Here is a 60,948-nt window from a genome sequence, read left to right as displayed (position 1 = left end):
GGGTAGGGGGGTGGGGGGGTAGGGGGTAGGGGGGTGGGGGGGGAGGGTGGGGGTAGGGGGGTGGGGGGGAGGGGGGTAGGGGGTAGGGGGGTGGGGGGAGGGGGGTGGGGGGATGGGGGGAGGGGGGTAGGGGGTGGGGGGTAGGGGGGTAGGGGGGTGGGGGGTGGGGGGTAGGGGGGTAGGGGGTGGGGGGGTAGGGGGGTGGGGGGAGGGGGGGGGGAGGGGGGTAAGGGGTAAGGGGAGGGGGGTAAGGGGTAAGGGGGGAGGAGGGAGGGTGGTTGGGGGGTGTTTCAACACTGACTTCGGGACAATTGCTGTGACTCCAGACATCGTGAGCCGCAATCCCGGGACAGTCCTGCTCTCTTCCCTCTCTCTCAGCCCCACCATCCGTACACGGGCCCCGGGGAGCTTCCGGCTGATGAGGGAATGGGAACCGATGGATCTCTCAGACAGAGCTGAGCTCCAGCTGTCTAAATGCAAGGATCGGGAACTCGGAGAAAGGGAACAAAATCTTTTACATCAGCTGTTGAGAAAATCACCTTTGTTCTGCCTCCAGTCACAAACAAGAGAAAATCTGCAGAGAGGGCACAGTTTTAAGGTGCTTGGAAATAGGTACGAGGGAGATATCAGGGGTGTTGTGTTCTTTATACTTACGGTGGGTTACTAATAACAAACCATATTCTGGCAGACTTGAACTTTAATTTAACAGCAACAAAACCACGGTTTACACTGCCACGCTTCTCGATCATTCTTCATTTCTGCGCATGCTGGGAACTCTGTCCAGTCACGTCCTGACACGTGATATCACCTCAAGGGGTGAGTTTTTTTTTACACAGAGTGGTGAGTGCGTGGAATGGGCTGCCGGCGACTGTGATGAAGCCGGATACAATAGGGTCTTTTAAGAGGCTCCTGGATAGGTACATGGCGCGTAGAAAAATAGAGGGCTATGGGGAACTCCAGATAATTTCTAAAGTAAGTGATGTTCGGCACAGCATTGTGGGCCGAAGGGCCTGTATTGTGCTGTATTGTATTGTGTTGTATAAATGGGGAAGTCACTTACCCATGACCTCTGGTTGTCATCCCACCCAACATCAGTGGAAAAAGCTGCTTGCATTTACCCCATCTATACCCTCATAATTTTGAATACTTCCAACAAATCCTCAAAGCAATGTATAATTTCCTTGTTTATGCTTAGAGCCTTTTTTAGATGGATAAGATGATGAGGGGCATTGATCGTGTGGATAGCCAGAAGTTGTTCCCAGGGCTGAAATGGCTAACACGAGGGGCATAGTTTTAAAGTGCGTGGAAGTAGGTACCGAGGGGATGTCAGGGGTAAGTCTTTTTACACAGAGAGTGGTGGGTGTGTGGAATGCACTACCAGCAGCGGTGGTCGAGGCAGATACAATCGGGTCTTTTAACAGCCTCCTAGACAGGTACATGGAGCTCAGTAAAATAGAGGGCTATGTGCTAGGGAAATTCCAGGCAGTTTCTAGAGTAAATTTCATGGTTGGCACAACATTGTGGGCTGAATGGCCTGGAATATGCTGTAGATTTCTATGTTCGATGCTGAACAGTGAAATAACTTTGGCTATCCTACAATCCTCTGATTACTCTCCTGTCACTGAGGATGATTTAATTATCTCTGCTAGGCCCCTGACAATTTCTGCACTTGCCTACCGTAGGGTCTGAGGGAGCACCCTGTCATGCCCTGGAGATTTATCCAGCCTAATCTGCCTCAGGATAACAAACATCTCCTCTTCTTTAATCTGTACAGGGTCCATGATTTTAATGCTGCTTTTCCACACTCCCATACACTCTTTGTCCATTTCCTGAGTAGAAACCACAGAAAAACTACAGCACAGAAACAGGCCTTTTGGCCCTGCTTGGCTGTGCCAAACCATTTTCTGCCTAGTCCCACTGACCTGCACACGGACCATATCCCTCCATACATCTCCGATCCATGTATCTGTCCAATTTATTCTTAAATGTTAAAATAGAACCTGCATTTACCACCTCGTTTGGCAGCTCATTCCATACTCCCACCACTCTTTGTGTGAAGAAGCCCACCCCAAATGTTCTCTTTAAACTTTGCCCCCCTCACCCTTAACCCATGTCCTCTGGTTTTTTTCTCCCCTTGCCTCAGTGGAAAAAGCCAGCTTGCATTCACTCTATCTATACCCATTACAATTTTATATACCTCTATCAAATCTTCCCTCATTTTTCTACGCTCCAGGAAATAAAGTCCTAACCTATTCAACCTCACTCTGTAACTGAGTTTCTCAAGTCCCGGCAACATCCTTGTAAACCTTCTCTGCACTCTTTCAACCTTATTAATATCCTTCCTGTAATTAGGTGACCAAAACTGAACACAATACTCCAGATTCAGCCTCACCAATGCCTTATACAACCTCATCATAACATTCCAGCTCTTATACTCAATACTTTGATTAATAAAGGCCAATGTACTAAAAGCTCTCTTTACGACACTATCTACCTGTGATGCCACTTTTAGGGAATTTATATCTGTATTCCCAGATCCCTCTGTTCTACTGCACTCCTCAGTGCCTTACCATTTACCCTGTATGTTCTACCTTGGTTTGTCCTTCCAAAGTGCAATACCTCACACTTGTCTGTATTAAACTCCTTCTGCCATTTTTCAGCCCATTTTTCCAGCTGGTCCAAGTCCCTCTGCAGGTGCTGAAAACCTTTCTCTCTGTCTACTACAACTCCAATCTTTGTATCATCAACAAATTTGCTGATCCAATTTACCACATTATCATCCAGATCAGTGATATAGATGACAAATAACAATGGACCCAGCACTGATCCCTGTGGCACACCACTAGTCACAGGCCTTCACTCTGAGAAGCAATTCTCTACTACCACTCTTTGGCTTCTTCCATTGAGCCAATGTCTAATCCAATTTACCACCTGTCCACGTATACCTAGCGACTGAATTTTCCTAACTAACCTCCCATGCGGGACCTTGTCAAAGGCCTTACTGAAGTCCATGTAGACAACATCCACTGCCTTCCCTTCATCCACTTTCCTGGTAACCTCCTCGAAAAACTCCAATAGATAGGTCAAACATGACCTACCACGCACAAAGCCATGTTGACTGTCCCTAATAAGTCCCTGTCTATCCAAATGCTTATAGATTCTGTCTCTTAGTACTCCCTCCAATAACTTACCCACTAACAACATCAAACTTACCGGCCTATAATTTCCTGGATTACTTTTCGATCCTTTTTTAAACAACAGAACACCATGAGCCACTCTCCAATCCTCCGGCACCTCACCCGTAGACACCAACATTTTAAATATTTCTGCCAGGGCCCCCGCACTTTCAACACTAGTCTCCTTCAAGGTCCGAGGGAACACCCTGTCAGGTCCTGGGGATTTATCCACTTTAATTTTCCTCAAGGTAGCAAGCACCTCCTCCTTTTCAATCTGTACAGTTTCCATGATCTCACTACTTGTTTCCCTTAATTCCATGGACTTCATGCCAGTTTCCTTAGTAAATACAGATGCAGTAAACAGAGTTGAATAAGTATTTAAGATCTCCCCCATCTGCTTTGCTTCCACATGTGGTTTGCCATTCTGGTCCTCCAGAGGACCGAATTTGTCACTTGCAATCCTTTTGCTCGTAACCTATCTCTAGAATCCCTGAGAATTATCCTTCAGCTTTTCTGCGAGAGCAATCTCATGCCTTCTTTTAGCCATCCTGATTTATTTCTTATGTATTCTCTTGCATTTCTTATACTCCATAACAACCTGCCTGCTTATACCCGTTATCCAACTCCATTTTGTGCTTCACCAGGGTCTCGATATCTCTTGAAATCCAAGGTTCCCTACAGTTTCTGTCTTTACCTTTTATTCTGACAAACACACACCCGCTTTGTACTATCAAAATTTTGCTTTGAAGGCCTCCCATTTACCAAGCACACCTTTGCCAGAAAGCAGCCTGTCCCAGTCCCCAGTGGCCAGATCCTAGTGTCATAATTCCAGGTGTTGATCCATGCCCTGAACACATCCGCCTTTCCTACGCTGCTCCCTGTATTGAAATATACAGGGCTCAGCATATTCACTGCACCATGCTCAACCTTTTCATTCCTGTGTTTGTCTGAGGTCTGAACAACAAATGTCTCCACAACCTCTCCACTCTCTGTTCTGTTATTCAGGCTCCTATTCCCCCTGCAACTTTATTTTAACCCTCCCCCACCCCCACCTCCCACGATGCAGATCCATCACCCCTTTGGCTTTCATCACCCAGATCAATAAAAAGGAGGCGCATGCCTGGTACAGGTGGATTGGAACAAATGGGGTACTGTTGAGTTACATGAAATTCAAGTGAACACTTATGAAAGAAATAAAAGAGGTGAAGAGGTTGCCCCAGCAGACTAAAGTGAAGGAGAATGCTCATGGATTCTGCAGGTATGTTAAGTGCGAAAAGATTGCAAGGGAAAAATTAATCCCCTGCAAGATCAGAATGGTGATCCATATGAGGAGACAAAATAGATGTGGGAGATATTTTTGCATCCATATTTACTCAAGAGATGGACACAGAATCTATAGAAGTGAGGCAAAGCAGCATCAACTTCCTGGACCCTGTACAGATTACAGAGGTGGAGGTGTTTGCTGTCTTCAGGCAAGTTAGCGTGGATCAATCCCCAGGGCCTGACAAGTTGTTCCCTGGGACTCTGCAGCAGACAAGTGCAGAAATTGTCGGGGCACAAGCACAGATATTTAAATCATCCTTAGTGACAGGTGAGGTACTGGCAGATTGGAAGACAGCTAATGTTGTTGTTCTGCTGTTCAAGAAAGGCTCTAAAAATAAACTAAGAAATTGTACATTGGTGAGCCTGACATCAGTAGTGGGAAAGTTACTGGAATGTGTGTGCAGGAGCCAGATATATACTGTAAGAACTTGGATAGATGTAGATTGTTTAAGGATAGACAGCATGGCTTTGTGCACGGTAGGTCATATCTAACCAATCTTATAGAGTCTCTCGAAGAAGTTATCAGGAAAGTGGATGAAGGCAAGGCAGTGGATGTTGTCTACATGGACTTTAGCAAGGCACTTGACAAAGTCTCATATGGGAGGTTGGTCAAGAAGGTTCAGTCACTCAGCATTCAAGAGGAGATAGTAAATTGGATGAGACACTGTCTTTGGGAGAAGCCAGTGTGTGGTAGCAGATGGTTGCCTCTCTGACTGGAGGCCTGTGACTAGTGGTGTGCCACGGGTATCGGTGCTGGATCTGTTGTTGTTTGTCATCTAGATCAGTAATCTGGATGATAGTGTGGTTAACTGGATCAGCAAATTTCTATATGACACCAAGGTTGGTGGTGTAGTGGTCAGTGAGGAAGAATATCATGACGTGCAGTGTGATCTGGACCAGCTGGGAAAATGGTTTGAGAAATGGAAAATGGAATTTAATGCAGACAAGTGTGAGGTGTTGCACTTTGGTAGGACCTATCAAGGTAGGTCTTTCACAGTGACTGGTTGGGCACTGAGGAGTTTTGCAGAAGAAAGGGATCTGGGAATACAAGTCCTTAATTCACTGATATTAGGGGAGTCCAGAACCAGAGGCCACAATTTGAGAATAAAGGGTAGGCCACTTAAAACGGAGTTGAGGAAAAACTTTTTCACCCAGAGGGTTGTGGATCTGTGAAATGCTCTGCCTCGAGGCCAATTCTCTGGATGCTTTCAAGAAAGAGTTAGATAGAGCTCTTAATGATAGCGGAGTCAAGGGATATGGGGAGAAGGCAGGAACGGGGTACTGATTGTGGATGATCAGCCATGATCACAGTGAATGGCGGTACCGGCTCGAAGAGCCGAATGGCCTACTCCTGCACCTATTGTCTATTGAAAATGGTGTCATAGATGGGATCGAAAGAAAGATTTTGGCCCATTGGCCTTCATGAACCAAAGTACTGACAACAATAGATGGACGTTATGTTGACTTGTAGAAGACATTTGTGAGGCCTACTTTGGAGTATTGTGTACAGTTTTGGTCACCTACCTACAAGAAAGTTGTAAAAGAGGTTGAAAGAGTTCAGAGAAAATTCACAAGGATGTCGCCAGGTCTGGAGGACTTGGGTTATCAGTAAAGATTGAACAGGTCAGGAATTTATTCCTTGGAATGTAGAAGACTGAGGGGCGATTTGTTTGTGATAGAGGGGCATAGATAGGGTAAAAGCAAGCTGACTTACTCCACTGGGATCGGGTGGGACTACAACCAGAGGCCATGGATTAAGGGTAAAAAGGTGAAACGTTAAGGGGAACATGAGGGGAAACTTCTTCACACAGACGGTCATCCGGGTGTGGAATGAGCAGCCAGCACAAGTGCTGAATGTGAGCTCAATTTCAACATTTAAGAGGTCTGTGTAGGTGCCTGGATGGTAGGGGTATGGGAGTGGGCAGTTTAGATAGTTCAGCACAAACAAAAGGGCCTGTTTCTGTGTTGTCCTTTTCTGTGACTGTGACAAGAACCTGAAATAATACAAAAATTCACTCTAAGTCCTTTTCACAGCTGTGTGGACCAACCATTCATCTCAGAAGGAATTTTTTATATGGCATTAAAACTTAAAACTGTAGCACTTTAAGTTAATAATACATAAAAGAAAATCCTCGCTGCACGTCAAGAAAGACTATTTGTGTGAGAGTGTTTCAGATATGATGGGGCCAGGCACCCATGCTGCTCAGCAGGAACAGGGAATAATACCAATGGAGAGAGTCAAACTGAGCCATGTCACAAATTGGAGATGGCAGAAAGGCCCCATTCTTATATAGACAGGAAGAGCATCAGGGAATTGATGGTCATTCCAGATACCAGCTCTGTGCCCAGTTAGAAGATGATTTATCTCTCCAGCTTGGGTTGAACCTCACTGTAACAGTGTGATACCAGATCAAACCTTGGCAACTCAAGTAATCTCATCTGAAATGTTGTCCTACACCCATTGATGGATTTTGTAAATCTTTTTACAGGTTAAAAATAAGAAGGAATTTGTCTCCAGGAATCTCAACCACGACACGCCAGTTTTGCTGTCTCTGTCCAGATGTTTGAGAAGTGGAGCAAGGGATTCAATTGACCATCCTTCCTGCTCAGACTGTGGGGAGGGATTCACTTGGTCATCTGACCGACTGGCATTCCCGTCATTCACCTATTCAGTGTGTGAGAAAGGATTCTGTCGATCTTCCCACCTGTGGACACACCTGTCAGTTCACACTGGGTACAGGCTGGTCATCTGCTGAATTTGTGGGGAAGGAGTTACTCGGTCATCTGAACAAATGGCACACCAGCAAGTTCACACCAGGGAGCGGCCGTTCACCTGTTCAGTCTGTGGGAAAGGATTCACTTTGTCATCTCACCTACTGACACACCAGCGAGTTCACACTGGGAAGAAGCCATTCACCTGCTCAGAATGTGAGAAGAGATTCACTCGGTCATCCGACCTACAGAGACACCATCGAGTTCACACTGGGGAGAAGCCGTTCGCTTGCTCAGTCTGTGGGAAGAGATTCACTGAGTCATCCAACCTACTGGTACATCAGCGAGTTCACACTGGGGAGAAGCCATTCACCTGCTCAGTCTGTGGGAAGGGATTCACTCAGTCATCCAACCTACAGAGTCATCAACGAGTTCACACTGGGGAGAAGCCGTTCACCTGCTCAGTCTGTGGGAAGGGATTCACACTGTCATCCACCCTGCAGAGTCATCAGCGAGTTCACACTGGGGAGAAGCTGTACACCTGCTCAGACTGTGGGAAGGGATTCACTCGGTCATCCCACCTACAGAGTCATCAGCAACTTCACACTGGGGAGAAGCAGTTCACCTGCTCAGATTGTGGGAAAGGATTCACTCAGTCATCCCAACTACTGGAACACCAGTCAGTTCACACTGGGGAGTGGCCATTCACCTGCTCAGTCTGTGAGAAGAGATTCACTCACTCTTCCACCCTACAGAGACACCAGCGAGTTCACACTGGGGAGAAGCCATTCACCTGCTCGGAATGTGGGAAGAGATTCACTGAGTCATCTCACCTACAGAGTCATCAGCGAGTTCACACTGGGGAGAAGCCATTCACCTGCTCAGTCTGTGAGAAGAGATTCACTTGGTCATCCGACCTACAGATTCATCAGCGAGTTCACACTGGGGAGAAGCCATTCACCTGCTCAGAATGTGGGAACAGATTCGCTCGATCATCCACCCTACAGAGACACCAGCGAGTTCACACTGGGGAGAAGCCATTCACCTGCTCAGTCTGTGGGAAAGGATTCACTCAGGCATCCAACCTACAGAGTCATCAGCGAGTTCACACTGGGGAGAAGCCATTCACCTGCTCAGAATGTGGAAAGGGATTCACTCAGTCATCCAAACTACTGGCACACCAGTCAGTTCACAATGGGGAGTGGCCATTGTTATGAATCCCTAGGTTTCGTTTGCTGTGGACTGTCATTTTGAGAGAGAGAGAGATTAAGAAGGCGAATCAGTCTGACTTGCAGCTTGTTTACATCGCTCACAGCTTGTTTAGTTTTAACCAAGGACACAGATACTCAGTCAGACAGAGATGAAGGAGGAAAACTGGAAGGTTTGAAACAAGGGAACGACTGGCCAAGGGTCACTGTTTCGAACTTTCCTCTGCCCACAAGGGTGGGTTAATTATCGATTCAGTGAACATCGAATGTGTGGTTGTCATCTCGTTTGTTCCATAGGAGTGGATCTGATTTGGGGTATCCTGTGAAGACCACTTATGTGTTAACCCTTGCCTGGGTGTGGTGTGGAAATTCACTTGAAGACAATACCCCTTGTGAAAAGTCACTTTCGGTGATAATTTGTATGTGGATTTGGAACGACGACAGATAAAATCTACAGCGACTGTTCTCTCGTTTTACCACCATGGATGCTGTGGAAGTCAACGTTATTGGCTTCTCTCGACATTTACCCTGGATTACAAATATCTCTCTCTCCTCAACTATTCTGTGGTTGAACTGAACTTTCATAGTTTACCATCTCAAGACTCCAAGCCTTGTTTCCCCTGAGCTCAATAGTTTGGGAGTTATATTTACCCACATATATACACATAACACTGTTAACTTTTGTTTAGGACTCATTTCTAAAGCGTACAGGGACAAAATTGGGGCCTGCATCCTATATAAGAAAAGATTTGGAGGCGTATTGATTAATTATTGATTTCATTGGAGAAATCCCTTTTGATTTATTTGTGTGTGGAAAATCAGCAGCAATGGATGTTGATAGATTTCTGGAAGCACCAACCTCTGAGGCATTAAAGGACACCAGAAGGATTGAGTTGTTGAGTATTGCTAAAAGGTTAAAACTTGCTAAGGTGAAATCGACAATGAGGAGGTCACAGATGCAGAGGATAATAGCTGAACGTTATGTATCTGAGGGTGTGTTTAAAGTGGAGGAGTTGGAGGTGTTTCCTGAAGGTAAACCTAGTGAGCTTGGGCTCCCGTACAAGTTAGCAAAATTAAAGATGGAGGCTGTGAAAAGGCAGAGGCAGATTGAGGCTGGACAGGCAGGAAAACAGAGAGGAGAGGCAGAAAAACAGGGAGGAAGCAGAAAGACAGTGGCTGTTCGAGCTGGAAAAGATAGACAGATTGCAGCAAAGGGGTCTAGCGTTAGACTCTGGTGATAAGTTTGAGGCCTGTCGGGAAGTTAAATTGGTACCTCCATTTGACGAGGCAGAGGTTGATAAATACTTTCAGCATTTTGAGAAGGTTGCTCAGGGTTTGAAACGGCCAAAAGAGGGTTGACCTATTCTCTTACAAAGTGTAATTAAGGGGAAGGCTCAGCAAGCCTATTTTGCTTTGACAGTTGATGAAGCAGCTGATTATGACATAGTGAAACAGGCTGTGCTCAAGGCTTACGAGTTGGTCCCAGAAGCATACAGGCAAAAGTTTAGAAATTCGAGGAAACCTGTGAACCAGACTTATATGGAATTTGCTTATGAGAAGTTTGTGTGTTTTGACCACTGGTGCACATATAAAAATGTAAATGATGATTTTAACAGCTTGAAAGAGTTGGTTTTAATTGAAGAATTCAAAAGGTGCGTCCCTGGTGACATAAAGATGTATTTAGATGAAAAGGATGCTGCCGCTTTGCAGGAGTCTGCTGGATTAGCAGATGAGTTTGCTTTAACCCACAAGGTTACGTTTACCCCGATTAAGAGTTTCCAAAAGAGTAGCAGGGATAACCTGAGTAAACCAGAAATTAAAGCTGGGACTAGTGACAAGGGTAAGGATGAAGGGAAGCAGTTGAAGGAGAAATATTCTGGTCTCTCTTGTTATTATTGTAAGAAAGCTGGTCATATGATGGCAAATTGTTCTGTCCTGAAGAAGAAAAAGGAAAAGGAGGCAGTCCCAAATACCTCTGATCAGTATGTTGAAGCACCTATAAACCCACATGGTTCTGAACATTCTGTTGCGGCTCAGTTAAGGACTGAGAGGTCTGACTGAGTTGAGAAGGGATTCGATCACTTTATGTCAGATGGGTTTGTATTAGTAATGGAAGGGTCAACCCTGGTACCAGTGAAAATTCTTCGAGATACTGGGGCTTCTCAGTCACTTATATTAGACAGCATTCTAAAGTTTGGTGATGAGACTGAGATAGGTGAGGTAAATCTTATTAGAGGCATTGGGGGCAGCATTGTTTCTGTTCCATTGCACAAGGTAACTTTACAGTCAGGGTTGGTTTCGGGACCTGTTAAGATTGGATTATGCTCCAGTTTACAGGTGGAAGATGTTACTTTGCTGTTAGGGAATGACCTGGCAGATGGTAAAGTTGTTCCTGCAGTGCAGTTGACAACTAAGCCAACCACTGACGACCCACAGATGGATTTTAACATTTATCGCAATAACTCGAAGTATGGCTAAAAAGTCTGCCAATGCAGACAGTTCTGTGCAGCATGATTCTGATACCCAAGATAGCCAAAATCGGGATTCAGGTTATGATGACTTGTCAGGGACTTTTCTGCCTTCATTGTTTCAACAGGATTCAGGTAGTAAGTCTGATGAGAAAGATTTATCCCTGTCTAGGAAGGAGTTTATAGCAGAACAGAACCGAGACCTTGAGATTGAAGCTTTGTAAGAAACATCTTTCTCAGATGATGAGATTAAGAAAATGACAGGAGGGTAATATCTCAAGGATGGAGTGTTTATGAGGAAGTGGAGGCCACCTGCTATACCTGCGAGTGAGGAATGGGCAATTGTTCCTAAAGTTTATGGGACTGAAATTTTAACTTTGGCCCACAGTATGCCCGTAGGTGGCCATTTTGGCATGAATAAAACTGTAAACAGGATTATGAAAGAATTTTACTGGCCGAATTTGAGGAAAGGTATTGTGACCTTTTGCAGAACCTGTCACACTAGTCAAGTTGTGGGTAAACCTAATCAGGTCACCCTAGTGGCCCCACTCCGGCCTATACCTGCATTCGGTGAACCTTTTTCCAAATTTTATTAAAGCTAAAACTGTGGTGAAGGCTCCAAACAAGTTTTCTTTACTTTATTTGGTTTGCCTAAAGAAATCCAGTCTGACCAAGGAAGTAATTTTACATCTGGATTATTCCAGCAGGTAGTTTACGAACTGGGAGCTAAACAAATTACATCGTCTGCGTACCATCCGGAATCACAAGAGCTTTAGAAAGATTTCATTCTACCCTCAAAACAATGATTAGGACGTACTGTGTTGAAAATGGACAAGAGTGGGATGAAGGAATACATTTGCTTTTGTTCACCGTAAAGGCTGATTTATACTTGTGCGTTTGGGATACGCCGTATCCTACACCGTAGGCCTGATTTAATTTTTGCATAGCCCTATGCCGTAGCGAGCATGCATAGTTGTGTCTGCATCACTCTGCACTTCACCACCAAAATGCAAGTTGGCAGTGGGGTTTCTCTGACACTGTTGAACTTCTTCGTGAGAGACATGGATGAGGAAATGCATCTCAAATATTTTCCCATGTCGGCAGGTAGATTTGACGATTTGGTTCATTGTCTCCAAGCATTTATTTCGCATCAGTGTACAGACATGGCAGAGAAAAGCAACCAGAAATGTGTAGGAGGAAATGCGATGCTACCAAGCGGACCAATCACAGTGGTTGCGGTCTGCGTCACCGCAATGCGTGAGTTACTTTTTTGAGGAGGTGCCTGTCCCTCTACGGCGTAGGGTACAGCGAGGGTACGGCGTACACTTGATGCATAAGTATAAATCAGGCTTAAAAGAGTCGGTACAGGAGTCACTGGGCTTTAGTCCATTTGAACTTGTATTTGGTCATAGAGTGAGGGGACCTTTGACCTTGTTAAAAGAACAGTGGGATGATGTTCAAAAATAAACTACACCAAGCCTGTAGTCTAGCCAGACAAATCTCAAAGATTTCTCAAAACAAAATGAAGTGTTGGTATGATAAGCGGACCAAAACAAAAGAAAATACTAGGTGGGGGATAATGTGCTTGCCTTATCTCCAATGTTGATGGATCCACTTCAAGCGAAATTCAATGGACCGTATGAAATAGTCTCTCAAATTAATGATGTGAATTATGGTATTAAAACACATGACTGATGTAAACTAACACGGGTGGTACACATCAATATGATAAAGTCTTATTCTGACAAGCAGGCACCATCGGTGAGTGTTGTCACACATAACAATCTGGCAACCCTGAGAATGAAACAATTGACTTGTCTGAAACTTTTCACAAACCAAACATGGTCCCAGTTAGGCTAATGAACTCGGTTGTTCTCGAAAACATTCAAAACAAGTTGGCTCATCTGCAGCCAAAGCAAGAAGAACAGCTGAAGGAATTAATTCTAAAGTTTAAAGATTTATTTCCCAATGTTCCGAAGCAAACCACGGTCACAGTACATGACGTAGATATTGGTCAAGCCAAACTGATTAAACAAACCCATATCGCTGAATGTAGAGAAGTGTAAATTGGCTGAGCAAGAAATTGAATACATGCTGGAAAATAGTATTATTAGGCCTTCAACATCAGATTGGAGCTCACCCTGTGTTATTGTGCTCAAACCTGATGATAGTGTTAGATTTTGCACTGATTATAGGAAGGTAAATGCAGTAACAAAAACAGATGCCTATCCTATTCCTAGGGTGGATGATTGCATCGATAAGGTTGGAAAAGGTAATTTCTTACAAAGATTGATCTGTGAAAGGGTAGCTGCACACATAAAAGTTGCTGGTGAACGCAGCAGACCAGGCAGCATCTCTAGGAAGAGGTGCAGTCGACGTTTCAGGCCGAGACCTGACGGAGGGTCTCGGCCTGAAACGTCGACTGCACCTCTTCTGAGAGATGCTGCCTGGTCTGCTGCGTTCACCAGCAACTTTTATGTGTGTTGCTTGAATTTCCAGCATCTGCAGAATTCCTGTTGTTTTCTGTGAAAGGGTATTGGTGTGTTCCATTGACGGACTGAGGTAGAGAAATTTCTGCATTTGTGACACCTTCTGGGTTGTATGAATACAATGTTTCGCCATTTGGAATGAAATATGCTCCAGGAACATTCCAGAGAATGATTGATTCTGTAATTCAAGGGTTAGGACACACAGATGCCTATATTGATGACTTAGTCACAGGGAGTGACACTTGGGAAGAGCATATTTCTTTAGTAGAAAAGCTGTTTGACAGGCTCTCCAGGGCCAACCTTACAGTTGACTTAGCTAAGAGTGAATTTGGCCATGCCACTGTGATCTATCTTGGCTGTGTTGTAGGTCAAGGCAAGTTGGCTCCTGTGCAGGCAAAATCCAGGCAATTTCTGAAGTTCCTATTCCGACTGTGTGACGAAGGCCCGTCACTGAGTACAGACGTCTCATGGCACACTCAGTAAAACACTCAAAGGGTCATCCACACACATTATTCCCTCTGTTATTGTGGTGAGTGAACGCATCTCAATAAATCAACAGTCACAATTTTACACTCAACCCCAGCAATAATAGGTATGAAAAAAAGAAAAACACTGTCACAGTTTTATTATCTCAGGTCAATTTATTCATATTCATCTTTCCAAAAAGTGTTTTGCCGAAGTGTCATGATAATCTGACGTCTCTCTCCTCCACAGTCACTGGGTCTGAAACAGAGCTGCTGCATAGAGCTGTCTTATATAGAGGCAGCAGCAACCTGCACAGGTGTGCCGATGGTGGAGGATACCATCTTTACCTGGGACAAGGGTTATGTTACCTATTTACTCACCTTGTGGTAAAGTTTTGGGGTTTATACAAGTTATTTAACCGGGAAATGGTGAATCCTATGATGAAGTATATGTGTTCATTGTGAGAACTGGCGGTAGAGTTTCAGATTGTGTGAAATGGAAGATAATTGAGTTAATTAGCTTTTGGTTAGTCTAGGGGGATTGGCTTAGCAGTTATAAACCTCGGGTTACCAAGGCTTTGGGTTGTTTTTTTGTTTAGTCTGAGGGTGGCTGTTAACCAGACAGGTGACAATTGCAAGCTGTATATATATATATAAAAAATCTTCTTGTTTTGATGTGGACCTCCAAGTTTTTGATTTTTCACTATTTTTGTAAATAAAAGCACCTCAATCTATTTTTGCCACTCAAGCCATCTTGTTATTTTTCTTAGACAGACGACCCACAGTTTTTGTGTCAGACTGGTAAGAAGGCTCTTGGAAGGTTTCTGGGAATGGTTGGATATTATCGTAAGTTCTGTAAGAACTTTGCTGATATCGCTCTTCCTGTGACTAATCTCCTGAAGAAGGGTGAAAAGTTTGTTTGGACCAAGCCTTGTCAGGAAGCATTTGATCAATTGAAAGTTATTATTTGGGATTAGGCCAATCAATTAGTGTCATCAGCAAATTTAATTAATAGATTGGAGCTGTGGGTGGCGACACAGTCATGGGTGCACAGAGAGTAAAGGAGAGGGCCAAGGAGACAACCCTGTAGGGTGTGTGTGCTGAGGGTCAGAGAGAGAGAGGTGAGGGAGCCCACTCTTACCACCTGCCAGCCATCTGACAGGAAGTCCGGGATCCAGCTGCACAAGGCAGGGTGAAGGCCGAGGTCTCTGAGCTTCTTGTCGATACTTCACGCCTTCGTATGGCTAAAGCTCTGCCATGACTGCAAGGAACTGCAGAGAACTTTGGTCTCATCTGGAAACATCATAGAAACAAGCCTCCCCACTATGGACTCTTCCTACACTTCCCCTGCCTCGGGAAAGCAGGTCGTGCACACAAAGATGCCCACAACTTTGGACATTATTGCTGCAAACCCAATCCCCCATCGGGGAAGGGATACAAAACCCTTAAAGAGCGTACCACCAGGCTCATGGACAGCTTCCTGTCTGCGGTTGTAAGCCAAATTAATGGTCTCCGGTCCAATAAAATGGACTCGACCTCACAATGTAACTCGACGTGACCCTGCCCCATATGTCTATCTGCACTGCACTTTCTCTGCAGCCATAATGCTTTGTTACAGTTATTGTTTTGTCATATATCAGCTCAATGTACTGTTGTAATGTATCGATCTGTGTGGATGGTAGGTCGGGCAAGATTTTCACTGTAGCTCAGTACGTGATAAGGATAAACAAATTCCCCATTTTAATTGTGTGGAGATATTAGACAGACTGAGCTTCTGCTTTGGAACCACAGAAGGAAACTTAACTGTTGTCATTTCTGAGGAACACAAATAAATAGAAAAGGCTTCAGTCTCGCATTACGATCTGCGGTAACTGGGATCAGGTGACCGGTGGTGGGTCTCCCAGACCAATTATCAGAATCAGGTTCAATAGCACCGGCAGATGTCATGTAATTCATTGTCTCTGCGGCAGCAATAGAACCTAATTCATAGCAATAGATTTTAACCATTGTGATTTAAAATAAGAATATACATATTAAATAGTTAAATTATATAAGTAGTACAAAATTAATAAACGTAATAAACTATTTTAAATGTGTGGAACTATTTGACTGAATGGGTTGTTGCTTTTGAAATTCTGGAGTGAAGCTTAACTAAACGGTACTAAAGTATAACTAAACTTATGAGAAGCTCAGAAAATATAAAAGGCTAAATTCTCACATAAATGGGTCAGACACCCAAAAACATTGGCTGCACTTCAGCAGGTACAAACAGTGGAATGAGACCTAGTCTTGGGCCTCAGCCCAGTGGTTATGATCTGAGGCCTGGGACGAGGTGAGGGTAAGCATTCGGCACGGACTAGAAGGGCCGAGATGGCCTGTTTCCGTGCTGTAATTGTTATGTGGTTATATAGAAACATGCTGAAAATATTGCAGAAAAAATCATTGTCCACCCACAACGAGAGGACGTGACAGATCCGGATCTCACTGCCTTGTCTGAATGGGTGAAAGATGAAGCTACACGGACACGTAGAGCAGTGACCGGCAGATGCTGCAGATCTGTGGAAAAACGTGAACAGGAAACAGGATCACCTGACGGGTGGAGGGTCTCCCATCTGATCCGCTGACTCTGCTCCTCGCCCCTCACACGCTGCCCGACCCATCTGCTGCATTTCCCACATTATTCCATATTTACACAAGATACATTTTTACTTTTTCTTCCAGATCGTCCCTGTCCCTTTCCCTCCACCCCCAGGTCAGAGAGTCACAGGCTCGATTCCCATCCCGGTCCAACACACAATTCAGACCCAAAACGGAAATGTGCTGGTTTCATTTAAATCAGTCTATGTTTATAAACACTAATTTCTATTCACATTCCTCCGGCCTCACTGAACAGGAACACTGAAACATCAAGTGAGAAACAGCAAGAGGTGGCCATTCAGCCCCTCTAACCATCAACAAGATGACGGCTGCTCTCCCATCTCAGCCACATGATTCTGCCCGATTCTCATTTACTCGATCCCTCCGGTCTCCACACATCTGCCGACCTCTGTTTTATGTGAGGACAATCACTGAGTCTTCACCGCCCTCTGTGGTGGGGATTTACAGACATTCACCACCCTCGGAGTGGAGATATTTCCCCTCATCTCAGTCCCGGACAGTCCACCCCTTTTTTCAGAGACTGGGATCCCTGGTTCAACCGGTAATGATGTTGTGTATTTCAATGTGTTCACCTCTCAGTCCTCAATTCTCTAAATAAAGGGTTATCACATTTGATCTTTCTTCATATGATGACCCCACCACTCCAGGGATCAGTCTGGTGAATCTTCATTGCACTCTCTATAACAAATACTCTGTAGCCTCTTTGTTAATCCTCTATGGAATTAATTTCCATCTTCTGCAGCCCCGTGTTGCCCCAACCACTCAGCTCCCACCCCGTCACTATTTCGACCCTCCCACCTCCCCCTCACCTGGATCCACCTCTCACTCCCCAGCTCTTGCCCCATCCCCACCCCTCACCTCTTTTCTCTGACTATTTCCCGTCCACTCTCAGTCCAGAGGGAGGGTCTCGGCCCGAAATGTTGACGGTCCATTTCCCTCCACAGATGCTGCCCGACCCACTGAGTTCCTCCGGCAGTTTGTTCTTTGGTCTGTATAACCCGTGTTAGTGTGGGGAGCGGGATTTTACACCATATTCCAGGTACAGTCTCAACAAAACACAAATAATTGTCACTTTGCCCGGACCATTGGCCCCGCTTGCAGGGCAACAGTCTGCCGGTGTTTGCCCCCCAATGTGGTGAATCCCTCTGCTCGCCACCACCGTGGGCTCAGACATTTCCACAGATGAGCCCCTCCTGTCCCCACCGGGACAAACATCCTGTCCGCCCCCTCTCTCACCGTCTTCATCCTTTCAATAAAATCCCCCTCTCCCTCCCCGGGGAACCGGCATCAAACCGACGGGCCGAGCGGTCTCCTCCTACCTCTCAGCGACACATCAGACTCCGGCCGCAGGAGACGCTTCACAAACGCCCCAACTTCCCTCGGAGGGAAATGGAAATAAATCAGAAAGCGGACATTTACTTTGACGGTTGTCCCGCCGTGACGGAAAGTTTGGGAGACCGTGTCAGCGGGGGTAACGCCCTCTCGGCTGGTCCGCCTCGGGTATTGGTTGGAAGCAGTAATTGACATCGCTTCGCACCAATGGGAATAGCGCTGCGCGTGAATCCTCTGTTGACGGCGGTGGGGGAGGGGCTGGTCACGTGATTAGTAGCCCAGCCGTTAAACCGACCAAGCTCGAGCTCACCAGCGCGCGGTGCACAAAAGGCCCCGGATGATCGGTTGAGGTAAGAAGGGATCTCCGGGTTGGGGGTCTCACCGGGCGGGCGTTTTCAACACCGACTTCGGGTAGTTGCTGTGAGCTCCGGACTCCGTGACCCGCAATCCCGGGACAGTCCTGCGCTCTTCCCTCTGTCTCAGCCCCACCATCCGTACACGGGCCCCGGGGAGCTTCCGGCTGATGAGGGAATGGGAACCGATGGATCTCTCAGACAGAGCTGAGCTCCAGCTGTCTAAATGCAAGGATCGGGAACTCGGAGAAAGGGAACAAAATCTTTTACATCAGCTGTTGAGAAAATCACCTTTGTTCTGCCTCCAGTCACAAACCAGAGAAAATCTGCAGATGCTGGAAATCCAAGCAACACACACAAATTGCTGGAGGAACTCAGCATTAGTACTCTTTTCCATAGATGCTGCCTGGCCTGCTGAGTTCCTCCAGCATTTTGTGTCTGTTGCTGGTTCTACCCCCTCTTGTTCTGGACTTTTCTACCTGTGAGGACATGTTTTGTCCCACTCTCTCTGGGTACATAATGATATCAAACACCTTTGCCCTGGGCAACAAGTAGCTTTCACATCACAAATGTGCCAGACTCCAATAAGACATAATACTTCATATTCATTGGCATTGCCATCACTGAGTTCACCACCATCAGTCACCTGGGGGAGGGTTCAGGGGAAATATTTATGTACAATACAGAAACTGGTGTTACCTGTGTGTATTGTGGCGATGTAAAGGTTGCTGGAGGATTTGCAAGTGGGAAGAAGTGGAGTGATATTTGGAAATCTGACCTTTTTAAGCGTCCTTTAGCAAGCAAATCACATATGGACAGTGTGGAACAGCTGTGGAGAGGAAATCCTTCATTACCCACTACAGGCCTACTATACAGGTTGTGTGAGAGTGCAGATGAACTTGATCAAACCCAGAGGACATCAAAGTTCTTATTGACAGTGATTTGCTAGCTGTTAAAATGAATACCTCTCTACTTAAAGTATACTCTGCCCATGTTGCCACTGAGTTACAAAAATGCATAGTAAAAGCTTTATGTGCACACTGGTCATTACAAGTTAGAGGGGACATTGGTGGGAAGGTGGGGAGACCTCCAGTGTCCCTGATGCCCTCACCTACAAGATGTACATCCAGCTGCAGCTTGTAACCCTGCAATTTACAGAGTTGGAACTTGAAATGGATGAATTCCAGATCATCCAGGAGTTGGTGGTGGGGGGCGGGGGGACGCGTTGGGACAGATATGACATGAAGAGAGGTGAATTACACCCAAGGTTCAGGACACAGGAAACTGGGTGAGAGTCAGGAGGGGGAATGAGGTTAAATAGCCATCGAAGGGTACTCTTGTGGCTATCCCACACAACAACAGGTAGACCACTTTAGAAACTGTTGAGAGGTGGGGATTACCTGGCAGAGGAAAGTCAAAGGGGCGATAGGGGATTCGTTAGTTAGGGGAACAGAACAAGTGGGGACTAATATCCCAGTGGTGAGGCTTGCGCGTGCTACTGTGGGGGGAGGGTGATGTGGTTAAAATAAGTTGTAGGGGGAATGGGAGCCAGACTGACATAACAGATAGTGGAGAGGGTGAATTGAATTGAATTGACTTTATTACATACATCCTTCATATACATGAGGAGTAGAAATCTTTACATTACATCTCCGTCTGAATGTGCAATGTATAATTTATGGTCATTTATAATAAATAGTTTGTACATAGGACAGTTAATATAACATAGAAATGCAATTCTATCAGCATGAATTAATCAGTCTGATGGCCTGGTAGAAGATGATGTCCCAGAGCTTGTGGGTCCTTTTGCTGTGGTACTGTTTCCTGGATGGTAGCAGCAGGAACAGGTTGTGGTGAATTGGGTGGCCAAAATCCTTTGGGGCCTTTTTCACCCAGAGGGTTGTGGTTCTGCGGATTGCTCTGCCTCAGAAGGCAGCGGAGGGCAATTCTCTGGATTCTTTCAAAAAAGAGTTAGATAGAGCTCTTAAAGATAGCAGAGTGAAGGGATATGGGGAGAAGGCAGGAAAAGGGTACTGATTGTGGATGATCAGCCATGATCACAGTGAATGGTGGTGCTGGCTCGAAGGGCTGAATGGCCTACTCCTACAACTATTGTCTATTGTCTACACACCTATCTCTATGAATGTCCTGAGTAGTGGGAAGTTCACATCTACAGATGCGCTGGGCTGCCCGCACCACTCTCTGCAGGTTCCTGCGATTAAGGGAAGTACAGTTCCCATACCAGGCAGCGATGCAGCCAGTCAGGATGCTCTCAATTGTGTTCCTGTAGAAAGTTATTAGGATTTGGGGCCCCATCCCAAGCTTCTGGTGAAAGAGGCGCTGTTGTGCTCTTTTCACAACACAGCTGGTATGTACAGACCATGTGAGATCCTCGGCGATGTTTATGCCAAGGAACTTAAAGCTGTTCACCGTCTCAACCCCAGATCCATTGATGTCAATAGGGGTTAGCCTGTCTCCATTCCTCCTGTCGTCCACAATCAGCTCCTTTGTTTTTTTTAGATTAGATTAGATTCAACTTTATTGTCATTGTGCCAAGTACAGATACAAAGCCAATGAAATGCAGTTAGCATCTGACCAGAAATGCAAAGAATAGTGTTATTTACAAAATAACTGAGAATAAAAAGTACTACAGCACACAAATATAAAAGTACTGAGACAGTACAATACGGATGCAATACTGCTTAGCGCTGTGATGTGAGGTTCAGCAGGGTCACAGCCTCAGGGAAGAAGCTCTTTCTGTGGCTGCTGGTGTGGGAGCGGAGGCTCCTGTAGCGCCTACTAGATGGGAGGAGAGTAAAAAGTCCATGGTTAGGGTGAGATGCATCCTTGATAATGCTTTTCGCCCTGCCCAGGCTGCGTTTATGGTAGATGTTCTCAATGCTGGACAATTATACTTTTATACTTTATACTTTATTGTCGCCAAACAATTGGTACTAGAACATACAATCATCACAGCGATATTTGATTCTGCGCTTTCCCGCTCCCTGGATTACAAATATTAAATATTAAAAATAGTTAAAATTAATAAATATTAAACATTTAAATTATAAGTCATAAATAGAAAATAGAAAGATGGGAAGTAAGGTAGTGCAAAAAAACGGAGAGGCAGGTCTGGATATTTGGAGGGTACGGCCCAGATCTGGGTCAAGATTCATTCAGCAGTCTTATCACATTCGGAAAGAAGCTGTTCCCAACTCTGGCCGTACGAGTCTTCAAGCTCCTGTGCCTTCTCCCGGAGGGAAGAGGGATGAAAAGTGTGTTGGCTGGCTGGGTCGTGTCCTTGATTATCCTGGCAGCACTGCTCCGACAGAGTGCGATGTACAGTGAGTCCACAGACGGAAGATTGGTTTGTGTGATGTGTTGTGTCGTGTTCACGATCTTCTGCAGCTTCTTTCGGTCTTGGACAGGACAACTTCCATACCAGGTTGTGATGCACCCTAGAAGAATGCTTTCTACGGTGCATCTATAAAAAATAGTGAGGGTTTTAGGGGACAGGCCAAATTTCTTTAGTTTTCTCAGGAAGTAAAGGCGCTGGTGGGCCTTCTTGCCAGTGTGCTCTGCATGGTTGGACCAAGTCAGGTCATTTGTGATATTGACCCCGAGGAACTTAAAGCTATTGACCTGTTCCACTTGCGCACCACCGATGTAAATTTGGTCGTGCAGTCCACTACTCTTTACGAAGTCAACAACTAATTCCTTCGTCTTGCTGACGTTGAGGGATAGGTTATTGTCTTCGCACCATGCCACCAGGTTCTTAATTTCCTCTCTATACTCAAACTCATCATTACCCGAGATACGGCCTACAATTGTTGTGTCATCAGCAAACTTATATGTTGAGTTTGAAGGAAACTTGGCTACACAATCATGAGTGTACAGTGAGTACAGCAGGGGGCTTAGTAGTTTGTCCCCTATTTTTAGAGCCTGGGTCCTGTCTGTAAGGAAGTTGAAGATCCAGTTGCAGATCTGAGTGCTAAGGCCCAGGTTCTGGAGCTTAGGAATCAGTTTATTTGGAATGATGGTATTAAAGGCAGAGCTGTAGTCAATGAAAAGGAGCCTTATGTATGTGTCTTTATTCTCCAGGTGTTCTAAGGAGGAATGTAGGGACAGAGAGATGGCATCTGCCATTGACCTGTTGCTCCAGTAGGCTAATTGCAAAACGTCGAGGTTGACTGGTAGGCTGTGGTTGATGTGTGCCATAACCAATCTCTCGAAGCACTTCATAGCAATTGACGTCAGAGCCACAGGTCGATAGTGATTCAGGCATGTCACCTTGCTCTTCTTCGGCACTGGGATTATCATTGCCTTCTTAAAACATGAGGGGATCTTAGACTGAAGCAAGGAGCAGTTGAAGATGTCAGCAAACACTCCAGCTAGCTCGCTTGCACAGGCCCGGAGAACCCGTCCTGGGACGCCATCTGGGCCAGTCGCCTTCCTTGGATTTATCTTCAGGAAGGCCCTTCTAACGCCTCCTCGGTGACGATGAATCTCGATGTCACCAGGTCCGGTTCATCCGGAGGGAGCTGGATGCTCCTCTTCTGTTCGAATCTTGCGTAGAATAGGTTAAGTTCGTCAGGAAGAGAAGCGCTACAGTTATTGATATTCCCAGCTTTTCTTTGTGCCCAGTGATCTCATTTAGACCCTGCCATAGTCTACTGGCATCCCTTTGGTTAGCCTGGGCTTCCAACTTGGCTCGATATTGCCTCTAGGCGCCCTTAATGGCTTTCCGGAGTTCACACCTGGATTCCGTGTAGCGACTGGTATCCTCGGACCTAAAAGCCGCAGCTCTAGCCTTTGGGACTTGACCTCATAATTCATCCAAGGTTTCCGGTTAGGGAATACCCAGATCGCCTTGCGAGACACACAGTCCTCTGTGCATTTCCAAATAAAGTCCGTGACAGCTGAGGCATACTCATCGAGGTTAGCTGCCGAGTCCTTGAATACTAACCAGTCCACCGATTCAAAACAGTCACGGAGGACCTCATCCATTTCCTCCGTCGAACGCGACACTACTTTTGACACCGTGACCTCCCGCTTCAGTTTCTGTTTGTAAGCCGGCAGCAGGAGTACGGCCTGATGGTCCGATTTTCCGAAGTGAGGTCGTGGGACGGAACGGTAGGCATCCTTGACTGCTGTGTAGCAGTGGTCAAGTATATTCGGGCCTCTAGTGGGGCAGAAGACATGCTGGTATAACTTTGGTAGCGCCTTTCTGAGGTTGGTCTGGTTAAAGTCCCCGGCTGTAATGAGCAAAACCTCCGGATACCTGGTCTCAAGTTCACTGATGTTGGCATACAGTATGTTCAGAGCACACTCCACGTCCGCCTGGGGGGGAATGTAGACCACTGTAACATGACAGATGTGAATTCCCCTAGCAGATAGTAGGGACGGCACTTCACCGACAGATGTTTCAGGTCCGGGCTGCAGGAGCTTGTCAGTGCCACTGTATCCGAGCACCATGTGGTGTTGATCAGTAGGCAGACACCACCTCCCCTCGTCTTGCCGGAAGACGCCGTGCGGTCCATCCAATGGATCGAAAATCCCTCCAGTCGGATGTCACAGTTGGGGGTGGCAGGGGAGAGCCAGGTCTCGGTGAAACAGAATACACAGCAGTTCTGCATCTCCCTGCAGTAGGTGAGTCTCCCTTTAAGATCATCCACCTTGTCCTCTATGGTTTGCACATTAGCTAGTAGGATGGTGGGTATAGGACCCTGAAGCCCCTCAGCTTCAATCCGACCAGCAGCCCAGCTCTTTTCCCACGTTTCCTCGGTAAATAGTGCATCTTTCCAGGTTTCCATCGATGCAGTGTGTTGTTGTCAGCTCTTTGAGGTTGGTGGACGCATCCCACTGGGTTCGATCAGTGGGTTTCGTCGTTGGGAGCTCCAGGTCGGGCCGAGTGACGGGGGAGGCTCCGCTGCCACTTCCAGCTGCCGGGGGCCCGAGCTGTCGATTGGGTCGGGCACCGAAGCCGACACTTAATCCCGGATGGCCGGGCTCCTGGTTGAAACAAGTCCGTAAGCCGAGTCACTGTTACGGAGGCCTGTGCTCCAGCCGAGCCTCGGGCTCGATTTCCGAGGTCGGCAGCGGAGGCTTCACTTCTGGCAGCTGTGGATAGCCACTAATGGGGTTTTATGCTGGTCGCTCCGGGGAAGCGTCTGGGGCACCTTGAGGTCTCTGCCGTCACTTCTGTGTGGTCGTCTGTTCCGGAGAGGTACTGGTCGGAATGGGCCGTGTCTCCAAGTGCTTCGGCACGGTAGCAGACCACAGGTCTCCGGGAACGTGGTGGGCCTCACTGGTTGGGTCCGGGTGCGGTCCGGAGTCTAAGAAGCAATTCTGGCATGGTGGTCTCCAGCTGGGTCAGTAGCTTCGCCAGGGTGTTGTTGGTCTTGCTATATGTAGCAGATTGGAGGTTTAGAAGGGTTTCTTGTGTATAGGACAGTTTGCTCAGGAGAGCATGCACAGAGTCGCCAGTTAATGGCGCTATCTTTTTACCCATTTACATGAGTAGAAATCTTTACGTTACATCTCCATCTAAATGTGCAATGTGTAATTTTCATAATTTACAATAGATATGTTATACATAGGATTGCCAATATATCATAGAAATGCAATTGTATTAGCATGAATTAATTGGTCAGATGGCCTGGTGGAAGATGATGTCCCGGAGCCTGTTGGTCCTTTTGCTGTGGTACCGTTTCCTGGATGGGAGCAGCAGGAACAGGTTGTGGTTGTGGTGACTTGGGTCCCCAATATCCTTTGGGCCCTTTTTACACACCTGTCTCTGTAAATGTCCTGAATAGTGGGAAGTTCACATCTACAGATGCGCTGGGCTGTCTGCACCACTCTCTGCAGGTTCCTGCGATTAAGGGAAGTACAGTTCCCATACCAGGCAGTGATGCAGCCGGTCAGGATGCTCTCAATTGTGTCCCTGTAGAAAGTCCTTAGGATTTGGGGCCCCATCCCAAACTTCTTCAACCGTCTGAGGTGAAAGAGGTGCTGTTGTGCTCTTTTCACAACACAGCCGGTATGTACAGACCATGTGAGATCCTCGGTGATGTTTATGCTGAGGAACTTAAAGCTGTTCACCCTCTCAACCCCAGATCCATTGATGTCAATAGGGATTAGCCTGTCTCCATTCCTCCTGTCGTCCACAATCAGCTCCTTTGCTTTTTTTTAGATTAGATTGGATTCAACTTTATTGTCATTGTGCCAAGTACAGATACAAAGCCAATGAAATGCAGTTAGCATCTGACCAGAAATGCAAAGAATAGTGTTATTTACAAAATAACTGAGAATAAAAAGTACTACAGCACACAAATATAAAAGTACTGAGACAGTACAATACGGATGACAGACAGTCCAAGGTCCAATTGCAGAGGGATGAGCTGATACCAAGCTGGTGAAGTTTGATGATCAGCCTGAAGGGGCTTACAGAATTGAATGCCGAACTAAAGTCAATGAACAGCATTCTGACGTAGGAGTTGGGGCTGTCCAGGTGGGTCGGGGCAGAGTGAAGTGCTGTGGAGATGGCGTCCTCTGTTGACCTGTTGGTGCGATCGGCAAATTGATGGGGGTGCAGGGTAGTGGGAAGACAGGATTTCAGATGTGATACAACCAGTCTCTCAAAGCACTTTGCAATGATGGGGGTGAGTGCAACTGGGCGGAAATCATTCAGGCTCGTGGCAGTGGAATGCTTCGGTACTGGCACGATGGTGGCGATCTTGAAGCTTGTGGGGACAAAACCCTGGGCCAGGGACAGATTAAAAATGTCCGTGAAGACCCCGGCCAACTGTCCTGCACAGACTCTGAGCACATGGTCAGGTATTCCATCCGGACCAGCTGCCTTCCGTACATTCACCCTGCTCAGGGTGGCACAAACATCGGAGGTGGAACGTGAGAGAGACAGTTCACCAGGTGGGAGATCTGCTTTGAGGGTGACCTCCATGTTCTGTCGGTCAAAGCAAGCGTAGAAGTAATTGAGCTCATCAGGGAGGGTAGCAGAGCTGGAAGGGGGCACAATACTAGGAGATTTGAAGTCTGTAATGACCTGTATGCCATGTACATGGGCCAGGGGTCTGAGGAGTTGAAATGCTCCTCGATTCTCTGTTTGTTTATGTGTTTAGCCTGAGAGATTCCCCTCCTCAGGTTGGCCCTGGCTGAGGTGTAACCCTCCCGGTCTCCAGACCTGAGGGCTGAATCTCTGGTTTTGAGCAGGAGGTGAACCTCTCTGTTCATCCATGGTTTCTGATTGGGGAAAACTTTTATTGTTTTTGTAATGTCACTCTATCTACACACTTGTTGATGTGCTCAAGGACAGAGTTGGTATATAAATCAATGTTAATCTGAGAGTCTGTGGTGGCATGGGCAGCAAACGTGCTCCAGTCTGTGTGCTGGAATTGGTGCTGAAGAGCAGAGTCAGCCCCCTCCAGCCAGATCTGAATAGTCTTCATTGTGGGTTTCACACTTTTAGTGACCGGGCTATACTTGGGAAGCAGAAACAGTGAAAGATGGTCGGACTGTCCCAGGTGGGGGAGGGTAGTGAGTTTGTCAGCATCAGCCACATTTGTGTAGACATGATCTAAGGTTTTATTACACGTGGTGGTGCGTAATACATTTTGGTAAAATCTTGGAAGCACGTTACAATGATTAAAGTCCCCAGCAGAAATCAAAGCTCCGTCTGGATGCAATGTCTGCAGCTTGCTAATAGCAGCACTGAGGTCTTTCATGGCTACTTTAGCATTAGCATCCAGTGGAACATAAACTGCAACAGCAATGATGCATGTTTTGTGACAATGAGGGAGAGGTTGTTTTCTTGACACCAGTCAGATGTTGTTCAGACATCAGATACAGTCAGCAATCAAATGGTTGAGCATGGAGCCTTCTCCTTCCCACCCTCCACCCACCTTCTTTATTGGGCCTCTGCCCTTACCCTCTTCAGTCCTGACGAAGGGTTATGGCCGGAAATGTTAACTGATCATTTCCACGGATGCTGCCCGACCTGCTGAGTACCTCCAGCATGTTGTGAATGGTGTGATGAATGTGCTGAGCTGTGTATATCACAATGCAAGAAGCATCGTAGGAAAGCCAGATGAGCTCAGGACAGGGAATTATGATATTGTAGCCATTATTGGGACTTGGTTGTACCCAACAGTCTGAGGGATTTAGAGGAACAAATTTGTAGAGAGATCGCAGACCATGCCACAAAACAAAAGTTGATTCAGAAAGTGATTTTAACTTTCTATATATTGACTGGGACTCCCATACTGTAAAAGGACTAGATGGGGTAGAGTTTATCAAATGTGCCCTTAATCTGTTCATAGAATTCCCGACGTAGAAGTGTGCAATAAGCTGATGATCCAGGGCTGGTGATAGAAATTAGTGATCATAATGCCATGAGATTCAAAGCAAATGTGGAAAAAAGAGAGCTCTGGACCACGGGTTGAGATTCTAAATTGGAGAAAGGTCAATTTTGATGGTATCAGAAAGGATCTGACAAGTGTGGTTTGGGACAGGCTGTTTTCTGGCAAAGGAGTACTTGGTAAGTGGGAGGCATTCAGAAGTGAAATTTTGAGGGTGTAGAGTTTGTATGTGCCTGCAAAATAAAAGTTGAAAGTTAACTGGTGCAGGGAACCTTGGTTTTCAAGAGATATTGAGGCCCCGGATATTTTGTTCCTCTAAATGCCTCAGACTGTTGGGTGCTAACAGGACTCGATAATGACTACAATATCATAATTCCACCCTCTGAGCTCATCTGACTTTTTTTTCAGTCGTCTTCTGTTGGTTTCTAAAGGCTTCCCAATCGTTTTTGCCCTTTTGTTTGCCCTCTCCTTGGCTTTTATGTTGGCTTCGGCTTCTCATTTCAACCACGGTTGTGTCCTCCTGCCTTTCCAATGTTTCCACATCTTTCACATCACTGAGCTCCCAAATTGCTCCCAGAAACTCCAGCCATCGCTGCTCCATTGTCACTCCCAACTTTTCCCTTCCAAACAAGTTTGGGCAGCTTCTCTGTCATAGAAACATGGAGAAGTTCAGTACAGAAACAGGCTATCTGGCCCATCTGGTCAATGCTGGAAAAACATTCAAGCTGTCTAATGCAACTACCTGCACTGGGACCATCGCCCTCCACACCCCAACCATCCAGGCTCCCATCCAAACTTCTTTTAAATGGTGAAACTGAGCTCATATTCACTACTTGTGCTGACATCTCATTCCGCACGCTCACAACCATTTCCGTAAAACGCTTTTCCAAATATTCCTGTTAAATTTTCACCTTTCCCACTTACCCATGACCTCGGGTTGTCATCCCACCCAACCTCTGGAAAAAGCTGCTTGCATTTACCCTATTCATACCCTTATAATTTTGTATACTTCTAACAAATCCTCAAAACAATGTATAATTTCCTTCTTTATGCTTAGAGCCTTTTTTAGATGTATAATATGATGAGGGGCTTTGATCATGTGGATAGCCAGAGGTTTTTTCCCAGGGCTGAAGTGGCTAACACGAGGGGGCATAGTTTTAAGGTGCTGGGAAATAGATACCGAGGGGATGTCAGGGGTCAGTTTTTTACACAGAGAGTGGTGGGTGCGTGGAATGCCCTGCCGGCTAGTTGTGTGAGAGTGTTTCAGTTACTGTGGGGCCAGGCACCCATGCAGCTCAGTGGGAACAGGGAATAATGCCAATGGAGAGAGTCAAACTGAGCTAGGTCACAGATTGGGGATGGCAGAAATGCTCCATTCTTATTGAGACAGGAAGACCATTAGAGAGTTTAATGCTCATTCCTGATACCAGCACTGTGCCTAGTTAGATGATTTCTCTCTCCAACTTGGGTTGAACTTCACTGTAACAGTGTGATGCCAGATGACACCTTGACAACTCAAGTGATCTCATCTGAAATGTTGTCCTGCCCCTGTTGATGGATTTTGTAAATTTTTTTACAGGTTAAAAATGACAAGGAATTTATCTACTGGAATCTCGAACACAACACGCCAATTTTGCAGTCTCTGACCAGATATTTAAGAAGTGGAGCAAGGGATTCACTCGATCATCCTTCCTGCTCAGACTGCGGGGAGGGATTCACTCAATCATCTGACCGACTGGCATTCCCGTCATTTTACACAGGGGGGAACCCATTCACCTGCTCAGACAGTGGGAATGGATTCACTCGGTCATCTCAACTGAAGGTCCACCAGCAAGTTCACACTGGGCAAGTCCATTCACCTGTTCTGTGGGTGAGAAGGGATTCAGTAGGTGTGCCCATCTGTGGACACACCAGTCAGTTCACACTGGGCGGAGGCTGGTGATCTGCTGAATTTGTGGGGAAGGATTCACTCGGTCATTTGAACTAATGGCTCACCAGCGAGTTTACACCGAGGAGCGGCCGTTCACCTGCTCAGACTGTGGGAAGGGATTCACTTGCTCATCTCAGCTGAAGGTGCATCAGCGAGTTCACAGTGGAGAGAGGCCTTTCACCTGCTCAGATTGTGGAAAACGATTCGCTTGCTCATCTGAACTGAAGGTGCATCAGCGAGTTCACACTGGAGAGAGGCCATTCACCTGCTCAGACTGTGGGAAGGGATTCACTCAGTCATCTCATCTGAAGGTACATCAGAGAGTTCACACTGGGGAGAGGCCGTTCACCTGCTCAGACTGCGGGAAGGGATTCACTCAGTCATCCAACCTACTGGTACACATGTCAGTTCACGCTGGGGAGAGGCCATTCACCTGTTTAGACTGTGGGAAAGGATTCATTCGGTCATCTGAACTGAAGTTACATCAGCGAGTTCACACTGGGGAGAGGCCGTTCATCTGCTCAGACTGTGGGAGGAGATTCACTTGGTCATCTGAACTGAAGGTGCATCAGCGAGCTCACACTGGAGAGAGGCCGTTCACCTGCTCAGATTGTGGAAAGCAATTCACTTGCTCATCTGAACTGAAGGTGCATCAGCAAGTTCACACTGGGGAGAGGCCGTTCACCTGCTCAGACTGTGGAAAGGGATTCACTCGGTCATCCCAGCTGCTGGTACACAGGTCAGTTCACACTGGGGAGTGGCCGTTCACTTGCTTCGACTGTGGAAAGGGATTCACTCAGTCATCTCATCTGAAGGTACATCAGAGAGTTCACACTGGGGAGAGGCCGTTCACCTGCTCAGACTGCGGGAAGGGATTCACTCAGTCATCCAACCTACTGGTACACATGACAGTTCACACTGGGGAGAGGCCTTTCACCTGCTCAGACTGTGGGAAAGGATTCTCACGGTCATCTGAACTGAAGTTACATCAGCGAGTTCACACTGGTGAGAGGCCATTCACCTGTTCAGACTGTGGGAGGAGATTCACTCGGTCATCTGAACTGAAGGTACATCAGCGAGTTCACATTGGACAGAGGCCGTTCACCTGCTCAGACTGTGGGAAAGGATTCACTCAGTCATATTATCTGAAAGTACATCAGCGAGTTCACACTGGGGAGAGGCTGATCACCTGCTCAGACTTTCTGAAGGGATTCTCTCAGCCACATCAACCAAATGTGCATCATTGAGTTCACACTGGGGAGAGGTTGTTCACCTGCTGTGAATGTGGGAAGCGATTCACGCAGTCATCTAACATAATGTAACTCTCACTTCGGCTGGTAGCTTAATATAGGGGCTGATAGCCCCCCAGCCCGGCCAAACTTCAGAAATTTTGTTTGGGTGGTGCTGTGCCATGTGTCCCCTGTTACAAATCAGTACCCTGTGTGACGCGGTCCTGAATTACCCCTATGAACTCTGCTCAATTACCCCTATTGACTGTGCTTTTGAAAAGAGAGAGAGAGAGAGTTATTTAACATCGGTATCTTGTTTTGAAAGAGAGAGAGACAAAGACTAACTGTTGGACTGTCACTTTAACGCACGAGAAAGAACTGGTTAACTTCAGGATTTCTGCTCAGTTGGAGACAGCACTGAGCAGCTCGTAAGTTGCTCTGGTGACCGAAGGCGGTGTTATTTAATGGACACTCTATGTTATGATTTTCAGCAGGTTGTTGACACTTTCTTCAAGGATTTTTGCCTGCTTGGATTTCTTTCACAGAGAGAGGATGGAGAAGTTATTTGAATGACAGTTGATGGTCAGCACGGGAAGGTAAAATAGGAAGTCCGATGATAGATCTCAGACACATGTTTGGACACTGAATGAGCATTGTTGTGGCTGCAGGAAAAGTGGGTTTTGGAGGATCGATCTGGTGGATTGATCTGTCGCTCTTGCAGTGGAAAGAGGAAAGGGGTTGACTGGTGGGGAGTTGTCCATGAGTCCACCACAGAAAACCAGTCCCCTTTGTTAAAGTTACAGTCAGTGACTTTTAAAGGATTTTGAAGGACAATGAGAAGATTGACGGCGTCAGCTCACCTGAAGACTCAAATCTCTCCCTCTCTCTCTCTCTCTCCATCACTGCCAAACTGAATACCATGAACTGAACTGAACTTTACTCATCATTGTAAGACTGTATCTTTTTACCCTTAGACTTAAAGAAGCTTGGTTTTTTGTACATATATATTCCACACTTACTTTTATGTAATCATTACTAACCTCTTTGGTTTATCTACATTTATATTACTGTATTGTGTAGTTACTAATAAATATTATTAGTTTCTAATGATACTGGACTCCAAAGTGTTTTCCATCTCTGCTGGTTCTTCATTCCCGTCATGGAGTACATGACACCTGAAATAACAAACGGTACACAATGTACGATGAAACAATTGAGCTTTATAATTCTTACTTTGACTATATGTTTACTGAAGTAAACAAAATAGAGAAAAAGGTCCCACTCTCTCCATTCACATCTTCTCATCTCTCCCCAGCAAAAGACCATGAAAATCTCTCTTCCAGACTCACAAGAAAGAACATTTCTCTCATTGGATAGCCCCGCACTCCTAAACCCTGTTATCTCTGGACATAACCTAAACATTGCTGCTACAGAGAAACCATTACCTCAGCAGTGAAACATTACAGAGAAGCCATTACATGAGCAGTGACACACTACCGGGTTCACACTGGGGAGAACGTTTCAATAAGCTGCATGCTGGATATTTGTCCATCACCATTGCAGAATGCAATTTCGAGAGTGACTGCGGTGCTGAACTCTCCAATTATTACTGCTTCTCACCACACCCATTTCTGCACCCTGGTCACTGGGCATGAGAGGAGTTTCTTCTGCATATAGTGCAAAGGAGCGGCGGAAGTGGATATCAAACCACTGGAAAATGATGCTGGAGATGTAGTAATGGGGTGGGGGTGCAAGGTGATGGCAGATGGACTGAATAAGTGTTGTACATCACTCTTATCTGTCGAAGACACTGGCAGGAACATGGAAGTTGCAGAGGTCAGTGGTCAGAATGTGTAAAGTTACATTGCTCGGGAGAGGGTTCTTGGGAAACAGAGATGGCCTGAAGGTAAATAGGTCACCTGGACCAGATGGTGCACACCCCAGTGATCTGAAAGAGGTGGCTGAAGAGATGTGGATGCATTAGCAATGATCTTTCGAGAATCGTTAAGGAAATTATATCCTAAGGAGTTTTTTCCTTCACTACTCCCCCTCTCCCAGTTTCACCTATCATCTACCACTTCTTCCACCCCTCCAACCCCCATACTTCTTCCTCTGATGTCTCATCTGTTTTTTCCCAGTCCTGGTGAAGGGTCTCGGCTCGAAACGTCAACTGTTTACTATTTCCCATATATGTTGCCTGGCCTCCTAGGTTCCTCCAGCATTTTGTGTATGTGTTGCTTGGATTTCCAGCATCCACAGATTTTCTCCTATTTTTCATAAAAACAAAAGCGGGGTCATATAATATAGCAAGAAAATGGTGGGAAGTTAGAGGATTGGAAAGCTTTTACATACCCAACAGGAGACAACTAAAAAAGAACACACAGGAGGAATAAGATGAAAAATTAAGGTAAGTGAGCCAATAGTATCAAGTATCAAAAGTTGTTCAGATATATAAAGAGCAAAAGAGAGGCAAGAGTTGATATTGTACCGCTGGAAGATGATGCTGGCGAGTTAGTAAAAGAGCAAAGAAATAGCAGCCAGATGTAATAAGTATTTTGTGTCAATATTAACTGTGTAAGACACCGGCAGTATAAGACCATAAGACATAGGAGCAGAATTAGGCCATTCAGCCCCATCGAGTCTGCTCTGCCGTTCTATCATGGCTGATCCCAGTTCTCACTCAACCCCATGCACCTGCTTCCTCGGCATATCCTGTAATGCCCCGACTGATCAGCAAACTGTTAGCTTCTGCCTTAAATGTACCCACAGACTTGGCCCTCACCGCCGTCTGTGTCAGAGAATTCCACAGATTCACTGCTCTCTGACTAAATAAAATCCTCATTCACTATTCTAAAAGGTCGCTCCTCAGTTTTGAGGCTTTGCCCACCATATGAAAAGTCCTCTCCTCATCCACCCCATCTAGACCTCTCCACATTCGGTGGGTTTCAGTGAGAATTAATCCCCACCACCCACCCGCATTTATTAAACATAGGTCAGTGCAGGAGTACAGGCCCAAGGCTGGCAAACGCTCCTCATATCTTAACCCCTTCATTCCCAGAATCATCTTCTTGAACATCCTCTGGACTCTCTCCAATGACAACACACCTCTTCAGAGATATGGGTCCCAAGTACTCTTAAGTAGAGTCTTAGAAAGCACCAGCATTATCTCCTTGCTTGTATATTCTACTTCACTTTAAATAAATGTCGGCATTGCATTTGCCTCCTTTACCACAGAATCAACCTGTAAATTAACCTGCTGGGAGTCTTGCCCGAGGACTCATATTTCCTTCTGTACCTCTGTTGTTTGAACCTTCTCCCCAATCAGATAATAGTTCACTGTTGTTCCTTCTGCCAAAATGCATTATCGTACATCTCCCAATATTGTATTCCATCTGCCACTTTTTTTGCCTGTTCTTCAGATTTGTCTGTATCCTGCTGCAATCGCATTGCTTCCTCAGCACCACAAACACCTCCACCTATCTTTGTATCATCTGCAATCCTTTGCCACAAAGTCATCAATTCCTTTATCCAAATCATTGACAAGCAATGTGAAAAATAGCGGACCGAATACTAATCCCTGAAGACCACTAGTCACTGCTAGCCAACCAGAAAAGGACCCTGTTATTCCCACTCGCTGCCCCTTGGCTGTCAGCCGTTCCTCTATCCATGCCAGTATTTCTTCTGATTTTTATCCTGTTAAGCAGCCTCATGGGTGACAGCTTATCAGTTGCCTTCTGACAGTCCAAGTAAATTATATCCACTGCCTCTCATTTGTCCATCCTGCTTATGACTTCCTCGAAGAGCTCCAACAGATTTTTCAGGCAAGATTTCCCTGTACAGAAGCTATGCTGGCTTTGACTTATTTTATCATTAGTCTCCTAGTACACCAAAACCTCATCGGTTATAATAGACTGAAATGCTTTTCCAGCCACTGAGGTGAGGCTAACTGGACTATAATTTGCTTTCTTTTGCCTTCCTCCCTTCTAAAAGAGTGGATTGACATTTGCAATCTTCCTGTCCTCTGGGACCACGCCAGAATCAAGTGATTCTTGACAGGTTATGACCAATGCATCTGTTATCTCTTCAGCAACTTCTCTCAGGACTCTGGGATGTAGTCCATCTGGTACAGGTGACTTATCCAGTTCGAGAACCTGAGTGTGCCTAGCACGTTTTCCTTTGTAATAGCAATGGCACTCACTCCTGCTCCCTGACACTCACGGATCTCTGGCACACTGCTAGTGTCTTCCACAGAGAAGATGAATGCAAAGTGCCTATAATGTTCATCTACCATCTCTTCCGCATTTCTACCCCATGAGCATCATTTTCCAGTGGTCCAATATAAGCTCTCGGCTCCCTTTCGCATTTTTATAATGGTTTATATTATTGTCTTATTTGCTGTCATATTTTTTAGTTGTCTGTTGTTGGACTTTAAAAGCTACCCAATTATTTAACTTCCTGACGAAGTCCTGACGAAGGGTCTCAGCCTGAAACGTCGACTGCGCCTCTTCCTACAGATGCTGCTTGGCCTGCTGCGTTCACCAGCAACTTTGATGTGTGTTATTTAACTTCCTACTCACTTTTGCTACCTTATAAGCACTTTCCTTGTGTTTTATACAGTCCTTAACTTCCTTTGTCAGCCACGCTAGCCTAGCCCTGCTGTTTGAGAACTACTTCTGCGGGATGTATCTATCCTGTACATTATGAACTATTCTCAGAAACGTCAACATTTCTGCTCTGGTGTCATCCCCACCAGTATCCTTCTCCAATCCACCTGGGAAATTGCCTCTCACATGCCTCTGTAATTCCCTTCATTCCATTGTGATGCTACGCATGTGACCGATGCTACGCATGTGACCTATGCTTCTCCCTCACAAATTGCAGTAGGAATTCAAATCATATTATGATCACTGCCTTCAAATAGTTCCTTTACATTAACCTCCCTAATAAGATCTGGGTTATTACACCACACCCAAACTAAGATAACAGTTCCCCGAGTAGGCTCAACCATCAGCTGCTCTAAAAAGCCATTTCATAAGCACTCAATACATTCCCTCTCTTGCAATCTCACACCAATCTGACCTTCGCAATCCTCCTGCAGACTGAAGTCACCTACTACAATTGTGTCATTAAATTTGTTACATAAACACAAAACATTCAGGAGTATCTGGGGCAGAAGTGAGGAGACATGCTTTTACCAAGGAGAGAAGGTGTTTTGGAAGCTGAAAGGCCTGAAGGTGGATAGGACTCCTGGACCAGAAGGTGAACACCCCAGGGTTCAGAAAGACGTAGCTGAAGGGATGGTGAAGGCATTAGAGTCATAGAACACCATAGCACGGGAAAATGCCATTCGGCCAATCTAGTCTTTGCCAAAGCATTAATTGCTGAGTTCCAACAACTTCCACCTGGACCATAGCCCTCCATATTCCTCTTATCCATGGACCTAAGTAAACTTCTCTTAAAGGTTGAAATCGTCCCTGCCACTTGCTCTGGCAGCTCGTTGCACACTCTGCCCGCCTCTGAATGAAGTTCCCCCTTAGTTTTCACTTAAAGTAATGAGTAATGATCTATCACCAATCACTAGATTTCGGAACGGTTCTGGCGGACTAGAAGTTGCAAATGTCACTCCACTCTTTAAGAAGAGAGGGAGGCAGAAAAAAAGTAAACTATAGGACAGTTAGTCTGACCTCGGTGGTCAGGAAGATGTTCCAGTGTATATTGAGGGTGAGTTTTTTGTGTACTGTAATTGGAGACGCATGATGAAGTAGGCCAAAGTCAGCAGAATTCCTTTAGAGGAAATCATGTCTGATAAATCACTTGGAATTCTTTGAGGAAATAACAGGCAAGACAGATAAAGCAAAGGCTGTGGATGTGGTTTGCTTGGATTTTCAGATGATCTTTAACAAGGTACCCCACGCAAGACTTATTGAGAAAGTAAGGAGGCATGGGATCCAAGAGGACATTGCTTTGTCGATCCAGAACTGGCTTGTCCACAGAAGGCAAAGAGTGGTTGTAGACAGGTCATTTTCTGCATGGAGGTCGGTGACCAGTGGTGTGCCTCAGGGATCTGTTCTGGGACCCCTACCCTTCGTGATTTTTATAAATGACCGGGATGAGGAAGAGGAGGGATGGGTTAGTAAATTTGCTGATGACGCAAAGTTTGGGAGTGTTGTGGCTAGTGTGGAGGGCTGTCAGAGGTTACAGCGGGATATTGATATGATGCAAAACTGGGCTGAGAAGTGGCAGATGGAGTTCAACCCAGATCAGTGTGAGGCGGTTCATTTTGGTAGGCAGGATATAGCATTAGGCATAATATAGGCAGAATATAGCATGATGGTGGAATATAGCATTAATGGCAGTGCGGAGGATCAGAGGGATCTTGGAGTCCGAGTCCATAGGACACTCAAAGCTGCTACTCTTCTTCTTCTTCTTCTTCTTCTCCTCCTCCTCCTCCTCCTCCTCCTCCTCCTCCTCCTCCTCCTCCTCCTCCTCCTCCTCCTCCTCCTCCTCCTCCTCCTCCTCCTCTTCCTCCTCCTCTTCCTCTTCCTCTTCCTCTTCCTCTTCCTCTTCCTCTTCAACGACGCAGAAGATGTGTAAGCAAATACAATGGGACAGTTACTGACCTCCAATAGCTGCTCGATAGTTGGGTTGCCGTACAGATTTGATACCGTGCACTAACCGGGACTGCGATTCTGCAGAATCAAGCGCTGAAATGTTGCTGTTTCTCTGGACCGGTGATGAATTTACACCGGACTTCCTCAGATGTCAGTAGCATTTACGATTTTTTATAATCATTAATGAAGAGCGGGAAAACTTTGGGAAAGTATAACCGTGATATAGAGGAAAGTTAATGGGAAATATAACAGATGAAATTAAATACTGAAGATCGTGGCTCCCAATAATATAACACGCCTCTTGCACGACTCTCTCGCACTGACTACGCGTGTCTCCAGGTAGCTACAGAGACTGATCTTCAGAATGTCTTAGCCCCCACAGACACCACAACTCCTCTCTTACCTCTTCCAATCACCCAGCGCCTTCCGTACGAGCTGTACCCACATCTCTCCACAAGCCCCACCGGTGACCATTCCCCCTCTCCTCGCCCCCTCATTAAACACACCCTTTCTCCACTACCTCCCAATAAACACACGTCTCCCCAAATAACCAGTCCGAATGAGCCCAGTCCTCCTACACAGAAACCCACTGAGTCCGTTCCATCAGCACAGGTCCTTCACACTGAAATCACCGACACCCACCCCACACGTTTTACACACACCCAAACACCTCACACCACCTCACTGAACCCTCCTTCTGAATCTTCCTCTTCACCATCGACATCCGGCAATGGCTCTGATCCTTCCCATCAGCTTGTGCCAGTGGCTGTTCTACCCTCAGACTAACCGGACCCGGACCTGAAGCCAACCCTTCTCTGCCTTCTGTCCAGTATTCTGTTCTCTTGGAGTAATCTTTTAATCTGAGCCGGGTTTGCCCACAGTACCCATCAGCATTCACCACTGGGTATGACCCCATTCGTATGTCACATTGAGTTTCTGCCGCTCTGTTTCCTGATCAGGAAATGGATATCGGGGTCCCCTCCGCCGAATAATTTGTTCAAAGGTGTCTCAAATGTAAAAGACTCTGAAGGAAAGTTCAGCCGGGCAGCAGGCCGAGGCCAACAGACGGACGGCTTGACCTCTCCTTCAATGTTGAGAAGCGGGTCTTCATTCAACTACAGATCGTCCGCTCAAACTGGAATCGTGGAAACTAGCCCCTCACTTTATCAGCCTCATTAATATCGTGAGGAAAACTACCCGCAACATACAAGTTACATCTTCCTCGTTCTCTAAGAATTCATCCCACCTTACACGTATCGGGATTTAAATATTACATTGTCCCTACTTGGCCCCGAATCGGAAGCCTCCCCCCTGCCCCCTCCCTCCCCACCAAGGATCATCGCCGGTGAGTCAGTCTGCACAGCCCATGGACTGCTTCATTCTTGGAAATTAAAGGGAAAACTACAACACTTGGTAGATCGGGAGGGATATGGTCCGGAGGAACCAGGGATATCTTGGATCCTGTCCTCAATTCAGAATTCCAAAGGTCATTCCGGACAGTACTGGGCCGTCAGGTGCCGGCCATGGTGGGACGGGATCTGTCGCGACCTCGGGTCGGCGGTGCTGGATTCTCAGGTCTCTGCGCGGCCTTTTTATTTTTGCTCTGTTTTGTGTGTTGTTTGAGTTTTATTAATTATAGTTATAATGTATTGTTGCGCTTCGGGTTTTTTATATGTTAGTGCCTTCTATAGTTTTCCATCCCGTTGCAGTTTTCCTTGGATATTTCTAATTCATTCTCCTTGAGACTTTGTGGGAATCCAATTAAATACTCTTGGACTTTTGACTCTAATCAGGTTGGTTACCTGTAAACTATTCCCGAGTCTGGGTTCAGAGTCCCTCGTTTTCGTTCGTTCGGTTTTTTTCTCTCTCTCTCTCTCTCTCTCTCTCTCTCGCTCTCTCGCTCTCTCGCTCTCTCGCTCTCTCGCTCTCTCGCTCTCTCTCTATTCCAAGCTTTGTTTAACTGTTTGACCCTGCGATTGATGCAGCGTAACAACATCCTTCATTATTTCCAAGACTCCAGCAGCTTTGCGCTGGGAAGCGGCCGTTCACCTGCTCCGTGTGTGCGAAGAGATTCATTCAGTTAACCCATCTTGTGATGCTCCGGTGAGTTCAGAATAAGTAGAGGCCACATTTCTGTCTAGAGTGAGCAAAGAGTTTTACTCAATCATCCCAGCTGCAGCAACTGCAGTTCACATCAGGGAGGAAGTTCAGATGAGCTCCGTGTTAAATGTTTAACTATCACGGTGACTGACAGCAGCTGCAGGTTCATGAGGGACTGTTACTGTCGGAATCTGCAGTTCTTGCGGCTGCTCATCGCACCCAGGACTGAACCCTGGTCACTGAGCATTGGAGGAGTCCGTTCTGCTGACATTAGCCTTAAACTAGACTGGTGTTTAATATTCTGCATCTGTGAAAGATAAATCAGTTCTGTATCAAATCCCGTGTCGCAGGTACTTACTGTCTCTACCACACTCACAATGTACACTACAGAGACCACTCGGCCCATCTGGTCCCTGCCCATGTTTCTGTTCCATATCAGTATATCAATATCTATCCCTGCCGCTCCCCTCTCACTCTCCCTGTGATGACAGGTTGCAGTTAGTCACCACACCGTGGGAGAAGAGATTTCCCTTGAATTTCATGGAATCATAGAAACCTACAGCACGTTACAGGCCCTTCGGCCCACAGTGTTGTGCCGACCATGTAACTTACCTAGAAACTGCCTAGAATTACCCTACCGCATAGCCCTCTATTTTCCTAGGCTCCATGTACTATCTAACATCTATGTAATATGTAATATCTAAGAGTTTCTTAAAAGACCCTATTGTATCCGCCTCTGCTACTGTCGCTGGCAGTGCATTCCACAACACACCACTCCTTGTTAAAAAAATTTGGCTCTGACATCTCCTCTGTACCTGCTTCCAAGCAGCTTAAACCTATGACCCCTCGTGTTAGCCCCGGGAAAAAGCCTCTGGCTATGCATACGACCAATGTCTCTCATCAGCCTATACATCTGCATGAATTTCCTGCATGCTTCTCTCCAGGCCGAATAAGACAATGAGCTCACTGTGGTTCTGACGTCCTTCAGGGCTTTGGATGAAGTTGGTTAAACTCCTTCTTCCCCACTCTTTTCAACGTTTTGTGTCATTTTCACTCATTTCAAAGGACTGTGTCTCAGCCAGCTGGGTTGTTGCAATGCGCCTCTAAAGTCTGACAGCAGACTAGCGAGTGAATCTTCGATGGAGCAGAGTCAGAAACCAAAGAGTTATCAGCCTGAGTCAGGGCTTTGGGGCTCCAGAAAGAGATGGGACCTGGCGTTTACAAGGAGAAGGAAAATCAGACCGGCTGGATGTGGCTACAAATGAAAGATCAGAAACATTTTGAAACTGTTTGATTGGGGAAAAAAAAAGAGGTGGTTAATTTCTGCAAAATACTGGTGGAAATCAACAGATCAGGCCGCAAATGTGGAGAGGAATAAATAAATAACTTTTAGGCTGAGCCCCTTCAGCATGTCTAGTCTGTGTACTCCTCTGCTTAATTGCTGCCTGAACTGCAGAGTTCCTCCAGCACTGTGTGTGTGTGTGTGTGTGTGTGTGTGTACTGTATTTCCAGCAACTGTAGAATCTCTTGTGTTTTATATTGACATTTGTAAGAGGATTGTACTTTGGCATTAGATACACGTTGATATTGAGTATATTGTTTATGAGAGCCGCTTTCTGCGTTAAAACAGCTACTGAGTTTTCTATACATAGAACATAGAATAGTACAGCACAGTACAGGCCCTTCGGCCCACAAACAAAAAACAACAAACACACAACAAAAACTAAAGTATGGAAATGGAACTGGTCTAAAATTAAATTTCTCGAACACACTAAATAAATATGGCCATTCAACTCTGTCGAAAGCTTTCTCAGCATCTAAAGAAATAATACATTCTGGAGTGTTAAGTGAAGGGGTATAAACAATATTCATTAACCTCCTGATATTAAAAGAAGAATAACTGTTTTTAATAAATCCTGTTTGGTTCACAGAGATAATTTGAGGTAATACCTTCTCTAACTGTGTTGCTAAAATTTTTGAAAAAATTTTTGAATCAACATTCAAAAGAGATATCAGTTTATATGATGCACAATCAGTAGGATCTTAATTCTTTTTAAGAATTAGAGAAATAGAAGCTTCATAAAACGATTGTGGTAATTTACCTAATCTGATTGCTTCTTTGAATATTCTAGACAACCAAGGAGAGAGAATAGAGGAAAAGTTTAATTTTATTATTTAAATTTTAATTTTAATTTTAGTCTGATACTTATATCCTGGATTAAATTGTTATATTATACCCCTGTAGCTTCGGTTTGTGCGAATAATCAAAGCTCTCACTTTTATCGTCTATCTCGGGGTACTAGGTAAGGATGCCCTCTTAGTCCATTATAATTTAATATTGCCCTTGAACCTTTAGCAATTGCTATCCGAGACTCGCCCAACATTTTTGGTATTACCCGCGGAAATGAAATACATAAATTATCATTATATGCAGATGATTTTTTATTATATATCTCTAATCCAGAGAAATCAATTCCTGTTATTTTATCTTTGTTGGCTCAATTTAGTAACTTTTCTGGTTATGAATTGAACGTTAATAAGAGTGAACTATTTCCCCTAAATAAGCAGGTCCCTATTTATGGATGTTTACCATTTAAACTGGTTACTAACTCTTGTATATATTTAGGGGTTAAAATCACGAAAAAGCATAAAGATTTATTTAAAGCTTTTTTTTTACCTTTAATCGATCAGATTAAACTTTTGTTTACTAAATGGTCACCAATGTCTTTGTTACTGATTGGTCAGATCAATGCTATCAAGATGACTATTCTGCCTAAATTTTTATGTGTATTTCAATCGGTACCAATTTTTATTCCGAAATCTTTTTTTGATAATGTTGATTCAAAAATTTCCTCATACATATGGCAAAACAAAAACCCTAGGTTAGGTAAAAGGCATTTACAGAAATCTGAAAAAGAGGGGGAGTTAGCGCTCCCGAATTTTAGATTTTACTATTGGGCAATTAACATTCGATATTTACAATTTTGGTTACGGGACTTGGATGTAATTTCAAGTCCACATTGGGTAAATCTTGAATATAATTCATAACAAGGGTTTTCATTGAGTTCTATTTTAGGGACTTTGCTTCATTTTATTCTTTCTAAATTGTATAAACAAATGAATAACCCGATAGTTAAACATACTTTACGTATATGGTTTCAATTTCGAAAATTTTTGGGTTGAACCAATTTATTTTATCTAATTTCTTTTTTCAACCTTCCACTATGGATCAAGCTTATTTAGATTGGAAATTCAAAAGTATAGTACGATTTCGTGATTTATTTTTGGATAATTGTTTTATGTCCTTCGAACAACTATATAATAAATACAATTTACATAGATCTCACTTTTTCAGATATCTACAGGTTAGAAACTTTTTAATTGCTGTTTCTCCTAATTTTCCACATTTAAATCCACTGGATATTTTGGGAAAAAAAATAGATTTAAATCTTTTTCAGAAAGATGTTGTAGGTATTATTTATAATATAATTATGATATTATGTCCTAATGTATCTGATAAAATTAAAACTGATTGGAAAAAAGAACTTAAGATCACTGTACCGATTGAAAAATGGGAAAAAAATTCATCAGTCAACTCGACCTCTATATGTGCTAAACATGCGTTGATACAGTTTAAAGTAGTGCACAGGACTCATATGTCCAAAGATGAATTATCTCGTTATTACTCTTATATAAATCCTATATGTGATAGATGTCATTCCGAGATAGTTTCTTCAACTCACATGTTTTTGTCATGTCCTTTGTAGAAAAAATATTGGAAAAATATTTTTGATATTATTTCAATGGTTTTGAATATAGACTTACAACCTCACCTAATTACTGCTATTTGGGCATTACCAATGATAAAATCAAATCATTTAACCTCTTCAGCTCGTCGGATGATTGCATTTCTTAATTTAAGGGCTGGAAGATCCATATTGCTGAATTGGAAAGAAATTAATCCTCCTACCATTTTTCTTTGGTTTTGTCAAACTATGCTGTGTTTAAATTTGGAAAAAAAAATAGAAGTGTTGTTTATGACCCCTCTATTAAATTCGAAAAGACTTGGAGGCCATTTATTAAACATTTTCCGATGATGTAAGTTGACCATTTCCAAACTTAATTTATTTCTTTGTAATATTGGTTGAGAGGAACAGAGTCGTCGACACTAGGGTTTTCTCTTTTCTCCTTTCTTTTAGAATGTTACAAAACAGCCCCTTTTTTATACCCTCGGCCCGAAACGTCGACTGTACCTCTTCCTAGAGATGCTGCCTGGCCTGCTGCGTTCACCAGCAACTTTCATGTGTGTTGCTTGAATTTCCAGCATCTGCAGATTTCCTCATGTGTGCATTTTTTTTTATAGTTTAGTTGATTAATTCTGTTTAGATTAGTTTTTTGGGGGGGGTTAATGTTTTTTTTTTCTTTTTTCATGTTTTTAGATACGTTTCTTCGTTTTATATTATTCATTTGTATCCTATATGATTGGGAGTTTTATTATTTAAGTGTTATCTGGCTTTATAATCACTTATTCTAATTATAACAATGTATTCCCAATAACTTTGAACTACTAACATGTTATGTTTATTTTTATGAAACTAATAAAAAGATTGAAAAAGAAAGAGAGGAAATGGAACTGGCGCTTGCCGAAACCTTTCATGGCACCATAATTACCCATAAATCCCTGCGTGTAAAACTTCGCCGTCGCCGAAGCACCGATCAAATGCGCAGGCGTCAGCGTTGTGTCGTGGCCGAATATCACGCATGCGCACAGTCCTCAGTAGACGGACAGCAGGTAAGAGCGCGTCTCCGGTGTTAAGGAGGATGGTGAGTGTTGGGGTGCGGGGGTAGACATGGAAAGGGGAGAGCGGAGGGGGAGGGACAATTTCTGTGACTCCGGACACCGTGACCCGCAATCCCGGGACAGTCCTGCTCTCTTCCCTCTCTCTCAGCCCCACCATCCGTACACGGGCCCCGGGGAGCTTCCGGCTGATGAGGGAATGGGAACCGATGGATCTCTCAGACGGAGCTGAGCTCCAGCTGTCTAAATGCAAGGATCGGGAACTCGGAGAAAGGGAACAAAATCTTTTACATCAGCTGTTGAGAAAATCACCTTTGTTCTGCCTCCAATCACTAACAAGAGAGAATCTGCAGAGAGGGCACAGTTTTAAGGTGCTTGGAAGCAGGTACGAGGGAGATGTCAGGGGTGTTGTGTTCTTTATACGTACCGTGGGTTACTAATAACAAACCATATTCTGGCAGAATTGAACTTTTATTTAACACCAACAAAACCACGTTTTCTACTGCCATGCTTCTCGATGATTCTTCATTTCTGCGCATGCTGGGAACTCTGTCCAGGCACATCCTGACACGTGATATCACCACAAGGGGTAAGTTTTTTACAGAGTGGTGAGTGCGTGGAATGGCTGCCGGCCACTGTGATGAAGCCGGATACAATAGGGTCTTAAGAGGCTCCTGGATAGGTACATGGCACATAGAAAAATAGAGGGCTACGGGGAACTGTACTTGTGAGTCTGTTGGGGTCATCTATTGCATCCGGTGCTCCCAGTGTGGCCTCCTCTACATCGGTGAAACCCGACGCAGATTGGGGGACCACTTCGTCGAGCACCTCCGCTCCATCCGCCAAAACAGACAAGATCTCCCAGTAGCCACCCACTTCAACTCTGCTTCCCACTCCCATTCAGATATGGCCATACATGGCCTCCTCTACTACCAGGATGAGGCTAAACTCAGGTTGGAGGAGCAACACCTCATATACCGTCTAAGTAGTCTTCAGCCCCTTGGTATGAACATAGAATTCTCCAACTTCCGGTAATTCCCTCCCCCTCCCTTCCCCTATCCCTATGTCACTCTGCCCCCTCCCCCAGCTGCCTGTCACTTCCCTCTTGGTTCCGTCTACTACCCATTGTGTTTTCCCCTATTCTTTCTTCACCCTTCCCGCCTATCACCTCCCTGCCTCCCTTCCCCCACCCCTTTATCTTTCCCCTTACTGGTTTTTCTCCTGGAACCTACCAGCCTTCTCCTTCCCACTCTCCCCCCACCTTCTTTATAGGGCCTCTGCCCCTTCCCTCTTCAGTCCTGATGAAGGGTTCCTGCCCAAAACGTCGACAGACCTTTTCCACGGATGCTGCCTGACCTGCTGAGCTCCTTCAGCGTGTTGTGAGTGTTGCTTTGACCCCAGCATCTGCAGATTATTTTGTGTTTCTGTCCAGTCACATCCTGACACACATCACCACAAGGGGTAAGTTTCTTACACAGAGTGGTAAGTGCCTGGAATGGGCTGCCGGTAACTGTGATGAAGCCAGATACAATAGGGTCTTTTAAGAGGCTCCTGGATAGGTACATGGCGCGTAGAAAAATAGAGGGCTATGGGGAACTCCAGATAATTTCTAAAGTAAGTGATGTTCGGCACAGCATTGTGGGCCGAAGGGCCTGTATTGTGCTGTATTGTATTGTGTTGTATAAATGGGGAAGTCACTTACCCATGACCTCTGGTTGTCATCCCACCCAACACCAGTGGAAAAAGCTGCTTGCATTTACCCTATCTATACCCTCATACCTTTTTATCCAAACAACAAATCCTCAAAGCAATGTATAATTTCCTTGTTTATGCTTAGAGCCTTTTTTAGGTGGATAAGATGATGAGGGGCATTGATCATGTGGATAGCCAGAGGTTGTTCTCCAGGGCTGAAATGGCTAACACAAGGGTGCATAGTTTTTAAGTTGCTTGGAAATAGGTACCGAGAGGATGTCAGGGGTAAGTTTTTTTCACACGGAGAGCAGTGGGTGCATGGAATGCACTTTCAGCAGCGGTGGTCGAGGCAGATACAATAGGGTATTTTAACAGCCTATTAGATAGGTACATGGAGCTTAGAAAAATAGAGGGCTATTTGCTAGGGAAATTCCAGGCAGTTTCTAGAGTAAGTTACATGGTTGGCACAACATTGTGGGCTGAATGGCCTGGAATATGCTGTAGATTTCTATGTTCGATGTTGAACAGTGAAATAACTTTGGCTATCCTACAATCCTCTGATTACTCTCCTGTCACTAAGGATGATTTAATTATCTCTGCTAGTGCCCCGATAATTTCTGCACTTGCCTCCCATAGTGTCTGAGGGAGCACCTTATCATGCCCTGGAGATATCTCCACCCTAATCTGCCTCAGGATAGCAAACATCTCTTCTTTACCAGGGTCTCAATATCTCTTGAAATCCAAGGTTCCCTACAGTTTCTATCTTTACCTTTTATTCTGACAAGCACATACCCGCTTTGTACTATCAGAATTTTGCTTTGAAGGCCTCCCATTTACCAAGCACACCTTTGCCAGAAAGCAGCCTGTCCCAGTCCACAGTGGCCAGATCCTAGTATCTTAATTCCAGATGTTGATCCATGCCCTGAACACATCCACCTTTCCTATGCTGCTCCTTGTATTGAAATATACAGGGCTCAGCATATTCACTGCACCATGCACAACCTTTTCATTCCTGACTTTGTCTGAGGTCTGAACAACATCTGTCTCCACAACCTCTCCACTCTCTGTTCTGTTATTCAGGCTCCCATTCCCCCTGCAACTTTAGTTTAACCCCCCTTACCCCCACCTCCCACCATGCAGCTCTATCACCCCTTTGGGCTTCATCTCCCAGATCAATAAAAAGGAGGTGCATACCAGATACAGGCAGATTGGAACAAATGGGGTACATATGAAATATAGGAAATTCAAGTGAACACTTATGAAAGAAATAAAAGAAGGCATGAGGTTGCCCCAGCAGACTAAGCGAAGGAAAATGCTCGTGGATTCTGCAGATATGTTCAGAGCAAAAAGATTGCAAGGGGGAAAAAAAACTAATCCTCTGCAAGATCAGAACGGTAATCCATATGAGGAGACAAAATAGATGTCAGAGATTTTTTTCTGCAACAGTATTTACACAGGAGATGGATACAGAGTCTATAGAAGTGAGGCAAAGCAGCATCAACTTCATGGACCCTGTACAGATTACAGAGATGGAGGTGTTTGCTGTCTTCAGGCAAATTAGCGTGGATAAATCCCCAGGGCCTGACAAGTTGTTCCCTGGGACCCTGTGGCAGACAAGTGCAGAAATTGTCGGGGCACAAGCACAGATATTTAAATCGTCCTTAGTGACAGGTGAGGTGCTGGAGGATTGGAGGACAGCCAATGTTGTTCCACTGTTCAAGAAAGGCTCTAAAAATAAACTAAGAAATTGTACATTGGTGAGCTTGACATCAGTAGTGGGAAAGTTATTGGAACACGTGCAGGAACTGGACATATGCTGTAAGTATTTGGATAGGTGTGGACTGATTAAGGATAGGCATCAGGGCTTTGTGCATGGTAGGTCATGTCTAACCAATCTTGTAGAGTCTTTCGAGGAAGTTATCAGGAAAGTGGATGAAGGCAAGGCAGTGGATGTCGTCTACATGGACTTTAGCAAGGCGCTTGACAAAGTCTCATATGGGAGGTTGGTCAAGAAGGTTCAGTCACTCAGCATTCAAGATGAGATAGTAAATTGGATGAGTCACTGTCTTTGGGGGAAGCCAATGTGTGGTAGCAAATGGTTGCCTCTCTGACTGGAGGCCTGTGACTAGTGGTTTGCCACAGGGATCAGTGCTGGATCTGTTGTTGTTTGTCATCTATATCAGTAATCTGGATGATAGTGTGATTAACTGGATCAGCAAATTTGTAGCTGACACCAAGATTGGTGGTGTAGTGGACAGTGAGGAAGACTGTCATGGCTGCAGTGCGATCTGGACCAACTGGGAAAATGGTTGAGAAATAGAAAATGGAATTTTATGCAGACAAGTGTGAGGTGTTGCACTTTGGTAGGACCTACCAGGGTAGGACTTTCACGGTGACCGGTAGGGCACTGTGGAGTGTTGTAGAAGAAAGGGATCTGGGAATACAAGTCTTTAATTCACTGATGTTGGGGGAGTCCAGAACCAGAGACCACAATTTGAGAATAAGGGGTAAGTCATTTAGAACGGAGTTGAGGAAAAACTTTTTCACCCAGAGAGTTGTGGATCTGTGGAATGCTCTGCCTCAGAAGGCAGTGGAGACCAATTCTCTGAATGCTTTTAAGAAACAGTTAGAGAGATCTCTTAATGATAGCAGAGTCAAGGGATGTGGGGAGAAGGCAGGAACGGGGTACTGATTGTGGATGGTCAGCCATGATCACAGTGAATGGTGGTATCGGCTCGAAGGGCCAAATGGCCTCCTCCTGCACCTATTGTCTATTGAAAATGGTGTCATGGTTGTGACGGAAAGAAAGATTTTGGCCCATTAGCCTTCATGAACCAAAGTACTGACAACAATAAATAGACGTTATGTTGACTTCTAGAGGACATTGGTGAGGCCTAATTTGGAGTATTGTGTACATTTTTGGTCACCTACCTACATGAAGGTAGTAAAAGAGGTTGAAAGAGTTCAGAGAAAATTCACAAGGATGTTGCCAGGTCTGGAGGACTTGGGTTATTAGGAAAGATTGAACAGGTCAGGACTTTATTCCTTGGAACATAAAAGATTTGATGGAGGTATACCACTATTATAGGGGGTATAGATGGGGGTAAGTGCAAGCTGGCTTATACCACTGAGATGGGGCAGGACGACAACCAGAGACCATGGGTTAAGGGTGAAAGGTGAAACGTTAAGGGGAACATGAGGGGAAACTTCTTCACACAGACGGTCATCCGGGTGTGGAATGAGCAGCCAGCACAAGTGGTGCATGCGAGCTCAATTTCAACATTTAAGAGGTTTGCATAGGTACCTGGATGGTAGGGGTATGGGAGTGGGCAGTTTTAAATAGTTCAGCACAAACCAGATGGCCTAAAGGGCCTGTTTCTGTGTTGTAATTTTCTATGACTGTGACAAGAACCTGAAATAATAAAAAAATTCACTCTAAGTTCTTTTAACAGCTGTGCAGACCAACCATTCATCTCAGCAGGAATTTTTTATATGGCCTTAAAACTGTGGCACTTTTAAGTTAATAATACATAAAAGAAAATCCCAGATGCATGACAAGAAAGACAACTTGCCTGATACTGTTTCAGTTACTGTGGAGCCAGGCACCCATGCTGCTCAGCAGGAACAGGGAATAATACCAATGGAGAGAGTCAAACTGAGCCAAGTCACAGATTGGAGACGGCAGAAATGCCCCATTCTTATAGAGACAGGAAGAGCATCAGGGAATTGATGGTCATTCCAGATACCAGCAGTGTGCCCAGTTAGAAGCTGATTTCTCTCTCCAACTTGGGTTGAACCTCACTGTAACACTGTGATACCAGATCAAACCTTGACAACTCAAGTAATCTCATCTGAAATTTAGTCCCAACCCATTGATGGATTTTGTAAATCTTTTTACAGGTTAAAAACGAGAAGGAATTTAGCTCCTAGGATCTCAAACCCGGCACGCCAGTTTTGCTGTCTTTGTCCAGATGTTTGAGAAGTGGAGCAAGGGATTCAGTCGACCATCCTTCCTGCTCAGACTGTGGGGAGGGATTCACTTGGTCATCTGACCGACTGGCATGCCCGTCATTTTACACAGGGGAAAGGCCGTTCACCTGCTCAGACAGTGGGAGTGGATTCACTTGGTTATATCAACTGAAGGTACATCAGCAAGTTCACACTGGACAAGGCCATTCACCTGATCTGTGTGTGAGAAGGGATTCAGTCGGTCATCCCACCTGTGGACACACCAGTCAGTTCACACTGGGCAGAGGCTGGTCATCTGCTGAATTTGTGGGGAAGGATTCACTCGGTCATCTGACCTAATGGCTCGCCAGCGAGTTCACACTGGGGAGAAGCCATTCACCTGCTCTGTCTGTGGGAAGAGATTCACTGATTCATCCTCCCTACAGAGACATCAGCGAGTTCACACTGGGGAGAAGCCATTCACCTGCTCAGTCTGTGGGAAGAGATTCACTGAGTCATCCAACCTACTGGCACATCAGCGAGTTCACACTGGGGAGAAGCCGTTCACCTGCTCAGTCTGTGGGAAGAGATTCACTAATTCATCCACCCTACAGAGACATCAGCGAGTTCACACTGGGGAGAAGCCGTTCACCTGCTCAGTCTGTGGGAAGAGATTTGCTGATCAATCCAGCCAACAGAAACATCAGCGAGTTCACACTGGGGAGAAGCCGTTTACCTGCTCAGTCTGTGGGAAGAGATTCACTGAGTCATCCAGCCTACAGAGACATCAGCGAGTCCACACTGGGGAGAAGCCATTCACCTGCTCAGTCTGTGGGAAAAGATTCACTCGGTCATCCAACCTCCAGAGTCATCAGCGAGTTCACACTGGGGAGAAGCCATTCACCTGCTCAGTATGTGGGAAGGGATTCACTCAGTCATCCAACCTACAGAGTCATCAGCGAGTTCACACTGGGGAGAAGCCGTTCACCTGCTTGGAATGTGGGAAGGGATTCACTCAGTTATCCAGCCTACAGAGTCATCAGCGAGTTCACACTGGAGAGAAGCCGTTCACCTGCTCAGTCTGTGGGAAGAGATTCACTAATTCATCCAGCCTACAGAATCATCAGCGAGTTCACACTGGGGAGAAGCCGTTCACCTGCTCGGACTGTGGGAAGAGATTCACTCAGTCATCCAGCCTACAGACTCATCAACGTGTTCACACTGGGAAGAAGCCATTCACCTGCTTAGAATGTGGGAAAGGATTCAGTCAGTCATCCAAACTACTGGCACACCAGTCAGTTCACAGTGGGGAGTGGCCGTTCACCTGCTCAGACTGTGGGAAGGGATTCACTTGCTCGTCTAAGCTAATGGCTCACCAGCGAGTTCACACTGGAGAGATGCTGTTCACCTGCTCAGTCTCTGAGAAGAGATTAACTGAGTCATCCAACCTAGTGGCACATCAGCAAGGTCACACTGGGGAGAAGCCGTTCACCTGCTCAGTCTGTGGGAAGAGATTCACTCAGTCGTCCCCCCTACAGAGTCATCAGCGAGTTCACACTGGGGAGAAGCCATTCACCTGCATAGTCTGTGGGAAAAGATTCACTCAGTCATCCACCCTACAGAAACATCAGCGAGTTCACACTGGGGAGAAGCCAATCACCTGCTCAGTCTGTGGGAAGAGATTCACTCAGTCATCCAACCTACAGAGTCATCAGCGAGTTCACACCGGGGAGAAGCCCTTCACCAGCTCAGAATGTGGGAAAGGATTCACTCAGTCATCTCACCTACTGGCACACCAGTCAGTTCACAATGGGGAATGGCCATTGTTATGAATCCCTAGATTTTGTTTCCTGTGAACTGTCATTTTGAGAGAGAGAGAGAGATTAAGAATGGAAATCAGTCTGACATGCATCTTGTTTTCATCGCTGACAGCTTGTTTAGTTTTAACCAAGGACACAGATACTCAGTCAGGCAGAGATGAAGGAGAAAAAATGGAAGGTTCGAAACAAGGGAACTACTGGCCAAGGGTCACTGTTTCAAACTTTCCTCTGCCCACAAGGGTGGGTTAATTATCAATTCAGCGTACATCGAATGTGTGGTTGTCACCTCGTTTGATCCATAGGAGTGGATCAGATTTGGGGTATCCTGTGAAGACCACTTATGTGTCAACCCTTGCCTGGGTGTGGTGTGGAAATTCACTTGAAGACGATACCTCTTGTGACAAGTCACTTTTGGTGATAATGTGTATGTGCATTTTGAACAACGATGGATAAAATCTACAGCGACTGTTCTCTCGTTTTACCACCATGGATGCTGTGGAACTCAACGTTATTGCCTTCTCTTGACATTTACCCTGGATTACAAATATCTCTCTCTCCTCAACTATTCTGTGGTTGAACTGAACTTTCATAGTTCACCATCTCAAGACTCCAAGCCTTGTTTCCCCTGAGCTCAATAGTTTGGGAGTTATATTTACACACAAGTACACATAACACTGTTAACTTTTGTTTATCTTGCTTAAATTACTATATTGTTAGTAGATACCAATAAAGATAGTGAATTTAACATCAAAAACAGACTCTAGGTGTAGTCTATTGCTGCTGACTCATTTCTAAAGCATTATGGGGACAAAATTGGGACCTGCATCCGATATAGGAAAAGATTTGGAGGCGTATTGATTAATTATCGGTTTCATTGGAGAAATCCCTTTTGATTTATTTGTGTGTGGAAAATCAGTAGCAATGCACATTGATAGATTTCTGGAAGCGCCAACCTCTAAGGCATTAGAGGACACCAGAAGGATTGAGTTGTTGAGTATTGCTAAAAGGTTAAAACTTGCGAAGGTGAAATCGACAATGAGGAGGTCACAGATGCAGAGGAGAATAGCTGAGTATTATGTATCTGAGGGTGTGTTTAAAGTGGAGGAGTTGGAGGTGTTTCCTGAAAGTAAACCAAGTGAGCTTGGGCTCCAATACAAGTTAGAAAAATTAAAGATGGAGGCTGTGGAAAGGCAGAGGCAGGTTGAGGCTAGAGAGGCAGGAAAACAGAGAGAAGAGGCAGAAAAACAGGGAGGAAGCAGAAAGACAGAGGCTGTTTGAGCTGGAAAAGATAGAGAGATTGCAGCAAAGGGGTCTAGCGTGATAAGTTTGAGGCCAGTCGGGAAGTTAAATTTGTACCCCCATTTGACGAGGCAGAGGTTGATAAGTACTTTCAGCATTTTGAGAAGTTTGCTCAAAGTGGCCAAAAGAGGGTTGGCCCATTCTCTGACAAAGTGTAATTAAGGGGAAGGCTCAGTGAGCCTATTCTGCTTTGACTGTTGATGAAGCAGCTGATTATAACATAGTGAAACAGGCTGTGCTCAAAGCTTACGAGTTGGTCCCAGAAGCATACAGGCAAAAGTCTAGAAATTTGAGGAAATCTCTGAACCAGATTTATATGGAATTTGCTTATGAGAAGTTTGTGTGTTTTGACCACTGGTGCACATATAAAAATGTAAGTGGTGATTTTAACAGCTTGAAAGAGTTTGTTTTAATTGAAGAATTCAAAAGGTGCATCCTTGATTTAGATTTAGATGAAAAGGACACTGCCACTTTGCAGGAGTCTGTTAGATTAGCAGATGAGTTTGCTTTAACTCATAAGGTTAAGCTTACCTGGAATAAGAGCTTCCAAAAGAGTAGCAGGGATAACCAGGGTAAACCAGAAATTAAAACTGGGATTAGTAACAAGAGTAAGGATGAAGGGAAGCAGTTGAAGGAGAAATATTCTGGTCTCTCTTGTTACTATCATCAGAAAGCTGGTCATATAGTGGCTGATTGTTCTGTCCTGAAGAAGAAAAAGGAAAAGGAGGCAGTCCCAAATACCTCTGATCAGTATGTTGAAGCACCTATAAACCCACAGGGTTCTGAACATTCTGTTGTGGCTCAGTTAAGGACTGAGAGGCTGACCGAGTTGAGAAGGGATTCGATCACTTTGTGTCAGATGGGTTTGTATTGGTAAGGGAAGGGTCAACCCCGGTACCAGTGAAAATTCTTCGAGATACTGGGGCTTCTCAGTCACTTATATTAGACAGCCTTCTAAAGTTTGGTGATGAGACTGACATTGGTGAGGTAAATCTTATTAAAGGCATTGGGGGTGGCATGGTTTCTGTGCCGTTGCACAAGTTAACTTTACAGTCAGGGTTTGTTTCGGGACCTATTAAAATCGGATTATGCTCCAGTTTACCAGTGGAAGATGTTACTTTGCTGTTAGGGAATGACCTGGCAGATGGTAAAGTTGTTCCTGCAGTGCAGTTGCCAGCTAAGCCAACAACTGACGACTCACAGATGGATTTTAACATTTATCCTTCCTGCACAGTAACTCGAAGTATGGCTAAAATTTCTGCCAATGCAGATGGTACTGTGCAGCATGATTCTGAATCCCAAGATAGCCAAAATCGGGATTCAGGTTTTGATGACTTTTCAGGGACTTTTCTGCCTTCATTGTTTCAACAGGATTTAGGTAGTAAGTCTGATGAGAAAGATTTATCCCTGTCTAGGAAGGCGTTTACAGCAGAACAGAACCGAGACCCTGAGATTGAAGCTTTAAAAGAAACAGCTCTCTCAGATGATGAGATCAAGGAAGTGCCAATAAGGTATTCTCAAGGATGGAGTGTTAAATGAGGAAGTGGGGGCCACCTGCTATACCTGCGAGTGAGGAATGGGCAATTGTTCACCAAGTTGTAGTTCCTAAATTTTATTGGACTGAAATTTTAACTTTGGCCCACAGTATGCCCTTAGGTGGCTATTTTGGAGAGAATAAAACTGTAAACAGGATTATGAAAGAATTTTACTGGCCTAATTTGAAGAAAGATGTTGTGACCTTTTGCAGAACCTGTCACACTTGTCAAGTTGTGGGTAAACCTAATCAGGTCACCCCAGTGGCTCCACTCCTGCCTATACCTGCATTTGGTGAACCTTTTCCAAAGTTATAGGGGATTGTGCTGGCCCATTGCCGAAGACTAAAGCTGTCCATCAGTATTTGCTAACTATTATGTGTACTGCATCCAGATTCCCAGAGGCAATACGTCTAGAAATATTAAAGCTAAAACTGTGGCGAAGGCTCTTAACAAGTTTTTTTACTTTATTTGGTTTGCCTAAAGAAATCCAGTCTGATCAAGGAAGTAATTTTACATCTCGATTATTCCAGCAGGTAGTTTATGAACTGGGAACTAAACAAATTACATCGTCTGCGTACCATCCGGAATCACAAGAGGCTTTAGAAAGATTTAATTCTACCCTCAAAACAATGATTAAGACGTACTGTGTTGAAAATGGACAAGACTGGGATGAAGGAATACATTTGCTTTTGTTCACTGTAAAGGCTGATTTATACTTGTGCGTTCGAGATACGCGGTATCCTACACCGTAGGCCCAATTTAATTTTTGCTTAGCCCGATGCCGTAGCGAGCATGCGTAGTTGTGTCTGCATCGCTCTGCACTTCACCACCAAAACGCAAGTTGGCCGTGGGGTTTCTCTGACACTGTTGAGCTTCTCCGCGAGAGACATGGACGAGGAAATGCATTTCAAGTATTTTCCCATGTCGGCAGGTAGATTTGACGAGTTGGTTCATTGTCTCCAAGCATTTATTTCGCATCAGTGTACAGACATGCGGAGAAAAGCAACCAGAAATGCGATGCTACCAAGCGGACCAATCACAGTGGTTGCGGTCTGCGTCACCGCGACGCGTGAGTTACTTTTTTGAGGAGGTGCCTGTCCCTCTACGGCGTAGGGTACAGCGAGGGTACAGCGCACACTTGATGCATAAGTATAAATCAGGCTTAAAAGAGTCGGTACAGGAGTCACTGGGCTTTAGTCCATTTGAACTTGTATTTGGTCATAGAGTGAGGGGACCTTTGACCTTGTTAAAGGAACAGTGGATTGAGGGGGATGTATACGTTAACTTGTTAGGCTATGTTTTGAAGTTCAAAGATAAACTATAGCAAGCCTGTAGTCTAGCCAGACAAATCTTAAAGATTTCTCAAAACAAAATGAAGTGTTGGTTTGATAAGCGGACCAAAACAAAAGAAAATACGAGGTGGGGGATAATGTGCTTGCCTTATTTCCAATGTTGATGGATCCACTTCAAGCGAAATTCAATGGACTGTATGAAATAGTCTCTCAAATTAATGATGTGAATTATGTTATTAAAACACACGACCGACGTAAACTAACACAGGTGGTACACATCAATATGATAAAGCCTTATTCTGACAAGCAGGCACCATCGGTGAATGTTGTCAAACATATCAATCTGGCAACCCTGAGAATGAAACAATTGACTCATCTGAAACTTTTCACAAGCCAAACATGGTCCCGGTTAGGCTAATGAACACTGTTGTTCTCGAAAACATTGACAACAAGTTGTCTCATCTGCAGCCAAAGCAACAATAACAGCTGAAGGAATTAATTCTGAAGTTTAAAGATTTATTTCCTGATATTCCCAAGCAAACCATGGTCGCAGTATATGACGTAGATATTGGTCAAGCCAAACCGATTAAACAATACCCATATCGCTGAATGTAGAGAAGTGTAAATTGGCTGAGCAAGAAATTGAATATATGCTGGAAAATAGTATTATTAGGCCTTCAACATCAGATTGGAGCTCACCCTGCATTACTGTGCCCAAACCTGATGGTAGTGTTAGATTTTGCACTGATCATAGGAACGTAAATGCAGTAACAAAAACAGATGCCTATCCTATTCCTAGGGTGGATGATTGCATCGATAAGGTTGGAAAAGGTAATTTCTTACAAAGATTGATCTGTGAAAGAGTAGCAGCACACATAAAAGTTGCTGGTGAACGCAGCAGACCAGGCAGCATCTCTAGGAAGAGGTGCAGTCGACGTTTCAGGCCGAGACCCGGACTGAGGTAGAGAAATTTCTGCATTTGTGACACCTTCTGGGTTGTATGAATACAATGTTTCACCATTTGGAATGAAATATGCTCCAGGAACATTCCAGAGAATGATTGATTCTGTAATTCAAGGGTTAGGACACACAGATGCCTATATTGATGACTTAGTCACAGGGAGTGACACTTGGGAAGAGCATATCTCTGTAGTAGAAAAGCTGTTTGACAGGCTTTCCAGGGCCAACCTTACAGTTGACTTAGCTAAGAGTGAATTTGGCCATGCCTCTGTGATCTATCTTGGCTGTGTTGTAGGTCAAGGCAAGTTGGCTCCTGTGCAGGCAAAATCCAGGCAATTTCTGAAGTTCCTATTCCGACTGTGTGACGAAGGCCCGTCACTGATTACAGACGTCTCATGGCACACTCAGTAAAACACTCAAAGGGTCATCCACACACATTATTCCCCTCTGTTATTGTGGTGAGTGCACGCATCACAATAAATCAACAGTCACAATTTTACACTCATCCCCAGCGGTAATAGATATGAGAAAAAGGAACACACTATGTCACAGTTTTATTATCTCAGGTCAATTTATTCATATTCATCTTTCCAGTAAGTGTTTTGCCGAAGTGTCATGATAATCTGACGTCTCTCTCCTCCACAGTCACTGGGTCTGAAACAGAGCTGCTGCATAGAGCAGTCTTATATAGAGGCAGCAGCAACCTGCACAGGTGTGCCGATGGTGGAGGATACCATCTTTACCTGGGACAAGGGTTACGTTACCTAATTACTCATCTTGTGGTAAAGTTTTGGGGTTTATACAAGTTATTTAACTGGGAAATGGTGAATCCTATGATGAAGTATATGTGTTTATTGTGAGAACTGGTGGTAGAGTTTCAGATTGTGTGAAATGGAAGATAATTGAGTTAATTAGCTTTTGGTTAGTCTAGGGGGATTGGCTTAGCAGTTATTAGCCTCAGGTTACCAAGGCTTTGGGTCGTTTTTTTTGTTTCTTTCGTCTGAGGGTGGCTGTTAACCAGACAGGTGACAATTGCAAGCTATATATATATCTTCTTGTTTTGATGTGGACATCCAAGTTTTTGATTTTCCACTATTTTTGTAAATAAAAGCACCTCAATCTATTTTTGCGACTCAAGCCATCTTGTTATTTTTCTTAGACAGATGACCCACAGTTTTTGTGACAGACTGGTAAGAAGGCTCTTGGAAGGTTTCTGGGAATGGTTGGATATTATCGTAAGTTCTGTAAAAACTTTGCTGATATTGCTCTTCCTCTGACTAATCTCCTGAAGAAGAGTGAAAAGTTTGTTTGGACCGAGCCTTGTCAGGAGGCATTTGATCAAGAGAAAGTTATTATTTGGGATTAGGCCAATCAATTAGTGTCATCAGCAAATTTAATTAACAGATTGTAGCTGTGGGTGGCGACACAGACACGGTAATACAGAGAGTAAAGGAGGGGGCCAAGGAGACAACCCTGTGGGGCATGTGTGCTGAGGGTCAGAGAGACAGAGGTGAGGGAGCCCACTCTTACCACCTGCCAGCCATCTGACAGGAAGTCCAGGATCCAGCTGCACAAGGCAGGGTGAAGGCCGAGGTCTCTGAGCTTCTTGTCGATACTTCACTCCTTCGTATGGCTAAAGCTCTGCCCATGACTGCAAGGAACTGCAGAGAACTTTGGTCTCATCTGGAAACATCATAGAAACAAGCCTCCCCTATATGGACTCTTCCTACACTTCCCCTGCCTTGGAAAAGCAGGCCGTGTACTCAAAGATGCCCACAACTTTGGACATTATTGCTGCAAACCCAATCCCCCATTGGGGAAGAGATACAAAACCCTTAAAGTGCGTACCACTAGACCCATGGACAGCTTCCTGTCTGCGGTTGTAAGCCAAATTAATGGTCTCCAGTCCAACAAAATGGATTCAACCGCCCAATGTAACTCGACGTGACCCTGCCCCATATGTCTGTCTGCACTGCACTTTCTCTGCAGCCATAATGCTTTGTTACAGTTATTGTTTTGTCGTATATCAGCTCAATGTACTGTTGTAATGTATTGATCTGTGTGGATGGTACGTCAGGCAAGATTTTCACTGTAGCTCAGTACATGATAAAAATAAACAAATTCCCCATTTTAATTGTGTGGAAATATTAGACAGACTGAGCTTCTGCTTTGGAACCACAGAGGGATACTTAACTGAACTGAGGAATACAAATAAATGGAAAAGGCTTCAGTCTCGCATTACGATCTGCGGTAAATGAGATCAGGTGACCCGTGGTGGGTCTCCCAGACCAATTATCAGAATCAGGTTTAATAGCACCGGCAGATGTCATGTAATTTGTTGTCTCTGTGGCAGCAATAGAACCTAATTCATAGCAATAGATTTTAACCATTGTGATTTAAAATAAGAACATACACATTAAATAGTTAAATTATATAAGTAGTACAAAATTAAAAAATGTAATAAACTATTTTAAATGTGTGGAACTATTTGACTGAATGGGTTGTTGCTTTTGAAATTCTGGAGTGAAGCTTAACTAAACGGTACTAAAGTATAACTAAACTTATGAGAAGCTCAGAAAATATAAAAGGCTAAATTCTCACATAAATGGGTCGGACACCCAAAAACATTGGCTGCACTTCAGCAGGTACAAACAGTGGAATGAGACCTAGTCCTGGGCCTCAGCCCAGTGGTTATGATCTGAGGCCTGGGACGAGGTGAGAGTAAGCATTCGGCACGGACTAGAAGGGCCGAGATGGCCTGTTTCCGTGCTGTAATTGTTATGTGGTTATATGGAAACATGCTGAAAATATTGCAGAAAAAATCATTGTCCACCCACAACAAGAGGACGTGACAGATCCGGATCTCAGTGCCTTGTCTGAAAGGGCGAAAGATGAAGCTACATGGACACGTAGAGCAGTGACTGGCAGATGCTGCAGATCTGCAGGAAAACGTGAACAGGAAACGGGATCACGTGACGGGTGGAGGGTCTCCCACCTGAACCGGTGACTCTGCTCCTCGCCCCTCACACGCTGCCCGACCCATCTGCTGCATCTCCCACATTATTCCATATTTACACCAGATACATTTTCACTTTTTCCTCCATATCTTCCCTGTCTCTTTCCCTCCACCCCCAGGTCACAGAGTCACAGGCTCGATTCCCATCCTGGTCCAACACACAATTCAGACCCAAACCGGAAATGTGCAGGTTTCATTTAAATCCGTCCATGTTTATAAGCACTCATTTCTATTCACATTCCTCCAGCTTCACTGGACAGGAACACTGAATCATCAAGTGAGAAACAGCAGGAGGTGGCCATTCGGCCCCTCTAACCATCAAGATGGAGGCTGCTCTCCCATCTCAGCCACATGTTTCTGCCCGATCCTCACTTCCTCGATCCCTCCGGTCTCCACAGCTGCCGGCCTCTATTTTATGTGAAGACGATCACTGAGTCTTCTCCACCCTCTGAGGTGGGGATTTACAGACATTCACCACCCTCGGAGCGGAGACATTTCCCCCCATCTCAGTCCCGGACAGTCCACCCCCTTTTTCAGAGACTGGGATCCCTGGTTCAACCGGTAATGATGTTGTGCATTTCAATGTGGTCACCTCTCAGTCCTCAATTCTCTAAATGAAAGGGTTATCACATTTGATCTTTCTTCATATGATGACCCCACCACTCCAGGGATCAGTCTGGTGAATCTTCATTGCACTCTCAATAACAAATACTCTCTAACCTCTTTATTAATCCTCTATGGAATTAATTTCCATCTTCTGCAGCCCCGTGTTGCCCCAACCACTCACCTCCCACCCCCGTCACTATTTCCACCTTCCCACCTCCCCCTCACCTGGATCCACCTCTCACTCCCCAGCTCTTGCCCCATCCCCACCCCTCACCTCTTTTCTCTGACTATTTCCCGTCCACTCTCAGTCCAGAGGGAGGGTCTCAGCCCGAAATGTTGACGGTCCATTTCCCTCCACAGATGCTGCCCGACCCATTGAGTTCCTCCGGCAGTTTGTTCTTTGGTCTGTGTAACCCGTGTTAGTGTGGGGAGCGGGATTTTACACCATATTCCCGGTACAGTCTCAACAAAACACAAATAATTGTCACTTTGCCCGGACCATTGGCCCCGCTTGCAGGGCAACAGTCTGCCGGTGTTTGCCCCCCAATGTGGTGA

General features: G+C 45.1%; 2 protein-coding genes across 2 annotated transcripts; both read left to right on the top strand.

Moving 5' to 3' along the window:
• Window positions 1-566: 566 nt before the first annotated feature.
• On the top strand, window positions 567-31,713 carry LOC134341996 (zinc finger protein 850-like). The gene is made up of 4 exons (XM_063039930.1): window positions 567-612; window positions 6,989-8,386; window positions 29,380-29,406; window positions 29,574-31,713. The coding sequence occupies exons 2-4, from the start codon at window positions 7,292-7,294 to the stop codon at window positions 30,732-30,734; spliced, it is 2,283 nt and encodes a 760-aa protein (XP_062896000.1). The 5' UTR covers window positions 567-612; window positions 6,989-7,291; the 3' UTR covers window positions 30,735-31,713.
• Window positions 31,714-50,097: 18,384 nt separating this feature from the next.
• On the top strand, window positions 50,098-52,145 carry LOC134341997 (zinc finger protein 271-like). The gene has a single exon (XM_063039931.1). The coding sequence runs from the start codon at window positions 50,225-50,227 to the stop codon at window positions 51,695-51,697; it is 1,473 nt and encodes a 490-aa protein (XP_062896001.1). The 5' UTR covers window positions 50,098-50,224; the 3' UTR covers window positions 51,698-52,145.
• Window positions 52,146-60,948: the final 8,803 nt, after the last annotated feature.

Source organism: Mobula hypostoma, unplaced genomic scaffold (genome assembly GCF_963921235.1).
Source record: "Mobula hypostoma unplaced genomic scaffold, sMobHyp1.1 scaffold_151, whole genome shotgun sequence".
Lineage (NCBI taxonomy): Eukaryota > Metazoa > Chordata > Chondrichthyes > Myliobatiformes > Myliobatidae > Mobula > Mobula hypostoma.
The sequence above is the reverse complement of the archived record's forward strand: the minus strand, read 5'-3'. Positions and strand labels throughout refer to the sequence as shown.

Excerpts from the sequence above, each read along its gene's own strand:
- LOC134341997 (XM_063039931.1), top strand. The coding sequence starts at position 50,225 with ATGGCTCGCCAGCGAGTTCACACTGGGGAGAAGCCATTCACCTGCTCT.
- LOC134341996 (XM_063039930.1), top strand. The coding sequence starts at position 7,292 with ATGGCACACCAGCAAGTTCACACCAGGGAGCGGCCGTTCACCTGTTCA. Across the intron at positions 8,387-29,379 it reads CTCAGTCATCCAAACTACTG|GTCCACCAGCAAGTTCACAC; the intron begins GCACACCAGTCA and ends TCTCAACTGAAG. Across the intron at positions 29,407-29,573 it reads AGCAAGTTCACACTGGGCAA|CGGCCGTTCACCTGCTCAGA; the intron begins GTCCATTCACCT and ends TACACCGAGGAG.